The sequence below is a fragment of the Passer montanus genome, unplaced genomic scaffold, assembly GCF_014805655.1.
Source record: "Passer montanus isolate IOZ18808 unplaced genomic scaffold, ASM1480565v1 scaffold15, whole genome shotgun sequence".
NCBI lineage: Eukaryota > Metazoa > Chordata > Aves > Passeriformes > Passeridae > Passer > Passer montanus.
This window is the reverse complement of record NW_024362051.1, coordinates 34753-103073: the sequence shown is the minus strand read 5'-3', so window position 1 is coordinate 103073 and position 68321 is coordinate 34753. Positions and strand designations below refer to the sequence as shown.

At 60.6% G+C, this 68321-nt stretch overlaps 2 protein-coding genes across 2 annotated transcripts; both read left to right on the top strand.

The window, feature by feature from the left end:
- Window positions 1–26582: 26582 nt before the first annotated feature.
- CXXC5 (CXXC finger protein 5) lies at window positions 26583–62023 on the top strand. The gene is made up of 3 exons (XM_039701686.1): window positions 26583–26703; window positions 55235–56313; window positions 60975–62023. Exons 2-3 carry the CDS (start codon window positions 55528–55530, stop codon window positions 61017–61019), a joined length of 831 nt encoding a protein of 276 aa, XP_039557620.1. The 5' UTR covers window positions 26583–26703; window positions 55235–55527; the 3' UTR covers window positions 61020–62023.
- Window positions 26696–39906, top strand: LOC120498610 (collagen alpha-1(I) chain-like). Its single transcript, XM_039701588.1, has 4 exons — window positions 26696–27312; window positions 27935–28058; window positions 38486–39124; window positions 39670–39906. Exons 1-4 carry the CDS (start codon window positions 26696–26698, stop codon window positions 39904–39906), a joined length of 1617 nt encoding a protein of 538 aa, XP_039557522.1.
- Window positions 62024–68321: the final 6298 nt, after the last annotated feature.

Genomic DNA, 68321 nt, shown 5'->3' with positions numbered 1-68321 from the left:
TGCTCTTCAAAGAAAAGTGTTAGTTGCTTCCGAGAAAAAAAAAAAATGGGAAGAAGCAGGTGAGAAGGGACGGGGTGGCAGCTCTGGCTGGGGAGGGGCAGAGGGCACTTTTGGGGTGCCCATGGGGCTGGGGGTGCCGGGCGAGGGGCGCTGGGGCTCTTCCCAGGCGCTGGGGTTTCCTCTCCGCGTGTCCCAGCGGGATGAGCGGTGTGGGAACGCCTCCCCTTGAGCTGCTGGGGTGCTCTGTGCCGGGGGAGGGAGGGACACGCAGAGGCAGGGTGGCATCGGCCAGGGCTGGCTGCTCTGTCCTGCACCCCTGCGGCACCGCGGGCCCCCCGGGCCGGGAGCAGCCCCCGCCCCGCCGCCAGCGCCGATAGCCATCATCCCCTCATCCCCAGCGCCAGGCTCCGGCCCGGCGTCTGCCCGCTGAATTAGCCGTCGGATTGGAACCGTTCGCTAAATAATTCAGGAGATTTCGTCCTTTTTTTTTTTTTCCTTTCTTTTTTTTTTTTTTTTTCCTGGAAAAACCGTTTTTTTTTTTTTTTTTTTTTTTTTTTTTTTTTTTTTTTCCTTTAAGGTCGGAGTGTTTTCCAGGCTGGGTTTCCACCGAGGGGGTGCGGACACGCTCAGGCAGTACCGCCATGTGTTTACAGCTCAGCTCCCGGCGTTATTTAGGGATTGTAAAACCACAGCAGCTCTCTCGCTCGCCCGCTCCCCCCCGCTCGCCGCAGCCAATTTTTTTCCTCCATGCGGCTCTCGTTGCAGCGGCAAAGGTCAACCCCGCTCCTTTGAAAGCAGCACCCCCCTCCCTTATCAGATTTAGGAATCCTTGGGGGAGGTTGAAGCCGAAATGCAGGCGAAGCCAGCTGGCCGCGCTCCGGCCGGGGGGGCTGCAGGGTGGGAAGCAGGGATGGAGGAGGAGGAGGAGGAGGAGGAGGAGGAGGGCGGTGGGATGAGCCCCGGCCGGGCGGGGCAGCGAGCGGAGGAGAATGGGCGCTGGTAACCCCGCTGATGAGCGGCCGTGCCGTGCCGTGCCGTGCCGTGCCGTGCCGTGCCGGGCCGTGCCGTGCCGGGCCGTGCCGTGCCGTGCCGAGCTGCTGTGACGGGAAAAGCGCTGCGGGGTGAAGGCAGCGCGGCTCGGGGGGCTGGGGAGCCCCTCAGAGCTGGGATGGGGCACAGCAGAGGGGGAGCCCTGCAGAGGAGGGAGCGGGGCACGGGAGCAGAGTGAGCTCCGTGGAAGGGGGTGAGGGTTGTGACAGGGTGAGCCCGTGGAACTGGACTGGGGGGTCACAGTGATGGGGTGAGCCCCGGGGCAGAGAGATGGGGGTCACAGTGATGGGGTGAGCCCCGGGGCAGAGAGATGGGGGTCACAGTGAGAGGACAGTGCCAGTGGCAAATGTCTGGGGTCCATGTCAGGGCCCGGGAATGGATGGGATATTATCCCCTGGGATAATCTGCTCTGGGGGGCACTCCCAGCCCCCTGCCCCACCCCCCAAACTGGGCAGCCATGGGGAACCTCAGCGAGGCTGAGCAGGGGAAGAGCTCTGAGGGCTCATGGCCATGGAGGGGGTGACCAAGTGATGGCGAGAGTGGCACTGGGGACCCTGGCGAGAGGGAAGGAGGCAGGAGGGGCAGGGGAAGAGAGACGAGGGCGGAAGGCAGGCGTGGGGCGGAGCTGGACGCGGGGCAGGGGCCCGGTCAGCGCCGGGGCAGCCCCGGTGCCGGGCGCTGCCCTGGAGACGCTCCCTGCTGGTCCCGGCCCGGCCCAGCGCCGCTCACGCCACCAGCCTTTGCCAGCGGATGGGTTTTAATTAAAACCAGAAGATGCTGCTCTGCGCCCCGGCCCTTCAGGGATGACCACTGCTCACATCCTCTGCCTTTGGTCTTCCTGGCTGCACAGCGTGACGCGGGGAGATGAAAGTCCCTCCCTGCCAAAAAAGCTCCAGAAAAAAAGGGGCAGCCATAAAATCACGCCTCCAGGATGTCCCCAGCCCAGGGTCCAGCGGGGTCCTGCCGACCAGGGGACATGGCCAGGGCCGAGCAGCAGCCCGGGGAGTGGGGCTGTTGCCTTCAGCCCTTCTAAAAATAACAGCTCCGAGCGCCGGGCGCCTAACTGGAACCAGCTTTCCAAACTCCCAGCTGGAAGCAGCTTTAGGAGCCTGCACCAGCCTTTCTGGGAAAGAGCAATTAAAAATAGCCAGCAACTGTCCCTGCTGCCCGTCCTGCCCCTGCGTGGGGAGCACACGGGGAGCCAGGTTTGAGGGCAGGTGTTTCCCTCTGCTCAGCTCGGAAAGGGCAGCAGCTCCTGGAGATGGAGCTGGAAGGATGTCATGGGGGGATTCAGCCTTCCTGATCCCAGGAGAAAGGGGACAGTGGGCTCAGAGCCCCCCAGGGAGAGCAGATGGGGCTGTTCCAGCATTGTCACCTGGTGGTTGTGGGTGCTGGAGCTGGCATGGAGCTGGGGCTGGAGCCTGGAAGGGCAAAGGCCAGGCTGTCCCAGGGAGGTGTGGGTAGAACAACATCCTACAGCAGGGGTGGGAGGGGGATTCTGGGGACAGGTGAGGGGCTCTGAGTGTTCCACATGGGCTCCAGCTCATCCACTCACCCAGGATCATGGGATCCAACCCATCCACCCCCACCCCACCCACTCCCATGGATCCCACACATCCACCCTCTCAAGCTCCAGCTCAGTGGGTACATGCTCTCCATCCCACTCCCTTTGGGGCTCAGCCCCATCACTCCTGAGGGTGCCCATGGCTGGGATGGGTGCTGGACCCTGCCCACACTGAGCCTGGAGGTGGCCCCATGCAGGTTTAGCTGGTGGCATGTGCCTGATGCCCCGTGCCAGGCTGGTCAGCTCTGTGCCCAACCCTCCATTCCATGGCATAGAGCCTGCACCCCCACGTGCTGCTGTTCCTGCTGCTCCCACTGCTCCCACTGCTCCTGATCCCACTGCTCCTGATCCCACTGCTCCCACTGCTCCCACTGCTCCCACTGCTCCCACTGCTCCTGATCCCACTGCTCCTGATCCCACTGATCCCACTGCTCCTGATCCCACTGCTCCCACTGCTCCTGATCCCAGTGCTCCCAGTCCTCCCAGTGCTCCCAGTGCTCCCCAGCTGCCCAGCCCCACGCTCACTCCCTTTCCCCACCACCAGCCTGCTGCCGTGGCTTGTGGGGTGCCCTGGTTGTCCCCTGGCTGGGCACCCCGCGGGCTGCTCCAGGCATCCGTGTGCTCACGCTTCCCGAGCCACGGCCGCCTGCCTGCTCTGCCTTCCCCTCCCTAATGAGAGCACTCGGGGCCGGGGCAGAGCCCCCGAAGCTCCCCGGCGGCGGCTCCCCGGGCTCCTTTCCTCTCTGCTGCCCTGCCTCGTTACGTCCTCATTCCCTAACGAAGGGCCCTGGGAGAGGAAGCCTTGCGGAAGCCGGTCCTGGCACCGCCTTCCTGCTGCCAGCCCCAGCCCCGGCACAACGGGAATTCCTCGGGACTGGACAGGACCCAATTCATGTTTTTGGTCTGGCACAAACCATGCTGCTCTCTGCCCCTCTTGCTCAGTCGGGGCCCCCCCGTTCTCCTTCCCATTTTGCATTTATCCAGGTCACGAGCAAGGATGTCCCACACCCTCCTTGAAAGTGCCAGTGAAATGCCAGGAGTGAAATGCCAGGAGTGAAATGCTCCTCTTTTCCCGTGCCAGCAGCGTGCTGTGGGTTCCCAGGTGCCCCCAAGCATCCCGAGTGCTCCAGGTGTGCTTCCAGCTGAGTGGCTGCTGCTGGTACCCGTGTCCAGATGATGGGAAAGCTGATGTTTTGGGACTGTCTTGGGACAGCAGCTCAACAGCTCTTGTGTCCCAGTGGGTTTCTGAGCACAAATGGGAATATCCACCCTTCTCCTTAGCAATGCACTAATGCCTCTCATCGCCTCTTCTTTGTCATTGCTGTGGAGAAACCCTCTCCCTTTTCCTTTTCTTCCATGTTTCAGCGAGTTCCTGTATCCTTTAGCTTCCCTCACCCACTCCTTCCATCCCCTGCAGGCTCCTGTTCCCCCTCACTCGTCTCAAGAGCTGGCAGCCCCACGAGCAGCAGGACAGTGCTCGGTGGCTGAGCTGTGTGAGCCCCTCGGGCAGGGCCACGGCGCTGCAGCAAGGACAAGGGACGGTCACCACTGAGGGTGGCCGGCCCTGCCAGCTCAACCAACGGATGGGACACCGCTTTTCAGGATAAAACCCTTCCTCCTCGCAGAGGTGCACAAGCAGGGGCTGTGCTGGGGGCTTTGTTTCCTTTTGGAGCCCCAGCAGGGACACGGGGACCCTGGCAGAGAGCAGTGCCCACAGGACTGTGCTGTGCTGGCAGGGACGGTGCAGATGGGAGGTTGGACTGCATGTGAATAAGGATTCTAACAGCCTAGAGGGTCCTAAAGGGTCCTTTGGGGACCCTTTGGGGATGTGGAGGAAAAAGCAAAGTGGCACACCGGGTGTCTGCTGCCTCGGTGCAGCCCTGTGATGCTCCCAGCTCTGGGAGCTTGGCAAAGCCCAGGAGAACACGGGAATTTGTCTCTGCACTCTTTCCTGAGGAAGTTTTGCTCCTGCCAAGGGGAGTTCATTCCTGAGGATTCCCCGAGGGGATGCTCACAGAGTGGTTCATGGGGAAGATGGGCAGCTCAGGGCTCCACCAGGTGGGTGAAGAGCAGCTCTGGAGGGATCACAAAGGGGGATGAGGCTTCTCCCTCCTCTTCTGTGCTCGCTGCCTTCCCGTGCAGGGCTCGGCCCCTCCAGGTGAAGGCAGGAAGGCATCAGGCAGCACAGCAGGGCTGGTGGGAGTAGCATGGTGGGGGGCCCAGCTGGTGCGTGGGCCCACGGAGAGGCTGCACAGAGACAGGAGAAAAGGGAAAATGGCTTCTCTAAACCCCCAGGTGCCAGGGGGAGGCAGGCACGGGGTGAGGCAGGCAGGGCAGAGCTCGAGGGGAGCCCCTGCCTGTGGGCAGGAGGGGATGGAGAGCTGGAGTTGTGGCAGGGAGCAGCAGGAGGAAGGCAGAGCCTGTGGGGTGGATGAAGCAGCAGGGTCTGAGCTGCACCGGTGACCACGGGCACTGCCAAGGCACTGCTGCATCAGGAGCAGAATTTTCCCTTCAAACCCCACCAAAGCTTGGTCCCCAGGAGCCACCAACACAGACCAAGCTCCTGCGTCCCCCAGCCCAGGGTGGGGTGCTGGGGGTGAGGTGCAGGAGGAACCTCTTCTCCTGGAGCCACCACCCTGCCCTGCCCAGGGAGCTGCTGGGGCCTGCCCAAGGCGGTGACACCCGGCTGCCCCTCACCGTGGGACATCCAGCACTGAGGAGACAGCCAGCATTCCTGGGACACGGCATGAGTCTCCACAAGACGAGCACTGCATGACACCTTTGTGTCCCCAGAGTTCCCACCGTGGCTTCTCGAGTGTGTCACCACACCTGCCTCCTCCCAGGGCTCCTCCATGGCTTTCTGCCCACGTCATGCCCTGGCCAACCACTTCTGAGGATGGCATCTCCTCTGGGCAGCTGATGGAGGGGGATCAAGACCAGACCATAAGCTGGGCTCAACCAAAAGGGATCATTTCCATGAGGTGCAGGGGAAAATGAATCCTCTGACCATGGGAGAGAGCAGGAAAGGGCTGTGCAGGAATGGCAAGGGAGAAGGTGGCACCCTGAGAGGTGGCAGTGGGAGGTTAGAGGGGTGAGGGTACCACAAGGTGTGTTTAATTCCTGGAATGGCTTCAGCAAAGGACGCCCTGACAGCACAGCTCAGTTCCTCCCAGCTGTGCTTGTCTGCAAAACAGCCATCCCTGCTTCCCCAAAATACTTGGGAGGGCTGGAGTAGGCCAACTCCACCACCCTCATCGATGCTGCAGGGAGCCTATTTTAAGCCTTGCTAACGTAGGAGGATTAAATTTGGCTGGCTGAGACACGTCCTGCTCCCAGCTGTCCCCCAGCCTCCCCTGAGGTTGGCAGCTCTGCTGCAGGCACGGCTCACGAGGCAGGAGGCTGCCCTGGCCCTCCAGGGTCGCTGCCCTGCGCAAGAGGAACCCAAAACTGGGGCATCTCCTTGGATGCAGAGGCATCAGCTCAGGCTGAGGGCAAAAGCTCTTCCAGGGTCAACAGGTTGACCCAGAGGAATGTGGTGGGAAGCACCGTGGGATGAGCTCTTGTGCTGTGGATGGGTTTGGGGTGAGCTGGGCTCTCCAGCCCCATGGTCCCCTCCAGAGTGCCCTTACCCAGAGGAGCTGAGTGATGGGAGAGCCTTGTCCCCACGCTGGCATCCCCGTGCCTGCACAGCAGGGCTGTCTGTGCCCGGGGAGTCCTGCTCAGACCCACAGACCCATTTCCCCTTCCCAGACTGCTCTCCCTTGCCCTCACCCCCCTGCACTCCCACAGATCCCCACCGAGCTCATTGTTGTATTAATTGACAGAGCGCTCATTGCTGGAGGTCTTGCCGAAGAACCTCATGGAAAATTGTGTGTTGCCTGCCTGGAATTCCCTGCCTGGTGCCAGCTCGGTGTGTATTTAAGCGAGTGTCACACCCGGCCACCGCGGCAGCACCGTCTGCGCCCAGGCAGCCCAGGGCAAAGGCTTGGCCGGAGGAGGTGAAGCAAGAGCGGGTTTACACCTACAGGGATGGAGCACCAGTGGCTCCACCGCCACGGGGAGCATCCCTCCGCTGCTCTTCCTCCCTCGCTCCTTTGGAAGGCGCGGGTAATAATCCCCATCACCTATTTGCGAGGCTGTTGTGAATTTTCATGAGCTCCCATCTGAACGGGGCTTTGAGCAGGAAAACTGCTGTATCAGCTCTAGGCAATGATAAACAATACTCAGCATTTACATATTCAAAGCACTTTGATTAACTCTTGGGGTTTGAGGACTTGAGTCGATTCCCACCCGACCGTAATGGCAGCTGGACGGGGCGAGGGGCTGGGGGAGAGCTGAGGGGAGACCCGGGGGTTCACTCCGCCGGGAGGAACCCCCGACAAAGTCACGCAAAGCACCTCCTGCCTGAAACCCCTGCCGGGAACGGAGGAGAAATAAATGCGGCTGGTGCCCGCCTGCGGGAAGGGGCAGATCCCGCCATGCGGAGCGGGTGCCGAGCTGGAGGATCAGCGCTTCTGCCGCAGACGCTGTAACCAGGTGTTAAATAGCTGTGAAATGCTAACTTGATTCACGCAGGAATTGCCAAATAAAGGAATTTTTCTTTTCTTTTAAGAAAAAATAAATTAGGGAAGGATGGGCCCACGCCTGCCCTGATGCACAGCGCCGTGACCTCCTCCCCAGGCGCCTGCAAATTCCACGGGGGCAAAAAGCGGCGGAGAGCAAATCCAGGAGCGCGATTTCGCGTTTTATTCGGCCGGTTATTCATTTATTTATTTATTTCCTACAAAGCCTTCACAATCTCCTGGATTTAAATGCCGCCCCCCCACTCCGCCCCTCCCCAGGGGATGCTCAGCCCCCCGGGGCTCTGCTGCCGCGGGACCCTCCAGCATTATTATTGAAATCACTGTCAAGCAAGAGCAAAACCTGGCGGAACTTTGGTGCCGCCCTCACCCAGCGACTTCAGCGGCCGGGGCAGGGGGTATCCGTGCAGAACTGCCAGCTCCAGGGCGAAACCCCTTCCCGAGCGCTGCGAGCCGCCCGCCCAGCTCCTTCTGCCATTAATTAATGGGAAGAGCAGCTCTCCCTGCCCCGGCGTCGGGGGCAGTCATCCCGCACCGCGGGATTCCGGCGCATCCCCAGCCCGAGGCAGCGATGCTGCTGCCGCCAGCCCCGCGTCCCCGGCCCTGCAAATCCGGCTGTGGCCGGGGAAGATAAAGGGCAGGGACACGGCCACCCCTGCGGGCGGCTGGCAGCGGGAGCTGGGCTGCGCTGCCCGCCACGCATGAGCACTGCGGGGCCTGTGTTAAAAAAGGTTTTCCTGCTGCTGGGAAGGAAACTTTGGGCAGCGTCCCCTGCGCGGCGGCAGCAGCCGGAGCGGAGCCCCGGCAGCTCCGGGAGCGGCAGATGCTCGGGCTGCTGGGACCGTGCGGGTCTGGGCGGGCACAGCCCCTCGGCCCGAGTCCCAGCGCCGCTGGCCGGTCGTGGAGCTCTTTGTACCCCGTGCTGGGGACAACCGGACGGAGCTGGCCGTGGAGCGGGGTCACTGGGAGGGACAGGTCCAGCCCCAGAACTTGCGGGAGAGACCGCAAGTGAGATGTCCCAGCTGCTCCTTCAGCAGGAGGAAGGAGCGGGGAGGGCGAAGGGCTGGCCCCGGGGTTGGGGTGCGGGGCTGACGCCGCCTGTCCCCGTCCCACCGGCGCACAAGGACACGGGGACTGGGCAGCATCACCCGGCAAAACTCCCTGAGCCCCGCGCCCCCCAGGCGGGTCCTCCCGGAGCTGGCACAGCACCCCGGGGACGCGCTCCTGCCTTCACCCCCTGCCCGGCCCCGCTCTCGGGGGGCTGCGCATCCCGGGGGGCTGCGGGGCGGCGCGGAGCGGGGACTGCGGGGCGCCGCTGCCGTGCGGCACCCGCCTGGCGCCGCCCGCGCCGCGCTGCCCCGAAGAGCCGGCCTGGAACGCGCCGGCCGCGGAGCCGCTCGGCCGGGCGGCGATGGGAGCGGCCGGGCACCGGAGGGGGCACCGAGCAGCACTGAACGGGCACTGAGCAGGCACTGAGCCGGCACTGAGCAAGCACTGCCCACGGCAAACAGCCGGGCACTGAGCGGGCACCGAGCGGGCACCGAGCAGCACTGAGCAACACTGAGCAGGGCACTGAGCAGGCACTGCCCACGGCAAACAGCCGGGCACTGAGTGGGCACTGAGCAGGAACTGAGCAGCACTGAGCAGGGCACTGCAGCAGGCACTGAGCAGGGCACAGGAGTGGGCACTGCCCAGGGCAAACAGCCGGGCACTGAGCAGGGCACCGCAGCGGGCACTGAGCAGCACTGAGCAGGGCACAGGAGAGGGCACTGAGCAGGGCACTGAGCGGGAACTGAGCAGCACTAAGCAGGCACTGAGCAGGGCACCGCAGCGGGAACTGAGCAGCACTAAGCAGGCACTGAGCAGGGCACCAGAGAGGGCACTGAACAGGGCACAGGAGAGGGCACTGAGCAGGCACTGAGCAGGCCACAGGAGTGGGTACTGAGCAGCACTGAGCAGGGCACCAGAGTGCGAACTGAGGCAGGCATTGAGCGGGCACTGAGCACAGCACTTGAGAGGGCACTGCCAGGGCAAACAGCCAGGCACCACAGCAGGCACTGAGCAGGGCACCAGAGCAGGCAGACAGCCAGGCACTGAGCAGGGCACCAGACTGAGAACTGGGCTGGGCAAACAGCTGGGCACCAGAGTGGGCACTGGGCTTGGAAGCAGACCAGGCAAACAACCAAGCAATGGGCTGGGAAAGCAGTGAGGCAAACAAGCAGGTACCAGGCAAGGCAAACAATCGTGCACTGAACTGGCACTGAACCAGGTACCAGGCTGGGCAAGCAACCAGACACTGGAGCAGATACAGAACCAGGCACTGAACCAGGGACCAGACTGGGCACTGGCCTGGGCAAACAAGTGGGCATGGAACCAGGCACAGAACTGGGCACTGTGCCAGGCACTGCTGCAGTGAGCACAGAACTGGGTACCAAACCAGGCAAAGAACTGGGCACCAGGCTGGGCCGTGCTGCAGAGGGCACTGACTGGGAACTGCTGCACTGGGTGCTGCCCAGGCACCAAACTAGACATGCACTGGGCAAAGCACCAGGCTCTGCAGCAGGCAGTGCTGGCCTGGGCACCAAACCAGGCAGAGCTATGATGACACTTAAGCAGGCACAAAACCATACTGGGCACCATTCTGGGCAGCACCATGGCTGCACCCAGCTGGGTATTGCCACACCAGGCACTGAACGAGGTGCTGAAGGGGCACAGTGCCACTCAGCACCACACCAGCACCAAACGGGGCAGTGCCAGGCAGGGCACCAGGTGCTGCTCTGTGGGACTGTGCCAGGCTGTCCTGTGCCACAGCACTGCCCTGCACCAACACACAACACCCCCGCCACTGCTGCCACCCCAGCAATCCCAACGCCACCAGCATGACACCAGAACCCCTGCTGCCCTTTGCTCCCTGGGAGGGGGCTCATGTCCCTTCAGGACACTGCAGCCCCTTTGGGACCCTGAGGGACACCCACCCAGCATGCCACCCTGTCCCTGGGTGCAAGTGCCACCCACTGCCGTGGCTAACCAAGTGCAGCAGCAGGAGATCTGCCAGCCCTGGGCTGCCAGAGCCCCAGCACAATCCTGCAATGCCTTTGGATTTTTGGGAAGAGGACCGACCCATGGAGCTGAGGGCTTCTTTTGGCTTTATCCCAGCACGGCCAGGCCGGCGGTGCCCCCAGGTGCCCGTGGGAGGTGCCCTGGTGGCCGTGCAGCTGCGGGAGGAGCGGGGCTCCTGTTATTTCCGCGATAGCGCCGAAATGTGCGCAAACACTGCCTCCATTATCCGCGGCCGGGCTCTCTGCACAGGCGGGAGAGTGACCCCGGCGTGTTTTGAAACGCAGCCCCTGCGCTGGGTACACAAGGCAGCGGCTCCTCTTACCGCGGAAACGCCGGGCCCGGCTGGATAGAGCAGCTTTTGATGGTGTGGGTGTCGCTGCCGAGCCCTCCCACCGCTGCCCCGAGCGCTCCGAGCGGCGATGGAAAACACGGCTGGCCAGGCAAGCACGGCTGGCCAGGCAAGCACGGCTGGCCAGAGCCCGCGGGAGCTGCTCCTGCGGGGGCACTGGTGCAGGAGCCGGCTCTGACAGTTCTGATGATGTGGATTTTGAGGCATTTGGGGAAAACCCAGGGAAAGGGGATTTCTGGGTGTCTAACTGGGGACTTCAGAGGGTGGTTTTAAAGAGAAGTGAGATAACGCTGCCAGGAACAAGGTGGGATTGCTGCAGTGTCCTGCACAGGGCCAGGGGCTGGACTTGATGATCCTTGCGGGTTCCTTCCCACTCTGGATGTTCCACGATTCTATGAGTAGCTGGAAGGACCGGGGGGAAGAAGAAGTGTTGGGAGCAGCAGGAAAGATGGACGGCTGGGGCTCTGGGATAGTGTCTTGGTTCAGGGCAACTCTGAGAGAGAACTATATGATAAAATTTGGGAGAGATCTACATGATAAAATCATCATATAGTCATTCCAGGACGGATGGGCTCAGAGCTATGGAGAGTCTGTCCCCAGCAGCACAGCCCTGGGATGGCATCACTCATCTCATGGATGCCCTGTGCCACCCCCGGGGCCCTGGGACAGGCAGGGGAGGCTGGCATATGCTGACTGTCCATGGGGACCGTGCCAGTGCCCTGGCAGCGTGGGGGTCCTGTGGGTGACATTTTGGGTGACGCTGTGTGTGACCTCTCTGCTCAGTGAGGAGGCAATGGGTGGCAGCCAGAGCAGGCAGTGAGGGGCTGAGGGTCCCAAGGGCGGGTGGGAACACCCCAGAAATGCCATTGTCACACATGCCAGGGGGGGTGAGGCCAGGAGCTCGGGGTGCCTTGGGAGGTGACTCAGTTTCCCCCAACAGGTGTGGGCAGGGAGGCTGGGGGCAGTGGTGGCAGTGGTGACAATGGTGGCAGTGGTGGTAATGGTGGCAGTGGTGGCAGTGGCAGCACCAGTGGCACCGGTGGCAGTGGTGGCAGTGATGGCAGTGATGGCAGTGGTGGCCTTGGGCTGGCAGAGTGGTGGGAGTAGTGGCAGTGGTGGCCTTGGGCTGGCAGTGGCAGCAGTGGTGGCAGTGGTGGCAGTGGCAGCAGTGGCAGCACCAGTGGCACCGGTGGCAGTGGTGGCACTGGTGGCACTGGTGGCAGTGGTGGCAGTGATGGCAGTGGTGGCCTTGGGCTGGCAGTGGTGGCAGTAGCAGCAGTGGTGGCAGTGGTGGCAGTGGCAGCAGTAGTGGCAGTGGTGGCCATGGCAGCAGTGGTGACAGTAGTGGCAGTGGTGGCAGTGGCGGCAGTGGTGGCAGTAGTGGCAGTGGTGGCCTTGGGCTGGCAGTGGCAGCAGTGGTGGCAGTGGTGGCACTGGTGACAATGGTGGCCTTGGGCTGGCAGTGGTGGCCGTGGCAGCAGTGGTGGCAGCAGTGGCTGTTGGGCTGGCAGTGGTGGCAGTGGTGGCCTTGGGCTGGCAGTGGTGGCAGTTGTGGCACCGGTGGCACTGGTGGCAGTGGTGGCCCTGGGCTGGCACTGGTGGCACCGTGGCCTCGGGCCGGCAGCGGGCGGTTGGCAGCTCCCTGCTCCTGCAGGATCCTGGCATTGTGCCGCACAGCGAGGGGGGCAGAGCCTCTTCCTGCACCTGCCCAGAGCATCTGCTAGGGAGAAAATCTCCATGGCAACTCTGCAGCTCCTCCATCCTGTTCCACAGGGGACAGGGCGCTCTGCCTCTGCCTGTCCCCACACAGCTGGGGGGTCCCCATGGTGGGGACAGGCCCCTGGAGCCCTGGAGGTGGCCTCTGGGCAGGACAGCTTTACTGGAGCCTGCTCATCCCTCCCCGTGGGGCTCCAGGCCTCACACCCAGCAGCAGCCATGGGGAGTGGGGTCTGGACTCACCACATTCAGGAGGTGGTTCCCGCTCTGCTCCCAGTCTCAGAGAAGGCAGGTGGTTTTCCATCTTCCCTGCCACTTCCCATCAGGACACGCCAAACCTTCCTGTGCCTCAGCTGCACTCCAGACCTTGGGCCTTTCCAAAGTGGGGAGGGGGAATTTTGGGGGAGGTGGAACGAGGTCCAGTGGGAGCAGGGCTGCTGAGCCCGGAGCCAGCAGTGAGCCTGGCCGTGGAGTGCAAGTGCACACTGCTCCCTGTCCTTCCCTGCAGGGGATTCCTGCTGCCACGCTGAGCCCGGCGCCTCCCCTGTCCTTGGGCAGGTGCTGGGCAAGGACAGAGCTGCTTTCGTGGGCACTGCCCGCTGTGCCTCGGGCAGCTGGGCAGGGGCAGCCCCAGCCCCAGCCCCAGCCCCAGCCCCAGCCCCAGCCCGGGCACCCTGAGCACCCCGCACTGCTCTGCCCCTGCTGCAGGCTCTGCTGGAGACCCTGGCCTGCTCTCATGGGGGCTCTGCAAGGGGCCAAGAAGGAGGTGGGGAAGATTTTCAGTGAGACTGGAGAGGAAAGGGAGGGAAATGCAACTGGGAGCAGCACTTGTGGGGGCTGTGGGGGCTCCTCACATCCCCTGGCCCTGCCATCCACCCTGGCACTGCTGGGGTTTTAAGGGCTGGAGTGACCCAGTGCCTGCAAAGCTCTCCTGGTTCCAGGAGAGGCTGGGGTGCTGGGGGATAACCCCACCTCTCCAGAGGCCACCAGTTCCTCCATGTAGGCACAGTTTGTGTGATTGGGATGGGGCTGGCCCAGCCCCATGCCCAGTGGCTCAGCTGTGAGCAGCACTGACAGCAATGAGCCATGGAGTGCCCAGGGGCACTGACCAGCCACCAAAGGGAGCAGAGGGCACACAGGGGCAGGGCATGGACATGGAGGGGTAAAAGGTTGGGCTGAAGGACAAGAAGGGCAGATATTTGAAGTTTCTGATGTGATGTGATGTGATGTTACTCTGTGTGGGTTGGAGGTTTTGCTGTTGTGTGGTGACACGCTGTGTATCGTGGCTGTCCCAACTGTGACTTATGCTGTGACACCCCCAGGCTCCTGCCACCCCTGCACCCCAGCCTGGCTGGTGGAGCCTCCTCTCCTCCTTCCCTCTGAGCTCCAGAGGGCCCTTGCTCCATTCCTGGCCTCGCTGAGCTCCTTCCAAAATCAGGGCATTCAGGCAAGCCCTCAGCTACTGGAAATCCACAGTCTGCATTTCTGAAGGGGGAAAGCAAACTGCTGTGCCAAGAAAGTGAATGAGGGGAGCCCGGCCCTCAGTCTGTGTGAGGGCAGGAGCATCCCAACTGCAGACAGATCCCTCAGCTGCAGCGGGATACCCAAAAATTTCATTTCTGCAGCCAGGATGCAGCCAGTCCCCACACCAAGAGGCACCTCTGACCCCGAGGCTTTCCAGAGGGAGGATACAGAGTGGGACAACCCAAGGAATGGCCTCTCTGCTATATAAAGGTGGGAAACTGAGGCATGGAATGATTTAGGGACTCAGTCAAGCCATGTGTGACAGGATGCAGATGGCCCAAATCCCAGGCTCTTCTCTGAATTGCTGCTGAATTCTCCCAGAGGCAAAAAATAGAAAATTTTGATTGCCTCTGAAGCACCCGTTGAGGACGCTGAGCCCTCAGGAAGGAGGGAGCTGTTAGTGGGAAGGATCCCAGGGCACCAACTGGAGTGTGGGGAGATGGTCCAGCCTGGGGGAGCAGGGCACAGAGGTGATGAAAGGACAAGGGCGAGCAGTTTTAAACTAAAAGCTGAGAGCTTTAGAATGAATATTGGGCAGAAATCCCTCCCTGTGAGGGTGGGGAGGCCCTGGCACAGGTTGCCCAGAGAAGCTGTGGCTGCCCCATCCTGGAATTAGCCAAGGCCAGGTGGGATGGGAGCAAAACCAACACAAACTCATTCTAGTGGAAGGTTCCTTGCCCGTGGAACTGGATGACTTTTAAAGCCTCTTCCTACCCAAACCATTCTGTAGTTCAATGATCTTCTCAAGGCCACGTTGGAGATGGATATTTGGGATGATCCATGATCTGGAGTGAGTGTCTCCAGAGATCTCTGTGGAGCCTCTGCCAGTCTCTGTGTCCCTGCCCAGACTGGCCCAGGAGTGTGCAGTGGCCAAGCAGCACCAAAGCTGCTCCTGGGATGAGGACCTGGCTGCCCTGGGAGCACAAATCAGACTCAGAGCCAAGGCTTTGCTTGAAGGAGCCTGGCTTCCACCTCTGCTCAGTGATTGTCCCTCCCTGGGACCTTGCTGGTGGGCTCAAGCTGGTTCCTGGGGACAGGTGTGGCTTCTCCTGGGTGCCTGTGGGACACATGCACTCTCAGCCTGCCTTTCTCCCTACCCCAGCTCGTGTGCCAGGTGGTGAAAGAGCTTGGCCCTTGCTGCTTGTTGAGAGCTGCCCATGTGTGAAGATAAAACAGAGGGAATGTCACGTCCCGGCGCTGCCGTCTCCAGGAGCGGCCGAGGGGGCTGGGACGTGCTGGAGGGCAGCACGAGGAGCTCTGATGGGCTGAGCTCACCACTGCACCCCCTCAGATACCAGCTGTGTGCTCTGTGCAGAGCAGGAGGAGCCCAGGGTTGTCTGAACCCCAAACCCCCTTTTGGAGGATTGCGTCACAGAATCACAGAATCATGAGGTTGGAAGAGATCTCTAAGATCACCGAGTCCGGCCCTCACCAGCCTTGTTGCCTCCTCTGGACACGCTCAAGCATCTCAACATCCTGTCCTCCTGCCCCACTGTGCCTGGACAGCACCGGAGGTCCCCAGCAGGTACTGGACTCTTCAGGTGGGTCTGAATTGGGGTAGAAGTGGTTTTGAAAGCAAGAGGCTCCATGAGCTGGCCCATGGTGGTGTGGCACTGGCACCCACGGGGTGCTCCCACTGGAGCTGTGACGGGCTCCAGGCTGGGAGAAGCTGGGATGCCTGGGACCTGGGCAGAGGCTGGACAAAATGTGCTCATCGCCCTGATTTGGACCGGAATCTGCTATTTTGGTCTCTGTGACCTCATGCTCTGTAGGTGCCTTTGAAAATAGCCGGAGGGCGGCTGCAGGGGCCGGGTTTCAGCAGCGATCCCAAACCTGAGCCGCGGCGGAGCAGCACCACAGCCCCACAAACCAGGGCAGCTCAGCAGAGACACCCCAGGAACTGAATCTGCTCAATGTGGAGCGAGGGAAAACATTTGATCTGGAGGATGCCAGAGCTCCAGGTCACTGCACAACATGAGAACAGGAAAAGGTGGCAGAGTCCAAAGGGACGATGCTGAAGTCATCAGTGGTAAAAATGGCACCAAAATCAGCCTCTTCCTGTGAAATAATTTGGCTGGAATGAAATTGTTTTTCCTGATGGCAGCCAGCCCCTTTAGGGGTTAACTGCAGCCCTGCTGAGAGAACTGTAAAAGGTGTTTCCGAAATATTTCCACTGCCCTGTTGGTTTTATGGGCAGGAAAGGCAGGGCAGGCCCGCCTGGGCAGCGGGGCGCTGCCGAAACCCAGCTGCAGGATGGCCCTGCAGATGGAAACCAGGGCTGGAGCAGCAAGCAGGGATTCCAGGTGGACATCAGGAAAGTCACCCAATGGTGCAGATGCATGAGGGAAGGCAGCCCCGTTGATCCACCCCCAAAGCCATGGGGATGGTGAAAGTCTTCCCTGGCCTGGGGGACAGGGTTGATGGGGTCACTTTCACACTGGGTTATGGAGGCTCTGGAGAGCCTGTGGAAGGGATGGGTTTTGGGATTGGGGGGTCACATTCAGTCAGCCTGATCCCCCATTCTTACCCAGCTGATGGCTGGGACCTCTGCAGGTCTCAAACACAGGAGAGGATGGAGTGACACCTCACCCTGCCAGTGGAGGTCCTCAGGGGCACAGGGGGAAGGGACACACAGGTTTGCAGGTCTGAAGGCCACAGGAGATGCCATGATGCTGCCTGGGTGTTCCATGTGCCCTGGGGTATTCAACTTCATCCATGTGCCCTTGGATCAGGCTTGGACACAGGACATGATGGAATCACTAAGGCTGGAAAAGCCCTCTAGGATCATTGAGTCCAACCATTAACCCAGCACTGCCAAGGCCACCACTGACCGTGTCCCCAGGTGCCACATCCACATGGCTTTTGAACACTTCCAGGGACAGTGATTCTACCACTTCCCTAGGCAGCCTGCTCCAACGCCTGAGCACCCCTTCTGTGAAGAATTTTTCCTTAATATCCAAACTAAACTGCACCCAACACAACTTGAGGCCATCTCCTCTTGTCCCAATGCCTGGGAGCAGAGCCTGACCCCCGCCTGGCTGCACCCTCCTGTCAGGGACTTGTGGAGAGGGAGAAGGTCCCCCCTGAGCCCCCTTTTCTCCAGGCTGAGCCTCCCAGTTCCTTCAGCTGCTCCTCCTCTTGTGCTCCAGACCTTTCCCCAGCTCTGTTCCCTTCTCTGGATACACTCCAGCCCCTCAATGTCTTTCTTGGCATGAGTGGCCCTGAATCAGAACTGAGCAAGAGGGACACAGAGAGTGCTGGTCACGGGTGTGCTGGACACCCCAAAACTCATCCCAAAAAGCCCATTGCACGGAATGTGGCCAGCAGCAAGCTTTGCTTTCGCCCATGGTGAGCATCTCAGAGGCTCCTCCTGTCTGATCCCTCCCTTCAGACCCCCCCAGCACTCGTGCTCACAGTGTGTGCTCCTCCTGGCTCCGCTCTTCCCTGTGCTTCCAGGCCAGGTTTCCAAGTGCTTTATGCTTAAACTCAGGCACAAAAATTTGTGTCCAGGATGCAGTAAAGAAGCAGCAGCCAAGTCTGATTTGGGCAAAAAGCAGACTGAATTCCCTGACCTGTGCAGACAGGACAAGAAACAGGAAAGTGGCCAGGAAGTCACCTCTCCAAAGCATCCCTGTGTTTGTGGGGGGATCCTGGGCAGCCCACCAGGGCTGGTGGCTGGGTGGGTTCTGATCACCTCTGTACCTGGGAAGGGGCATCCCGTGGTTAAGGAAAAGTGAAGGAAGGATGGTTTTTGCTGGGGTTTCTGTGGCTATGTGTCAGCTGGGCCCAGCTCACAGATGTGTCAAGGGTGGCTGGCAGGAGCCAGCACTCAGTGGCCAGGCTGGCCTGGCCTAATTGAAGGGAATTTCTATTTTCACTCTGTGCCTTTTCTCGCTCTCAGAAGTAATGAAATGCAGGAGCCAGCATTAATGCACCATTAAAACTGCAAATTTCAGCATGCAGCCATCAGGAAATGCAAATACTCGGGTCTACTGTCAGCACTACCTCTGCCGTGACAGCGGAGGAAGGGGCTGGCCATGGCTGACCTTTGCTACGTGGAAGAAATCTCCAGTGATGCTCAGCTTCTGGCTCTTGTCTCCCTCCCTGAGCCCTCCATCCTCTCCCTTCTGTGGCTGGGCTCACGTCCCTGCCAGCACTGGGGGCACCAGGGGAAGGGTGGCACAGGGGAAGGGGTGGCACCAGGGGGAAGAGGTGGCACCAGGGGGAGTTTGGGCCCGGCTGTGCCTGTCCATAGAGGGTCTCATGCTCCTACCCGAGGTTTGGGGTGCTCCCAGGGGGCTCAGGTTGGGGAGTGTGATGGGGAAGGGACAAACTGTGCTGGGGCTGCTTTGTCTGTGCAGGGATGTGCCTGTCCCCAGGCTGCTGCGGGTGACAGCCTGAGGAAGAGGAAGAAAAAGGCAGCAGGAGCCCTTGCTGCAGCTGGCGAGCACTGCCTGTTCCACCTCACAATTGTGCTGTGCGTCGCTGGCAGGGACCTGCTTTTCCATAAATTTGGGTGGAAGGGAGAGCTTGGCAGAGCCCTGGGCTGCAGGGAAGGATTTACAGCTGCTCTGGCTGCTCTGTGTTCTCCTTGCAGGGCTGGGGCTCCTGCAGAAGTGCCCTGAGGGAGGAGGAGGAGATGGAGGAGGGAACCCGTGCTGGCATCCATCCATCCAGGGAACAGGGTCCCAGCCAGTGCTGGATCAGGGGAGCTGGAGGAGGTGGGATGAACAGGACAACCTCGGTTCACCCACGGATCTGTGGCAATCCCAGGGCTGGGAAAGCTGGGAAAGGGACAGTGGGGTGACCCCCGTGCTGGGCAGGAGGTGGGTGATTCCGGCCAGCATGGGCACAGCTAGACTCTGAGATTTCCAGCAGTGGGGAATTGGTGGGGACACACCTTGTCCACCTCTGGAAAGGTGGTGACATCTCCCAGTTCCAGCCTGGCCAAGTGCTGGGAGCCTCTGAAGCATCTCAGCCTCTGGAGCACCTGGGGGCACTTGGGGAACCTCGTCCTGTGGAGCATCCTGGGCACCTGGAGCACCCCATCCCTTGGGGTCACCTAGAGCCCTCATCTCCTGGAGCACCCCATCCCTTGGGGTCACCTAGAGCCCTCATCTCCTGGAGCACCTCAAGGCTCCTTGTTCCCTGGAGCACCTCACCCCCTGGAGTCCCTCAGGCAAGGCCCCTGGGTCACCTAGAGCCCTCATCTCCTGGAGCACCCCATCCCTTGGGGTCACCTAGAGCCTCTCATCTCCTGGAGCACTTTTAGGCTCCTTGTTCCCTGGAGCACTGCACCCCCTGGAGTCCCTCAAGCAAGGCCCCTACCAGTCCCAGCGTTGAGCACATCCTCCTGGAGCAGGTTTTGGAGCAGGTAACACCTGCCCACCACAGGCCATGGACTCCTGGCTGGCTGGCAGCCTGGCAGGGGCCTCTGGGCAGTCCCTTCAGCTCAGGCAGGGCACATCTGTGCATCCCTCCTGGAAGATGTCGAGCCCAGGAAGCGTTCTGGGCTGGCTCACGAGGATGCAAACATGCTCTGATAGCTCCAGTTTGCTCTGGGTTATCCGAGGTGATGAGCTGTGCTGCCCCAGAGTGCTGGGAAAAGACCGTTTTCCCTCTTTCCACTGAAGTTTGAGTTTTCCAGGCAGCCTTCAGCAGCGCTGGAGCTTTCCCAGAGATGCCTCGTGGCTCTTCATTCTTCCCGTCTCTCCTGCCTGCTCTCCTTAACTCAAAACAAGAGCGGCTCGAGGAGGGAGATGCATCCCAAGCGTCCCTCCTCTCTCCTTTGCAACGAGCACAAAATAGGTATGGGCCCCATTTCCAGATGGGAACGTGAGGCCTGAGGATGGATAAAGAGTTTTCTGAGGCTTCGGAGCAAGGTGTGGACAGCGCTGAGAATAGCATCGCGAAATCTCAACTGCCAAGCCCTTAGCCTAACCAGAAGGTTATTCTTCTTCCCTTATGCTCATACATATCCATTAGGATGAGACCATATGTGTGAGATGTAGATGAATTTCTTTCCTCTTGACAAGTCCAGTTGGTCTTCCTAGGTAAGGAGATGGTGGTCTGTTCCCATCCAACTCCAGGCTGGCTCTTTGCCGTGATTTCTTCGGTTGTGTGTGCCCCGGAAGAAATGGAGCTGCACGTCAGAGCTCCAGGCCTGACTCTCCTCCACACAGCAGTGGTGTGGGTGCCAGACGTCCCTGGGGGGCTGTGGAAGTGTCCCTGCAGCGTGGTGAGTGCAGGGAAGCTTCCAGGCAAGGAGAGCAGGCAGGTGGGATGGGGCAGGGGGAAGGGCTGCTGGCCTGTCCCCAGCCAGCTCCCAGAGGGTCTCCTGGGGGAAAAGTGGCTTCTCTGGTGGCAGGAGCCGTGGGTGAGTGCAGCCCTGTGCTCCTGCCCTTCAGCTGGCTGCACAGGGTGTCTCCCAGAAGACCTTGGTGGGACCCTCACACCTCAGCTCACCCAAGAACTGGGTGCTGCCCTTGCAGCTGAGCTCTGCTGTTGAAGATGAAGTGAGCAGAGAGATCTTGGAGGGTTTAGGTGGTTACAGAAATGATGTGAGACACATTCTGTGGTTGCCCTGCTCCAAAGCTTGCCATCAGGAGGAAGAGTGGCCTGGACAGAGCTGGTCCTTTTGACATGCCACAATCCACTCCAGGCTGCAGGTCAGGGTGACACGGTGCGTGGTGTCCAGGTGACCGAGGGGGGACAGCTTCTTACACCCACAGAGTCAGGTCTGCCAGCCCCTTCCACAGCGCCCATCACGGGTTGCTGCTGCTGTCTGCAGTGGCCAGAGGGGGAGGGCTGGGTTCTGTGGGTTCTGGGCACTGCTCCAGCCTGTGAAAGTCAGGGGCTGATTTCTTCTCAGGGCGGTGGAGCTGGGCAGAGGAGATCAGAACAGAGAGGGCAGCCTGTGAGAGTCACAGAATCCCAGAATCCTGCAGCCTGGAAAAGCCCTCTAAGGACACCAAGTGCTACCATGAGCCCCACAGCCTGTGTTTACCATGTCCCCAGGTGCCACACCCACTGGTCTTCCAACACTTCCAGGGATGGCAGCTCCACCACTCCCTGGGCAGCCTGTTCCAATGCCCAGCTCCTTTCTGCAAGACAAGGTGAGCATGGTTCACCTCCACAATGTCTTGATCACAGCTCAGCTGCAGTGGCATTGATGGGAAGAGGGGATGTGGAATGGAGGGAAATGTCCAGGTGGTGCTTGTTCTCAGAGGCCTCCTGGCCATGGGAGGTCACAGGGCATCACCTCCTCCTCCTGTGCCCACGGCGCTGCTGTGCATTTTATATCTTCCCCTCAAAGTCTTCCTCCTTGATCTTTTCCCTGGATTTTGCAACATCTGTGAGGTTCATTTTGGCATGTTTTGGTCCTTTGCACTGCACCTCATGTAATCCCGGTCCATTTTCTTGTAGTCACTAAATTTCCCAATTTTCTTTTTTTTAATCATTCTTCACTTGCATTTCCTGTGATTGTATCCTCATTCCAGAGTGTTTGTAAGTCCTTCTTTTCTGTTTCCAGGATTTCAGTGGCGATCAATTTACAGCCACAAGCTGGATTTTACACTACACATTGCAGGCTTCTCCATAAAACACAGCCATGCCCAGGTGGCTCTCAGCATCATCCTCAGGATCCCAAATCCCTGCTGAGGCTGAGCGTGCAACACCTGGGGGCAGGAGCATGGGGGGGGGGGAGTGCTGGGCAGGAGGCAGTGACCTGGCTGCCACAGAGGCCAGGAGGAGGCCAGCACTGTTTTCACCATCATTTCTCCAGGGCTCCTGACCCAAGTGTGCCCAAATTAGCTCTTCCCATAAGTAACTTTGATATTTCCAGTGGAAATCATGTAACTGGCACGTCTGTCTTTAAAATCAGGGTTGCTCTGACCTTTCTGTCTCCTTGTTTGTGTGGACAGGCAGGAGAGGTTTGGAAAGCCCCCTCTGGCTCTGCTGTCCTGGTGGTGAGGACAGGGTCCTTGTGAGGGTCCCTCAGAGGAGGGACCATTGGGCAGGGGTCCTCCCCCCCAGGGGCTGGAGGATCCTGTCCCCCAGGGGCTGGGGATGGGTTTGAGATGACAGCACAGGGCTGGCCAGGGGACGAGATGTGGGAGCACATGGGTGGAGCAGGAATAATCCAAATTCCCCCCTGGAGCCTGGCTTGCTCTGCATTTCAGCTCCCATCTGAAGGGCAGCATTCTCCGCTCTGAGAATGGCTCTTTTCATGTCACTGGTGTCTCCCCAGAGCCAAGACTCTGCAGACACTGGGAAAACCCCGGTGTTCATGTGCCCGGGACCGGTGTCCCCAGCCTGGCCACAGCGCTTGCCTGTCCCTCCGTGCTCGGCACGGCTTGTGACCCCAGCAGCCAGGGGAAGGGAAGGGCAGCGATGGGACGGGAGTGCCGGCGTGCCCCAGCCCCGGGCTGCCTGCGCAGGCAGATGGCTTTCGCAGGGCGCTCCGGATGTTGGAGCCAGGCTATTTTGGACCACGTGGGCGTCTGAATTCCAGGCGAATCCCCGGCTCAAAAAAAAAAAAAAAAAAAAATTTCCCAACGCCTGCCAGGGTCCCCGGAGGTGGAAACGCTGCAGCTCGAGTGTCCTCGTGGTTCTCCTGCTGCCTGGCACGTAGGCGGGACTGTGGCTGCAGCCCACCCTGCGGCACAGCCCCGTGCCCGCTCTGCCTGCTCGGGCACAGGCTGGGACCCCCGGTGGCCCGGTGTCCCCTGGCACGGCGTGGGCACTCCTCGGCCCGGGGGGTTTGGGGGGGGTCTGGCTGTGTTCCCTGCTGCAGGCTGGGGGATGCTGCCGGCCGCGGGCTCCGCACACTCGCTCCCCCTTGCTCCGGTGGGAGAGGGCAGAGCGAAGCCGCCTCCCTGCCCCTCTTCCCTGTTTGCTCTGTTTGCTTTGAGGCCCGGCTCTCCTGCCGGGACATTCCCGGGCAGCCGCCGTTCGCACGGGAGCGGGGGGACACCCCGGACCCCCGGCACCCGGGCCGGTGCCTCAGCCTGCCCCACCCGTGTCACCCCCCGGCTCCGGGAAGGGTGGCGGTCCCCGCGTGGCTGTGGCATGTCCCGGTGAGCGGGGCCAGCGCCCAGCCGCCGTGCGGGAGACAGCCGGGGTTAAAAATTAACGCTGCAGCCTCAGCTGAGGGCAGCGGGGCCGCGGAGGGTGCGGGCTGCCCGCGGACCCCCGGGCGTGTGTGAGCAGCGGGGTGGGGACTCCCGCGGCCCTCCAGCCGGGATCCAGGGGCTGCGGTGTCCCCGGGGCTCGGCTGGGGACACAGAGCCCTGGTGGGTCACTCTGACCCCAAGGGCTCACCCAAAACCCACCAGCCGCTCCAGCTCTGCCTGCCAGCCCAGCAGGGCCGAGGGTTTGTGCCAGTCTGGCCCCAGCTTGCTGGAGTGGGGGGGTCTCCCAGCATAGCACCTGGAGGAGCTGGGGTCCCCCATCCAGCCCCCTCCCCAAAATCAGGGATGTCACCAAGGTCTGGGGCTCCTGACACAGCTTCTGGCTGGATTTGGGTCCCCTCCACAAGCAGCCACCCAGCACCCTGCACGGAGGAGGTGACAAGGCAGTGCCAGCTCTGTAACCCACTTGGATGGCAGCGGCTGGGCTGGAGGAATTTGGGGTTGGGAATTTTGGAGGTGTGTTTGTGCTCTGGAGACTGTTGGGATGCATTTCCCTGTCACACAGCCTCGGCAGCCCTCCAGCCACCGTCCCACTGCCACCCTGGGAGGGACACGGACCTGTGTGACCCCCCCTCACTGCTGCAGGGCCAGGCTGCTCTGTAGCCCCTCCATGCCCCACCCCAGTTATTCCTGGCTCCTCTCCTGGAGCTGGGCAGAGCTCCCGGGATTGTTTTCCCACTGGGGAGGGGCAGTGCAGACCCCACTGCCAGAGCCCAAAGCCCAGCATTGGCGGGGGAGATTTTGGCCCTGCCTCTGGCAGGCAGCGAGCAGGGGCAGTGCTGCTGTTTGCTGAAGAGTTTCTGCCCTGTCCCCTTGCCGTCTGTCCCCATCCCCTGTCCCTGCACCCTGTGTCCTCCATGCCTGTCTCTGTGTCCCCTCACCCCTGTCCCACTTGTCCTTATCCCATTGTCCCTGCCCCATTCTGCTCACCCTTCAACCTTGTCCCCCTTGCCTCCCAGCCCTGGCCTCACCATTCTCCATCCTGCCCTGTCACCCTCCCTTCCTGCCCCATTTGCTCTTCATCCTCATCCTCACTGTCCTCCATCTCTGGCCCGCTCACTCTCCACCCCTGTCCCCCTTGTCCTTCATCTCTGTCCCCTCTGCCCTCCATCCTCATCCTCCTGTCCCCCCAGCCCCCAGATGCCATTGGGAAGGGCTCCAGTAGCAGACTGGAGGCTCAGGGGGTGTCTTCCTTGTCCCTGTGCTGTGGGGATCTGCCTGTCTGGGAGCTCTGGGGGACCCTCCTGTGGATTTGGGGGCTCCCCGTGGCTGCAGAGCTGGGCACTGGGCAGTGGGAACCATGGGGAGCCTGGAGCTTGGCTGGGGGACACTGGGCTGAAGCCACAGCTTGGCTGCTGTTGCTGTCACCAAGTCCCAGCTTGGCTTTGTGCCTCAGTTTCCCTTCTCTCGGAGGATCCCAGACCTCAGTAAAGGTGATTGGCTGACATGTAAGTTTTCCAAACACTCTGAGAAGTGAAATGCTGCTGCATTTGGGGACCTTCAGTGGGTGGCAAACTCCAGGTGCCACTGCCACAGGCCCTGCCTTGGCAAAGGGGACATCAACACCCCGTGCTTCATGCTGGGGGTTGTGTCAGGTCCTCAGAAACAGCCAAAAACAGGCAAAGAAAATGCCCTTGGTGACGCCCACGAGGGTGAGATGGTGCTGCACGCTGGGCAGTGCCACCTGGAGCGGTGCTGGTGGGATGCTGTCCCTTCCCCTGTGTCACCGGTGCCACCCCCATCCTGTGTGCCACGCACGAGGCTCCCCTGCTCCTTTTTTGGGGGGGCTGAGAAGCTGCACTGTGGAGGGAGGCAGGCTGGGGACACATTGAGAGGGCCAGAGAGGAGCTGAAAGGGTGTCCGGGAGGAGGGGACCGCGCTCCCCCATCGCCGCCACCCGGGAGGGAGATTTTTTGGGAAGCTGGAGCATCGTCACAGCACCCGCGGTTGCAAATCCCGGTGGCTAAATCTGCGAGAGGCGCATAATTAACGAGACGTGGATCAAATACAAACAGCGCATCCGCGCCGCTCGCCCCCCACCCCCCGCCCCATCGCGGATTTTTTTTGTTTCATTTCGAGGCGGGAGCGGGGTGGGAAGAGATTTCGCATTCCTGTGAAAAAAAAAAAAAATCAACGGCAACACAAACCCAGTTTCATTTTTGCCAGGGTTTCTGCTTTTGAGAGGGTTTGGGTATTTTGCTGGCAACTGAAAAGGCTGCAGGAATTGGGGGTGGTGGGTTTTTTTTTGGGCTGTTTGTCCCTGGAAAGCTGCTCTCGGCTGAGGAGCGGGGATTTAAGGATTTTTTTTTTTTAACTTCCAATATTTCAGTGCCCACAACTCCAAGGGGAGAAAAAAAAAAATTAAAAAACCAAACCCAACAACAACTCTCCCCCTCAGAAGCAAAAAATTCTGGCAAAAAGTTGAGCAGGAAACTTCTGGGCCAAGAGTGTTATCCCCCCCTCCCGCCGCGGGGCCAAACCTCGGGATTTGTCCCCTCCCTCCAGCTGACTTATCGGACCATCGATTATTTGCTGTTTATTCAGGGGGATTTCAGCGATGTCCTGCTGGGACACCGTGAGGTCCCTCCCGGCGGCGGCAGCAAGCCTGCGGCTCCGGGGCTCCGGGGCTGCGGGGCTGGGGCTCCTCCCCGCCCGGAGCGATCCTCCCCGCGGGGAACGGGAGCTCCGCGCCCCTCAGTCCCCTCCGCTGCTCCTCGCTGCCGGGGGGGACTCTTTCTTCTGGGACCTTGTGGCAGTGCAGCCCACGGGGGGACAGGGAGAGGGGAACGCTCTGTGGGCACCCCACGGAAGGAGAACAGAGGGGCTGGCACCCCAGAGGGACCTGCAGGGGGACACCCCGCGCTGGGGACAGGGGGTGGGACACAGGCGGGGGGGAATGGACTGAGGGATGTGCACCCCACAGAGGGACAGACGCATGAGGGACATCCTGAGTGCACACGGGGGTGTCACCCCCCGGGAACAGCGCGGAGGGAGGAGGCACGGTTGGGTGACACCCCAGAGACAGGATGGTGACATCGCACTGGGGTGGCTGGGGATTCGGGGGGGCACACCGAGGTGGAGGGGACATCATGCCGGCACCCATGGGCGCGGCTGGGACACGGGGTGCACAGCGGGGTGAGACCTGTGGGGGACAGGCGGGACATGGAGGGGGTGCGAAGAGGATGGCATCCGTGGGGCTGGATGGGACACGGGGGACACGCTCCAATCCCATCCCAGTGTGACACACACCACGGTGACACCCATGGGGGCATCCGGGACACGAGGGGACACACCACGGTGACACCCATGGGGGCAGCTGGGACACGAGGGGACACACCACGGTGACACCCATGGGGGCAGCTGGGACACGGGGGCGGGCGGGCTACACCCGTGACGGGGTGGTGGATGAGACGCGGGGGTCGCAGCGGGACAAACCCCGTGGGGGCGGGTGGGACACGCGGGTCGGTCGCACGGTGTCCCCACGCCGGGCTCGGCGGGTGGCACGGCGGGGGCGGCGGTGCCCCGGGGCTGGGTGTAGCCCTGGGAGGGGGGGTCGGCGAGGTCCGGTCCGGGTTTTGCCGGCAGCCGCGGGCAGCGGCGGCGGCGGCGGCAGCGCCGTGCAGCGCGGAGCGGGGGCTGCGCACTCCCAGAGCGAGCGGCGATGTGGAGGTGGGTGTGCGGCGGCGGCGAGGCACCGAGCCCGCCTCGGCTAACCCGGCCCCGGCCCCGGCCCCGGGCAGGTGCTGACCTCCCCTCCGTACCCCGCTCCCTTCCCCTCCTGCCCCCTTCCCGGCGCCCGGGCAGCCCCCGCCGCTCCCGGCAGCGCTGCCCGCAGCGCGGCGGCTCCCGGACCGCCGGTCGGTGCCGGCCCCCGGGGCGCTCCGCCGGCGGAGTTGGGGTGGGGGGCGTCGGGGGCCTCTTGGAGAACGGGGAGGTGGCGGAGAAGAAAAAAGTTTGGCGGGGGGATCCGCGGCTCGCCCCGCTGCCCGGCGCCGTGCCCGCCGGGCTCCCGCCGCACTTCGGCTCCGCCGCCGGTGCCCGGGCGCGGGGTGGCCGTGGCAGCGGCGCCGCTCGCCATCGCCCAGCCATGTGCGACAACTCACCCAACTTTATCGTCCCCCCGTTCGCGGCGAGCCCCCCCCGGCCCGCCTCGCCGTCAGACGGGATTCCCAGACCCCCTGGTCCCCCCGGCCGCGGCGGGCAGGGCACCCCCGCGCCCCGGCACCCAGCGACCGCCGCGGTCGCGCCGTGGAACGTCCCTCGGTCGCACCGCCGTGGGTGCCACCGGCCCCAAAACCACCGTGGGGGCTCTGGATTGTACCCGAATTTGGGAATTACGGCCTCAAACTCCGCCGAACCGCGGCCCCATGCGCCCCACGGAGGTGTGGGGTGTTTTGTTGTTGTTGGTGTTTTTTTTCCTTTTATTTTAATTTTATTATTCCTATTTTTTTTCCACCGCATCCCGCAGCCGGCAGCGTCCTTCCTGCGGGGCCGGGGCTGCTTCGGGTCGGGTTATTCTTTGCTGGGATGATTGATGGGGGAGAGCAGGATGGGGGGGTGGCACGGGGGGTTAAGGGATGGGATGGGCATTGGGGAGGGGGCATCCCACGCACAAACAAAGCTGCGCACACATCCTGCGGTAACGGCCCCGCGTGTGCGCTGACCCGGCCGGGCCACCTTCACCCCCCGCCGCTCCGAGCCGGGGGGGCCGGGCAGTGATGAGGGATGCCGAGCTGTGGGAGGGCGGGCGAGGCCGGCTTTGGGGGGGCCCGGGGGGATGCCCATCCCGGCTACCTGGGGCGCGGAGCCGGGGCCGGCGGAAGTTTTGTTTCTCTGGAAACGGGCCCTGCTGTGTCAGCGGCCCCTTTGTGCCGCTTTGTCCGCGCCCCCCGGCCCCCAGCCCGGCGGCGGGGCCGCACCTGGGGCTGCGGGGGGACGGGGACCCCTCCGGCCTCCCGGGCCCCCAGCGCTCCCGGCCCCCGCTGCTGCCCGCGGGCTGCGCTGCATCCCCCGGCGGGGCCGAGGCGAGGGGGGTCGCATGGGAAAGGGGGGGGTGACTGTCCCCGAGGTCCCGCTCAGCGGGAGCGCTGGTAGGCATGGAAACCTCGCTCCGTCCCTCCGTCTGTCCGTCCGTCCTTCGCGTTCCCAGCGGGAATAGCTTTGGGGAAACGGCTCCTCCAGCGGCCCCCGCGGGGCCGCCGCAGCGCATCACCATCGGTGGCGGTGTCACCCCAAGTGTCCCCGCGCGGGTACCCCCGAGATGCCCCCGGAGATGCCCCCTGCGCTGCGCCCCCCTCCCCGGTGCCGGTAGCGGCGTCGCCCCGTCGCGCTGGCAGATGTCGCGCCCTGACCTCGGGGACGCCGCCTGGGGGGGGCTGTGCGAGGGATGTGGGGGGGGACACGGTGACGGGACGATGGGGACGGGGACGCGCCGGCGTGTGACAACAAAAGCAAAGTAACAAAGGAGCCGCCGGTGCCGCTCAGAAGTTGGTGCCGGCGCCGTTCGGGGCTCGGTGGCCCCGGGGCAGGGCCGGGGGGGCTGCGCAGGCAGGGGGTGGGGGCGGTGTGCCGGGCGTCACGAATGTCCCCGTGTCCTCCCCCCCGCCTCGGTGGGAAGAGGCAGGAGCCGGCCGAGGCGTCCTTGACATGGATTTTGTGGTGGGGATGCGGGCAGCCGGCGCCGCCAGGCACTGCCCGCACCTCCCGCGCCCTGCCCGTGACACAGACAGCAGCGCTGCGTGCTGCACCCCAACTTCAGCCTGTGCCTCCTCTTCCTCCTCTGGGCCAGAGGAGACGCTGTGGAGGTGTGGGGGGTGTTTTGGGGATCCCCGACCCTGGGGGTCCCTCACGCCCCGGCGTCCCCTGGTGTCACCAGGACCCTTCCAGGCAGGTGGCAGCAGTGCAGGTGCTGCTTGTCTGCGACCTGGCGATGCTGCAGGGTTTGGGGGTGGCATCCTCTCCCCAGAACTGTCCCCTCTGACCAATCTCCTGTGTGGGGCACTGGGGGATGGCCGGAGCCAGGGTGCTTGGCCCTGGCAGCCAGCACCTGGCACCTCCTGGTGTGTCCATGCAAGGCTTGGCCGGGGTTGGATCCGGCCCCAGCTGCTCCTGCACCCTCCACCTCCCCCAGCAGGGACATTCCCCGGGGTGGCCACGGCGATGTCACCGTTCTCCTGCCGCCCTGTTTTGTTTTCCCAAATCCTGGCTGTAGGAACAACATCTTGATTAAGTGTATTAATAGTTAAACTTTCAGCTCATAGCTTAAACTCACCAGACCACGAAAAGCTCCCTCCTTTACTCATGCTCTGGTGCTCAACTAAAATATTGCACTCAAAAGGCTTGTTTCTTTTTTTTTTCCTCCTTTCCCCTTCCTTTTCCCCTGACTCAGCTTTGACTCCTGGGAGCATGGGGGGTTTTGTGGGACTCCCAATTGTCACTGCTGCCCCTTGCAGCCACCTCTCTGCACAGAGGCCAGGCATGGAGCACGGGTGTCCCAAAGTGATTGGTGCTCCTGAAACTCATCCAGGCTGGGGAGCAGGATGGGAGCCACTGCCCCAGGGAGAGGCTGGCCCTCCACCCAGCTGGGGACAGGAGAATGGATGGGCTGTGGTCGCTTGGGAAAGGATGGAGATGCTGGCAGTGGGTGGTGTGTGGCATTGGGTGTTTTCCTGCCAGGCAGGTGATGGGGAAAGAGGAAAGTGGGAGGTTCAGCCATGCTCAGTGAAAGACCTTGCACCTGTGTGGGGACAGCCCCAGCCCCAGCACAGCTTGGTGAGTGGATGGGCTGGGAGCAGCCCTGTGGAGAATGGCTGGGGGTGACAGATGGGACATGAGCCAGCACCGTGCACTGGCAGCCCAGGAAGCTGAGTGTATCCTGGGCTGCACCACGGGCAGGGTGAGCAGGGGGTGCTCCCCCTCTGCTCTGCTCTGCTCTGGGGACACCCCCATGGGGCACACACCCAGCTGTGGTGTCCCCAGCACAGACAGACGTGGGGCCTGTTGGAGCAGGCCCAGAGGAGGACACGGAGATGGTCCAAGGGCTGGAGCCCCTCTGCTCTGGAGACAGCCTGGGGATGCTCAGCCTGGAGTAAAGAAGGCTACAGGGAGACCTTAAAGCTCCTTCCAGTGCTCAAAGGAGGTTCAGGAGAGCTGGAGAGGGACTTTGGACAAGGGCCTGGAGTGACAGGACAGGGGGTGAGAGTTTTGAACTGTAACAGGTCAGGGTTAACTTGTGCATAGGGAAGAAATGTTCTGCACTGAGGGTGGGCAGGCCCTGGCACAGCTGCCCAGAGAAGCTGTGGCTGCCCCTGGATCCCTGGAAGTGCCCAAGGCCAGGCTGGATGGGCTTGGAGCAGCCTGGGCTAGGGGAAGGTGTCCCTGCCCGGGGCAGGGGGTTGAAAGGAGAGGAGCTTTAAGGTCACCTCTAACCCAAGCCATTCTGTGACTTGGTGCAGGGAGCAGTGGTGTGGGAGGCAGGAGGGGAGAAGCGTGTGGGCAAAGGGGTGGCTGGAGGAGGAACCACCTCCAGAGGTGGCCAGTGGGAAATCCCAGGCTGGAGTGGAGGAGATGTGAGTTTGCTGCTGCTCAGCAGTGGCTCTGCGTGGGGATCAGCTCTGCAGCTGCCTTTGCCTTCAGCAGAGGGACAGGTCCTGGTGGGGAGGCTGGACTTGCCATCCTGGGACCCCACTGGGGAGCATCAGGACATGTGGGTGAGGAGCAGCCTGCATCCCTACCCATGTCCTCTGTCCCTTGGGACACCCGTAGAGCTGGAGACCCAGGAGAGCTCCAGGGACAGCAGGCAGCAGAACAGTGACCCCAGTGAGTGGCTGAGGGTGTCCCGTGGGTCCCTGTGCCTTTGGGAAAGTCCAAAGGGCACGTTTACCCTGGCCTTGGGCCCTCAGGCACCTGACATCCACAGTCAAAAAGCTTTGGGGTCTGTCAACATCTCATTTGTGGTGATGTGCCCACCCCAAGTGTCTCCTTTTGGGGTGCTGGAGTGCTGGTCCCTTACATCTTCAGAGTGATTTCATCCCTGCTTGTCTTTTCCCTTGCAAGCAGGTGGAGTGTGTTGATGGTCCGAGATGACAGCCTGTGCTGCACGTGGGTGACAGCCTGTGATTATGTGGATAAAAGGATTTTTGAGGTCAGAAGGTTTTCCAGTGGCTGCCTTGGTGTCCCTGGTTCCCACCATGCGTGGTTATGGCATGGAAGGGACTGGGGATGTTCAGCTCCCAGGCCGTGGGCTTGCCCTGGCACGTGTGGGTCTGCCTCGATGTCCTTGTCCTGGAGCAGTGTCACCTGCAGCAGAGCACCCTCCATCCCCTGAGCTGGGACATCCTTTGTGCTGGGAGGATGGGGATGCATCACGTGCCACAGGGAGCTGTCAGTGTGCTGGCCTGGCCGTGGAGGATGTGTGTTGGCCGTGACCCTGGGAGCGGTGGCAAAGAATGAAAAAAGAAAAGCTGCTTTCTGATTTTCCAAGCAGGATGTGCTTTCCCATCTCCACCCTCCCGGCTCTGAGAGGTGGGAGCTGCAAAGGGCTCGGGTTGCTGGCCCTGCCCTGTGCCAGCCCTTGATGTTTCAGTGGGGGCACCGTGGGTGCTGGGTGGGACCTGCCCATGGGTGAGATGTTCCCTGTTGTTTCTGGGTCACTTCTGAGATGGGCTTCATCCCCAGGGTCTGGTTGTCACCTGGGTGCTGGCAGTGCTGTCCTGGCCTTGCCAGTGACCCCAGGGGGTTCTGGTGGCTGCTGCCACCCCCGGTACCCTCGGCTGCCCCTGGCATACATTTGCTGAGCACGTGCTGAGCTCCCTGGGTATGGTGCCTGCTGGCATGGGGACTGGGTTTGTGCTCAGGGGTGATGAGATGGGGCATGTTCCCCTCTGGCCTGCTCTGCTGCTCTGTCCCTGGTCACCTCCTGCTGTGTGGGTGCTTGACTGTGCTTGGAAGCAGCCTTCGTTTGGTGATGTTTTGGTTTTGCCTCTGCAAATCTGCCTTGAGCCCACGCGGGTGCTCCAGCTTTCTGTGGGGATACCTGGGCAATATCTGTCTCCCACAGTCTTCCATGTGGAGTTGTCCAAGCAATGCAGCTCCAAACACTCAGCCTCCAGGTTCTCTCTTGGTCCCCAAGGGTCTTGGTGTCATTGGTTCTCACTTCTCTTTGCTAGGACTTGCCCTTGTAATCTTTGTGCCTCTTTCTCTCCCTCAGAGATGGGATTTTGGGGTCCACATCCAAGCCCAGTGTCTCATTTGAACATCCTGAAAAGTGAGACATTCCCAGTTGAACATGCCAACCCCGAAGGGTCCCAGGTGTCCGCAGGTCCAGGTGCTCTTACCCTGGAAGAGCTCTTATTCCTCTGCACCCCCTTGCTGCTCAGAGGCAGCTTCCTGCTCTGCTGCCACTCCTGGACCTGGAGCAGGGCCGGGGGGACCATTCGTGCCCAGGCAGGTTTGATGCCTTGGCAAGGGCAGGGGAGCTGTGCCCACAGGTGATGTGGGAGGCTCTGTGGGATCCTGCTCCTTCCATAGACTCCAAGAACAGTTTGGGCAGGAAGGGGCCTTAAAGGTCATTAGTTACAACCCCTGCCATGGGCAGGGCACCTTCCACTAGCCCAGGGTGCTCCAAGCCCTGTCCAACCTGGTCTTGAGCACTTCCAGGAACGGGGCAGCCACAGCTGCTCCGGGCACCCTGTGCCAGGGCCTGCCCACCCTCACAGGGAAGAATTCTTCCTAATATCCAATCCCAAACTTTCCTCTTTTAGTTTGAAACCCTCACCCATTGTCCTGTCATGACAGACCCTGGTGGAAAGTCTCTCTCTGCCTTCCCTGTGAGCCCCTGTAAAATGCTGAAAGGTTTTTCACAGCCCGGCCCCACCCGGGCCATGGCAGTGCCTGGTGGCCAGACCTGGCAGCACGGTGGGTTGTCCTTCCCCACCTTTGCCTCCCGCATCTGCCGGGATCCCCGCGGGGAGGCGGCTCCCAGCTCCGTCCCTGCCGGTGCCCGCGGGCTGTGCCCGTGCCCCGCTGCCAGCCCGGGACCTTGCCCGGGTCCCGCTGGAGCGGCGGGGCCGGGATCGCTGCCGGGAGCCGGGAGCGCTCCTCTTGCCCTCTGCTTTACCTTCTGCATCTCACTAATCTGATGACCGGAGGTATGCGAAGCATTTCAAATATGGCCTCGTTAGCTGGCTCCGGACAGAGCACGCAGGAGGCGTTTCTTCACACTCCCGTTCCAGCCGCTCCCTCCTCCCACGGGCATCCCGCCGCTGTTTGCCCGGCCCGGCTGGGATCGGCACAGCGGCTGAGCCCATCCTGCCGTGGGGAACCAGGGGTTCTGCTGGCCCTCGGCTGGGGCTGGGGCTCCTGAACATGTGGGAGCATCACTGGGTGTGTGGCACGGGGTGAGCATGTGCTGGGATTGGGGTGTCCCCTCTGCCCCCAGCCCTGGCAGGTGCCCAGTCCTCCCACAGTGGACCCGGGGGATCCCGTGGCACACGTGGCAGTGCTCTTGGGGAGTCTCAGGGAATCTGAAAGGCATCAGGGTGGGCGAGGTGGGATGGTGGGTGCTGGCTGGACACAGAACTGTGAGTGCCAGGCTGGGCTTTCCCTGCTGCACCCATGGGAAGTGCCCAGCGTAGGGAGTGAACTGGGAGGGGTGCAGTGTGAGTATGGGTGAAGGGGGGGTACCCTGGGATCCCCATGGAAGGGGTGCTGCCCTTCTGAGTCTGCCTCTCCAGCCTGGTCCTTGCAGGGGTGCCATGGCACTCACCGCGGGGTCCCATCCCTCTGTCCCTGGGATGGCAAGCAGAGCATCCCATCCATCTGTCCATGCGTGTCTGTGTGTTCCTCCCCATTCCCTCCCTGCCCTGGGCTGGCACAACGTGCTGCCAACGTGTTCCACCGTCACCCCTGCTGCCAGGCTCCTGCCAGCACTGCTGGGGACCCTCCACTCTTGATGTCCCTCACCACAGGGACAGCACGAGCCTGGCACCGTCTCCCCATTCCGCTATTTAAAGCTGGGGCTGGGGGGAAAAAAAATAACCGTGGAGGATGAGGATGATGGTGGTGGCTCCGGGCGCCCTTGGGGACAGCCGGCCCCGCATCGGCGTCCCCGGGGAGGGCATGCCATGGCCTGGCACAGCCGGGCACGGGGCTGGGAGCTGGACGCCAGGCGTTTGCGCTTTAATGCATGAGGACAGCTCGCAAATTCCAGGCTGGCGCGGCGAGGTGCCGGCCCGGCCGAGCGGGCGCTGCCAGCCCCGGTGAGCGCGGCCGGCCCGGCTGCTGCTCGCCCCCGCCGAGCCGCGGGGCTGTGCGCGGCCGGGGCAGCCCGGGGCGAGCGCCAGGTTGGCGTGGAAAGGGCAGAGTTGTAGGGTTTGTGTCTGCCCTGGGTGCGGGCACCGCTGTCCCTCTCCTGTCTGCGAGGCCCTTGTCCCCCCATCTGCAAGGGTCTCTGATCTGTCCTTGTGCAGCGACTGCTCTCCTCTGTCCCTCTCAGTCTGCCAGGGCCGCTGTGCCCTCCTTCTGCAGGGAACCCTCTTGCCCTTGTCCCCTCCTCATCTGCAAAGCCCCCATCCCCCTTTACCAGAGCCCCCTGTCTCTTCATCAACAGAGACCCCTGTCCCCACTTCTTTAGGGACTCCTGTGCCCCCATTTCCAAAGCCCCATGTTCCCTCCTGCCTCCAAGCACCCCTGTCCCCCTGTTCTGCTGAGAACGCTGTCCCTTCACCTTCAGAGCTCTGTGTCCCCTCACCTGCAGGGCCCCCTGTCCCCCCATATGCAGATCCCTGTTGCCCCTCTCTGCAGAGCCCCCCATGCACAAGCCCCCTGCTCTCCCTGCCCCCCTTGTGCAGAGCCCCGTGTCCCCCCATCCACGGGGATCCCAGAGCCCCCACATCCATAGGAACTCCTGTCCCCACATCTGCAGCTCCGGGGTGGTTCCCTGGAGGTTGTTCAGGGCCAGCTGGTGCCACCTGAGTCCCCGGGAGAAGGGCTGACCTTTCATCACGGGTAAACTGAGGCAGGGAATGGCATGAAATCCTCTCTAAGAAGTGTTTTTTCATCCCTTCCCTGAGTATTTCCCCCAAATCTGAGCCTGTCAGTGAAGCCAAGACCCCCAGGCTTTGCCCCTATCTCCTCACTACCGTGTGATCTCCTCACATTCAGACTCCTTAAATAAAAAAAGCCTTTAAAAACATGTATTGCCACCTCGTTGGGAAAAACTGGAGTCACCTGGAGAGCTAATCCCGAGGCACCCCGGGGCTATGGGTGCTCCCTGGGCTGGCTCCCGCGGGGCTGGTGGAGGAGGGGGCCCTCTGCTTTGCGAAGGCGTTGGGGGATTAGTGGGAGGATTGGTAAATCTGACCTCAGGTAAAGATTAAGACCCAAAAAAAAAAAAAAAGAAAAAAAAATCGTTGTGTTTTTTCCCCCGTGCCTGATGCACCGTGAAGATTAAACTGGGATGAGTCTGTGCAGCAGCCAGTTCGATTAGGGGTGGGGGACAGCAGCGAGGGATGTGAGGTGGGGCAGGGATGGGGGCTGTGTCCGGGGCTCTGGAGGTGCCAGAGCTGGGGAAAAGGGGAATCTGGGACATTGGAGGAGCCGGGGGGCCTGTGGCCAGTCCCGGGGGTCCCCAGGCTGCCTGTGGCTGGTGCTTTGGGGGACAGCCACATCCATAACCACTGGCAGCCTGGGAATAGCTGGCACTGGGCTGTGTGGGGGTGGCTTCAGCAGCTCATCCCGATGGACAGGGCTGGAAAGCGCCCTGGCAGTGGGGATACATCATCCATGAGAGGCTGGGTGTGCTCTCATCCCACCCAAGGTCCCTGGGCTGCATCCCACAAACCATCCCACCACGCAGCCCCCTCCCAGGATAAGCAGGGACCTGGTGCCTGATATTCCTGACCTTTGGCCAGGACCCCCACCCTCCGTGGGGCTGGGGAGGCTCCCAGCAGAGCTCTGGGAATCCTGTCTATCCCACCGGGGGTGTTCCTGCGGGAAATGATGGGAAAGGGGTCAGGGGGCTCCCCCCAGGACACAGAGTGAGGGACATGTCCCTTCCCACAGCCAGGGTGCTGGGGACAGGTGGCTTCTCTGCCATGGTGTTCCTGTGTCCTTCTGCTGATGAAGGGGCAAAGGAAATTGGGAAAAGCCCCTGAGGGATGTCTGGCACTGGGAGGGAGCTGCAGTGGCTGTCCCTGGGGAGGACCATGGGGTGGCTGACCCCTCCTTTGGGATGAGGCTTTTTGGGGGCTGAGCACTGGCTTGGGGATCCAGCAGCATTTGGGGCTGTTGAGCACTGGGTCGAGGGGCTGAGCACCATTTTGGGCAGCGGGCAACTGGTTTGGAGGTCAAGCATTGCTCTGGCTTGGGGGTCAAGCACTGGTTTGGGGGTTTGGTGTTTTGGGGGGCTGAGCAGCAGCATGAGAGTCAAACAGCATTTTAGGAGACTGAGCCAGCTTGAGGCTCAAGCACTGTTTTGGGGGCTGAAGTCCAGTTTGGGGTCTGGGCAGCAGCTCAGTGGCTGGTTCGGGGGGCTGAGCCCTGTCCTGGATGTCAGGCACTGTTTTGGAGGGCTGAGCACCATCTTGGGGTGAAACACCTGTCTGGGGTGTTCAGCACCCACTCAGGGGGTCAGTGCTGCCTTGGGGGATGAGCCCTGGCCTGAGAGCTGAGTACTTTTGGGAAGCTGAGAGCCAGTTTGGCCACCAAACACCAGTTTGGGTGGCTGAGCACCATTTCAGGGGGCTGAGCACTGGCTCAGAGGTTGAGCAGTGGTTTGGGGGTGGTTTAAGCACTGTTCTGGGGCTGAGCCCCAGTTTGAGAGGCTGGATCTGACCTGAGGGGGCTGGGGGGGCACCCCACTGCGGGTGTGATCCTGTCTCATGTCCCGCACTGGGGTGTGGCAGTGCCAGGGCAGGGGGGGTGTTCCTGCTCTGCCTTTGCCCCCTGTCCTCAGCACAGAGTGGGGACAGGGATCTTCTGTCCCCAGACAGGGACAGACAGCCCCTCTCTGGATGGGAGCATCAGGAAAAGCTGGCTCTAGGTCCCCTTGCTGTGCCAGGTGTGTGGGCCCATCCCAGCCCTCCCCTGCCTCAGTTTCCCTCCTGCCCAGTGTTCCAGCTGCTCTCCCGTGGGGCTGCCATGGGCATCCCTGCCCAGACAGGTGGGCAGGGAAGGGTCATCTCATCCCCACGCCCAGTGGCTGGTGCTGTACCCTGGGTAATGCTGGGCTACCAGGAGCATCCCTGAGTGTTCCCCTGGGAGCTCAGGTGTGCTGGGTGTCCTGGCAAACCCTCACACAGCCAGCTCTGTGCTGGAGCCTCTCCTGCTCTCCCAAAGGAATTGAATCTCCCTGCCTGGAGCAGGGTGGCCCTCAACTGGCACCAGTTTGTGGGGAAGGCGTGCCTGGGTGCAGGGGCACTGTCCCCTGCCAGCTGAGCTGCTGCCACGGGAGTGGGGAGAGCCAGGGTCCCCTTCCCAGGGGTCTGCAGGGCTGGGGAGGTGAGGTGGAGCCCAGGATGTCTCCATCCAGGGGCAAGGAGGGCATGAGCCCACCCTGAGCTTTGCAGGTCACCTTGAGCCCTGCTGGTGCCCTGGCCTGGGGACCCAGCTGGCACCCTGCCCGTGCCTGGGCCAGCAGCAGCTGCACCATCCCCTCTGCCCCAGGCAGGGACAGAGGATGGGACAGGGCTTTTTCCTGGCCTCCCGGCCATGCTGTGTCCCAGGGCTTGTTCCTTGTGCCTGCACCTCCTCTGGAAGCACCCTTGGGCTCCTTTCTTCCTGGGGGTGCAGCTCTGCCCCTCCTTGGATGCCACTCTCCTCCTGGTAGGTGGGGGACAGATCCAGACCAGGCCATGCCTGTGGCTCCATGCCCAGGGTCTGCATCACCCCACCAGGGTCATGCCAGTGCCATGGCCCCACAGGGTTCCCAGAATGTGCTGATCCTGGGAGCTGGTGGGGTGTGCTGGTGGGAGAAGGTGTCCTCGTAGCAGAGGGACACCACTGGGGACGCTGGAATCTCCAAGTGCCATCCCCTGGAGTCAGAGCCTGTAGTGGGGAGTAGCTCCTGGGTCCCTCGGGAGCAGATGTACCACACCCAGCCCTGCTGCCCCTGAGAACCCCCCATCATTTACTGGGTGGAAATTCAGGGTTGGGGAAAGGCCTGGGGATGCGTCTCCAAGTGCCATCCCCTGGAGTCAGAGCCTGTAGTGGGGAGTAGCTCCTGGGTCCCTCGGGAGCAGATGCACCACACCCAGCCCTGCTGCCCCTGAGCACCCCCCATCATTTACTGGGTGGAAATAAGGAGAAACTTGGAAATTCAGGGTTGGAGAAAGGCCTGGGGATGCCGGGGGTGGGAAGGGACGGAGTGCCCCAGGCCAGGATGACAAATCCTGGGTGATGCCGGGATGCTGGGGGCGTCCCTCTGAGCATTCACCCGGGAATGCGGCCATAGGTGTGCGCCGGGGGCAAGACAAACCCCGTGAGCCCTCAAGGCTGCGACCGCCACAAGCTCATCTCGAGGGTGAAAATCGCTGTGGGGCTCGGCCACATCCCCGCCCCGCTTTGCTGCAGCCACATCCTGCCGGGGGCGGGGGCTGCGGGGGACCCTCGGGTGGGCTCGGGCCCGGGGGGGCCGTGCCGTGTCGGAAATCACGTGCCGCCGGGCCTTGGGGCTTTACGGGAAGCGAGGGTTGAGGCGAGGGGCAGCTCCCATCCCCCCGGGACGGCTTGGCCGGGGTTCAGCCCGGATCGGGCCCCGGAGCAGCTGCCCCGCGGCGGCGGCCGCTTCCCGGCAGCGCGGGGTGCGGGGGCACGGGGAGCCGCCGTGGCTCCCTCCCCCGAGCAGATGGTCCCTCGGCAGCAAAGCTGCCCCTTCCGCATCGATTACCCGCGCCGGCCGTTTAACGATCGCTTTCCGGGGTTAATTAAACTCTTCTCGCCGAGGGCGGCTGTACCTGCCTGCAGCCCTGATGCGCCCCCCAAAACGGGGGGGACGAGCCTGTGGCTGGAGCTGGGGTTTGCTTCCAAGCCCAACGTTAATATCCATCCTGGAGTGCGCCGTGCCTGCTGCTCCCGGGGCTCCCGGGGCAAGGTCAGCCGCCGGGGCTGGTGACATCCCACATTCCAGGCAGCACGGGCTGCTGGAGCAGAGGCTGCCCGGTGTTTTCCCCTGCCCGCTGTGTTTTTGGGATCCAACCCCACGGCCTCGCTCCGTGGGGCTGGGTCTGCGCCCACCCCTGTCTCTGTTCACAATGATTTTGGAGGAAGGCGTCGAGAGCTCGGCGGCAGACGGCGGCTCCGGAGCCGAGCGGGTCGCGGCCCTGGGATTGTCAGGAGTTGCTGCTTTTTGCATATCTAAATGTGCCCTTTCAGCCGGCGCTCTCGGTCGAAACTGCCATCTTTTGCCTCATTGTCAGCCTCGCCGAGGTTACGCATCGTTTGCTGACTCACAGCCTCCTGCTCTAATTACTCGCTCAACTCCCTCCCTGGAGCCACCCGGCCAGTCCCGGCACATCCCTTCCCGCTGCCGCTCGGCCGGCCGCAGGGCTGGAGCCGGGGCATCCCTGCAGAGCCCCTCCCTGCACCCATCCCTGCCCCCGGCTCTCCTAGAGCTTCTCTCCTGGCTGCCTGCTGCAGCTGCCCACGCTCACCCCCATAACGCTGATGGTTTTGGGGTGCACACGGGCGTGGGTGGGCTGTCACACGGCGCAGCTGACCCCCATGCAGCCGCCCTGCCGGGGGCTGGCCGTCCCCCCGGGCACGGCCCGCCGAGGGATGCTCCCACCCACCCACGCAGCCCCCGAGCTCCCCGGGAGCATCCCGGGGGCGCGGCCCCCCCTCGGCGGCAGCGCCGGCTGGGACGAGCCGCGCTAAAGCCGTGAGCTGAGCCTCTCTGATCCCCGGCCGATACCATCAGCCGCCGGGGCTGCGAGCCGGGCCCAGCGTGATTTCCAGCGTGGCGGAGATTCGAACAGACGCCGCAATTACCGATGGCATCGGGCTGATCCCGCTCTTGGCCTGCTGCTCCGCACTGGCTGGGTCCTGTCCGCCAGAAACAGGGAAAGCACCGGCTCTGACCTTTTTAATATTATTATTTTTATTATCATCATCAACATCAAACTATCCCCCCATGAGTGTCACGGCAGTGGGAAGAGCGTGCTCTCCTCTGCGGCATCTCCCTTCTCAGATCCGTACCCCTTCCGAGGAGAGGGGACCCAAACTCCCCCATCCCAGCGAGCCAGATGGAGGCAGGGGCTCATTTTATCTTTAATTAACTTGATTTTTTTTATCTCCCCCTGGTTTTGATCAGTAATATCGAGGCGGGAACAACATCCCTGCAAATCCATCTTGCTAAGGGAGGTGAAACCAAGCCGGGTAATCCGGTGGTAAGGACAGCGCTCCGACGGGTAATGCAGTCGCGCTTGCCTTGGAAGAGGAGATATTTTATATATTTATATACCAAGGGAAAAAAGAGCTGTGGATGTGTTTGCACAGGCTTCTGCCTGTCACAGAATGGTCCAACCACGCATCTTATCTCATAAAGCCATATTTTGGCCCTTTTTTTTCCCCCCCAAGAAAGTGAATTTTAAGCGCCAGGAGACAGTGATGGTTTCTTTGGAGCTGTTAGGATCTGCCATGTACAATAAATCTGTCTTAGTTTGTGGATTATTGGCCCAATAGACCGTAACAGCTCTGTCAGCCCCTCCTGGCGCGCTGTGTCCGGCAAGCTCAGCCTTTGGTGGGTTTTCCTGGTTTTTTATTATTTTTCAGCAGGAATTTGCTAAGGATTTTTCCGTGCCATGTGCATGTATGGCAGCTGATAGGGAATTCACAAGAGCTCAGTAACGTTCTTAGGTTTTGGGGTGGTTTTTTGCTTTTTAAAAGTATTTCCCCTCTGGAAAAAACCCAAATGCACAATGTTCAAATCCCCAAAACAGGACGAAGAGGAGGGCAGAGCCTTTTCTGACAGAGTGCATCCAGCTAGGGGCTGCCTCCCCAAAACTTGTGCTGGTTGAGAATGGGGTTTTGGTGAATGGGGTTTCCAGGAGGATTTTCCCTGGATGGCCGTGCTCCCACCAGCTGTTGTTCCCAGTCCACTGTGCTTGATCCAAGCCTGGAAAAACAGGATTTCCCAGGGATGGTGTGGGAGGATGTGCTGGCCCCTCCAGCCTTACCAGGCTTCGTAGCACATGCTCCTCTCACCCTCAGCCTGAATTTGAGGGGGTCTGAACCCCCCGGAGTGGGGGGGATCTGCAGCTGGTCCTGCCCCAGTGGCAGTGCCCTGGTCCTGCTGCTCAGCCTGGTCTCAGCGTGGCCCTGGGTGATGATGTGGGGTGCAGGTGGAGGGTGAGATGTGGGGTGCACAGTCACGATGGGGTGAGGAGTGGGGTGCAAGTGTGGGGCACAGGTGGCAGGGGCAGGCAGGGAGGTGTGGGTGCCAGGCTGGTGGCACAGCTGGGGGGAGTGGGGAGGCTGTAGGGCTGGGGAGGACACACATCCTTAAGGAGAGCAGGCCTGTGGGATTTGGGATGGGGAGAGAGCAGGCTGAGATCTCAGTGCTGTCTGGGACAGGGCTGGTGGGTGGCCCCTGGCACGGCGGGGGTGCCAGGCAGGGGTGCCAGGCAGGGATGCCTCAGAGCCCCCCCGGGCGCTGTGCTGGGGGAGCTGCTCTGCTCCCAGCGGCCCCTAAGCCCATTAAGAGCTCAGGGAGCCTCACACCTCTGGGGGCTGCAGCAGGGACGTGCACTGCTCCAGCTTAAACCCCTCGAGCTGAAGCGGGGGTGCTGCTGTGGGGACGTGAGGGTGCCTGTGGCCATCCTCTGGAGAGACCCTTCCTGAATCCCAGCGTGGGTGCTGGCTGCTTCCCCTGGGATAGGCAGGGCTGCAGCCCTGGCACCAGGATTTGGCTTTGTTGCATTGTTAAAATGCATCATCAGGGTGAAAAAGTACATTTTTTTTGGTCTGAAAAATCCTCAGAGGAGGATGTTCCCCCTCTGGGTGCTGTTGTTCAGCATCACAGTGTGCAGGAGAAAAGCACAGGGAGGGCAGGTGGGTCCATCTGGGATGGGGATGGGGAAGCCACACTGGTCAAGGGCAGCTTGGTCAGGAATTGCTTGGGATTTGTTCTACCTTAGCCTTGATGTGTCTTATGGCAAAAGTGTCAGGAGCTGTGATAGCAGGAAACCCCCTTCTCCCGCCAGACAGGTCTTTGTGGAGCTCGTGAGATGAAAACAGCTTTGTCAGAACACTGAGGGAGATGTTGTGGACAGTCCCTAAAATTCCAGTGGCTCATTCCAGACACAAGCATAGGTTTCTTTTTGTTGAATCCACCACCACCAAGTCCATATCTGCTGGTGCTCCAGCTTGTTGGGGGATGGATTCTGTGGCCGCTCCCTTGCCCAGCTCATCCCACAGCCCCTGCTCATCCCCCAGCCTTGCTCGAGCTCATCCTCCATGGATCATGCTGCTGAGGGCAAGGTGCAGGACCCCCTGGCATGGGGAAGATGGGGGAGGACGGGATGGAGGAGGCTGGGGAAGCAGCAAGTTGAGGAGCATGTTCATCCTGGAAGCTGAGAGTAGGCAGGGGGAACCCTTTTGGTTGGGAGCTCTGTGCTCTGGAGCTTCCCTCCCATGCCAGGAGCTTGGCAGTGCTGTGGGAAGACCCATCCAGAGATGGGGATATAGGTGTTGGCTTTCAGAAGGGATGAAAACCCTGATGGGCTCAAACCCTTCCCTGGTGAGGGAAGATGGTTCTCTTGCAGGGGGCTCACCAATCCAGCAGGTTGGGAGTCCTGAACCCACCCTGGGCTTGCTGGAGAAGGGCTGGGCCACCACGTGGCAGTCACCAACTACATCCAACCTGCTCCTTGTCATTGCAGCCTGCCTCCTGGCAAGTGAGGGAAGGCAGAAGCACTGACTTCCAGCTCTAGTTGTAGTGTAGCCCCTCAGAGCTGGGGCCAGGAAGGAGCAGTGAGCCCAGACAGGCTGACACCCTGCAGTCAGTCCCCTCAAAGCACGTCTCCAGTGTGACAAGCCCTTTCCAGCTCCCACCAAGCAGTGTTTCCTTCATGCTTCAGCTTCCCCAGGCTCAGTCTTGTGGCCCTTCCCTGTCTTCCTCTGTGTTGTGACATTGTAGACGGGTTTTTCCATGGCTGCTCTCCTCGAGGTCATGGAGTGAGCTCTGTGTTTCTTGCTGTGAGTCCTGCAGCCCTTCCAGCTGAGGGTCCTCCCATCCTGACTCATGCTGCGGCTGGTGATGGTGACCCCTTCCCACTTCCCAGGACTCCAGCTCTTTGCTTTCCAAATGTCCTGGGGTTAGTTCTTTAGGGCCTGACAGCTTCTCCCACATCACCTCTGCTTTTTAAATTTTCCATAGAATCAGAAAATTCTCTGGGGCTCAGAAGAGACTATCTCATTCCACCCCCTGTCCTGAGCAGGGGCACCTTCCACTAGCCCAGGGTGCTCCAAGCCCTGTCCAGCATGGCCTTGGACACTTCCAGGGATGGGGCAGTCACAGCTTCTCTGGGAATTTGTGCCACCTTCACAGGGAATTTCCCCCTAATCCCTGATCTACCCCTGCCCTCTGTCAGTTTAAAACCCTCATGCCTGGTTCTGTTACAACAGGCCATGGTGAGAAGTCTCCATCCCCCGATCTTCCACACCCCCTTCATGCAGGGAAAGGCCACAGTGGGCTCCCATGGCTGTGCAGGACCCCCAGGGAGAATCTGATTGTCCCACAGCAGTCCCAGTGTTTTCTGCAGTCACGCTGGTATCTGATCAAATGCAGAAGCTGGGCCTTGGTACAACAGCTCCCTGCCCTGCCACCCCACCATGGTCCTGACAGTTTGCTGGGAACAATTTTCCAGGAACACTTTTCCTAATAACTCTTGCCAGCAGGTAGCCCAGCAGTGCTGTTTCTCTGTCCTCTATTGCCATGCACGGGGAAGGAAGATGCCCTTCATTTGGGCTGATCCTTGGTTAGGAACCAAGAAAGATATCCAAGAGGAATCTCTGCCTCAGGAGTGTTTGCTGTGAGTTGGAGGCAGGTCCTGGTTGGAGCAGTCCTTGTGTCTGAGGACATTTGGTCAGCACTGATGCCAGGGCTGCAGTGTCCCCACCATCAGCCAGGACACCCTTGGGGCTCCCTGGTGGCACAATCCCTGCCTGTGGCTCTGCTCTCCTGCAGGATGAGATGCTGGTTGCTCCCTGGGATCCAGCAGGTGCAGAAGGGAGGAGCATCATCTTCCTCTTGATCCCAGGATGCTCCACTTTGCCCATTTGTTTGGGTGCTGCATTAACATGGTTTCCTTGACTGCCCAAGCCCTTGAGTGTGCACATGGCCTGGGAGATCTGGGTCTGGTGCTATGACCATCCAACATGGAAAAGCTCAAGGAAGGGAAAAAGACAGTGAGGGGTGCGGGAGACCTGAGGACCAGAGAAACCAGCACCTGAGGTGTTCCCTAGGGTGAGCCAAAATGGTGGAGCACCTGCCAAGCATCCCAGCCCTGGAGGTGCTGGCACTAAGTGTCCCCATCCTCTGGCACCCAGCATCCTGGGCAGCACCCTCCTCTCTGCCAGGCCTCCAGCTCTGTCCTCTTGCTCAGCACCTTCCAGCCTGCCCACCTGTGCTGCCTGCAGCTGTCCTGGGCTCTCTGGTCCCGTCCCCAATGCCTCCAGCAGGATCTGGCTTGCAGCAGGGGATGTCTCGGGGAGCAGGAAGCTCTCGGGGTGCACAGCAGCGAGCTCAGCTTGTGTCTGAGCTAGAGAGCAACAGGGTTTGCTCTGTGTTATTCTGGATCTAAAAGGAAAAAAAAAAAAAAAAAAGGGATTGCTCTTTCCCAGTTCCTGCATTTCCTGAGAGCAGCCTAGCTCCTAGCTTATCTTCAGACAGCCTCAGGGGTATTCCCTTGGAGTTTGGGAGTTTAATCAGGCATTGCTGGGGCATGTGAACTCTGCGGCGAGTCGCCGTTCCCAGGGAGGGGAGCGCCTCTCGCAGATATTTGGGTTGGCGTGCCTGGGCTGGGGGCTGGGCTGGCTGGGAACGCGCTGCTGCTTTTCCTGGGGATGCGACTGGGAATGGCTGGGGTGGTGACCTGCCTGCCAGGGAGCATGGTGGGCAGGATGGGTTCCCCCAGACATCCCCGCGGCGGGGCAGCCTGGGCTTCGCTCTGCTCCTCTGCACCTTTCATCCCCTCCAGCCCTGCCTCTGCCACCTGCCTCTTTTCCTTTCAAACCCATGGATTTCCTTTGTAGCATCCTAGGTGAGAGCTTCTGATTATGACCTGGCGCCCTCCTTCTGGCCCCTCTGGCCATAACCTGGCCCTGCTGCTGGTTTTATTTTGGGTGATTTTGAACTGGGAAGAGAATCACAATTCCAGTGAAAATGCCCAACGCCGGGCTCTGCTTCACCGGTGGAATCGAGGGCTTTGTTGCTGGCTCTTTTGCAGGCAGTATTTCTTTTTTTGGGGGCTGGATATATTTCTGGCAAGTAAAATGACGGATGCTCTGTTTCGTTTCCAGTGGCAGCGTTTCAGATTCCTTGCTCCAGGGCAGGAGCCGAGCGAACTCCGATTCCAGAGCAGCTCTGGTACCTTGGCAGCTTAAAGGCCACGGGGTTTGCTTGAATGACAAGCGGTGCTGAGCGTGGGGAAAGCTCGGGAGAGGCAGTTTTGTGCTCATGCCTTCCATCTCTTGTAGGAGCGAGATCCCACAGAGCGGGGACTCATCTTTATCCTGTATTCCTGCTCTGCAGGCAGGCTGGGAGGTGGTGGAAAGACGTGGAGAAGGATGGCAAGCCCTGCCTTGAGGGGATACTCCCTGCATTGCTGCTGGGGAGATGGGGAGAAGCAAAGTCTTGAGGCATTTCTGTGTCTTCTCCCTAGAAACATCCTCTTGGATGCTCTTACCCCAGCTCTGCCTCTCCTTGTACCTGTCTCAGCAGGATAGAATCACAGAATCATGGAATGGTTTGGGTTGGAAGGGACCTTAAAGCTCATTCCAAACCCCTGCCATGGGCAGGGACACTTTCCACTATCCAGGGTTTCTCCAAACCTGGCCTGGGACACTTCCAGGGATGGGGCAGCCACAGCTGCCCTGGGTGACCTGTGTCTCACTAGTGCCTCTGTAGTGATCCAGGTGCAGATCTCAGCTGCACCCTGCAATGTTGGTGAGCTCCAAGCTACCAAGGAGGATGGGAACTGCCAGCAGGGCTGGGATGCTGTTGGGATGCTGCAGTGCTGAGGGTGAGGTGTGAGGGATGGGACTCCACAGCCCAGGGGGTCAGGGCAGGTTGGAGATCTGTCTTCCTGAAGCTACTCAGATTTTTTTGGCTTGTCTGCATGGACCTGAGACACATGTGGGTCTGCAGGCAGGGTTTGCTCATCCCTCAGAGGACTCCCCTGCGCTTGGTTTTTGGTGACAGAGAGAACCCTGACTGCTGCCTGCCTCCCAAAACCTGTACCCCAAAACCTGCACCTCCCAAAACCTGTACCCCAAAACCTTTCCAGCCTCTCCAGCCCACTGGGCTTACTGGAAGCAACGTGCCATGGCACCGCTGGGGATGGGATGGTGCCAGCCCTGTCACTGTGGTGAGTTTTGGCTGTGCTCAGCAAGGCTGTGGGGCTGGGAAGAGACCACCTTGGACTCCCTGAGGGCTGTGGGGTGCCTCACTGCCCCCTCCCAAAGCTGAGCTGGTCTTCCCCCCGCCAAGCCGTGGCCAAGCAGCCTTCCTCCCCTTTCTCTTCTTCCTCCTATTTCCCTCCTGCCAGCGAGGCCAAGCAAAACGTGGTGCTGACCAAAAATAACAACCGCCGGCAGATCCAGACAATGGATAAACCCCCGGTGAGGGCGAGGGCGACCCGAATCCTCCCAGAGGAAGACGGGATTATTCGCCGTCCTCTCAGACATCTGTCAGTGCTGCCGTCTGCGGACCCGCGTTCCGAGGCCGGCGGCTTTCCCATGGGGCCGTCGCCTTCCTGCTGGGACAAGTGCCTCTTCCAAAGCGGTTGCCCTCAGGAGTGGGGATCATGGGCTTTTGGGATCTCATCACTGAGCACCATAAGGTTTCCACCACCCATTAATGGCCAAACTCAAGTGCACTGAGCTGGCAGTGGTGGCAGTGGTGACAGTGACACAGGTGCCATGGGTGGCAGCTCTCCCGGGATCTGGAGCAGCCTCTCTATTTGTGCTCTGCCACCATGGAGCTGCCTGGTGGGATGGGGAGGGATGAGGTTTTGAGAGGGCTGGGAGCACAAGGGGACCTCTCCAGGTGGGAGCTGTTCTTGAAGATGGCACGGATGGGTTTGGGCGCTGCTGGAGGTGGCACTTGTGGTGGCACTAACAGATGTAGGCAAAATTTGGGGTGACACTTGGAGGTGGCATGAATAGATTTGGGCACCATTGGAGGTGGCACTTGGAGGTGGCATGAATAGATTTGGGCACCATTGGAGGTGACAGTTGGAGGTGGCATGAATAGATTTGGGCACCATGGGAGGTGGCACTTGGAGGTGGCACGTGTAGATTGGAACACCATTGAAGGTGGCACTGTTGGCTTTGGGGCTCTTTGCCATCCAGTATTCCCATGTGACTGTGCCTACAGCTCCTCCCCTGGTTTTTAATTCCCTTCCCTTCACTCTGCCCATGCCAAGGGTGTCTCTGTGACCTGGTTGTGGGTCAGACCCCAAGTAATTAATGCTGTAATCACCCCATCTGTTAACAGAGCAATTCACACATCTTAGCTTGGCCTAGGCAGGCACCTGTGGGTCTCCCCGGGGCAAAGCCACCTTCAGCCCCCCACCTCTTTGGGGGTCCTGCTGGGATGCCCGTTGTTGTTGGCATCTGCCACTGGGCAGTGCCTGCCCCTGCCCACCTGTCCCCGTGCCCTGGGGTCATTCTGCCTGGCCCCCTGAACCTCCCAGCCCTGAATCACCTTGGGGACCTCACTCGGCGGACAGAACGTGGGGAAGTAGCAGGGCCAGAGAGTCCCTGCAGAAGGTCTGGAGGGGATCAGCAGAGGACAGGGGGTGTTGTGCTGGGCTGGGATTGCTGGCGCGTCTCCGGGGCGATGCGAGCCGGGGGGAGTGGGCGAGCGGCAGAGCCGTGCCACGGCGCGTGAATGTCAGATGCTGCTTGGCTGCGAGCTGGGCTCGTGCGAGAGCAGATCTGTTCAATCCCATTTGGAGAGGGGGGAGAGGCGGGGGGGGCTCTTCCCCAGGCTCAATCTGGTAGGTTTTAGTTACAGTCGTTTTAGGATTTGGGCAGCGAATTGGTGCAGCTTTGGCACAGGGGGGGATGGATGAGCACCGAGGCTGCCAAGCCTCCCTCATCCCCCGGAATTGGGGAGGGGGGCACCACGCAGGTGGGTGCAGCCCCCGGGCTGAGCAGCGTGGCCATCACCCGGCTCTCTGGGCAGCAGCTGGGCGAGTGGAGGAGGGGAGGAGGTGCCTGGCGTTGTCCGCAGGGCACCCGCAGCCCTGCAATGCTCGGGTGGACGCTTCAAATCGCGTTATCTCCATAACCGCCCGGCTCTGGCCGCTCCGAGTGGCAGCGGAGATAAGTGGATTTCGAGGGAGCGCCTGGTCGTCTGACATTTAAGACTCCTTAATCCGTAACCACCACCCCGCGGAGGCAGGACACAGCCACGTTTCCCAGCTGGGGCAGCTCCGGGCGCAGGCCGGTCCCCACCGTGGTGGCTCCAGCTGTGCCAGGGCCACAGGGTGAGGTTCAAGGATGTGCACGGAGGCAGTGGTATCCCTGGGCACTGCCTTGTCCTCTCCACCATGATAAGCTCCTCGGCAGTGCAGGGCAGATTGGTGATAGGGTGTCGCCTGAGTCAGGCATCTGGGTGTGGCTGTGCCAGCAGATTGGGAAGCCTGCAGCAGCCATGGGGCTACATGGGAAAAAACAGCACCAGTGGGGAAAAATATGCCCTTGCTGGATCCCTGGGGGAGGGAGCCCACCTAGGGAGGTGGCATCACCTCCTGCCTGCTCAGCAGGATGTGGCATGGCCTCGCCACGCTGTCCCTGAGGATGTGCCTGGCAGGACACATCCTGGCCCACCCTGGGTCACGTCACCCAGCAGGCCGAGTGGCTGCTTACGAGAAGGAGACGGGTGAAAGCCACTCTGTGCACCATGATGATTCGCCATCTGCTTCCAGGGCAAACTCCAGATGCTGGATTTAATCTTCCATAGCCTTTTTAATTCAGGAGTTGGCTTCTTAACATCCCTCAGTGCCACCTCGGCAGCAGAGACAAGCAGAGTGGCTGCCATGACTAGCCCTTCAAAGGATTTCTGGAGCACAGGAGATGAGCTATGTCCATGTGAATTGCCCATCTGGCAATCTGTCATACCTTGACCTGTCATACCTCTGGCTTTTTAACCCAGCCAGGGTGAGCCTGAGCATTCACAGCACTGCTCAAACCTCCCCCAGGCCTGGGTGTCCTCTCTTGATGTCTGGAGAAAAGGTGGTGGGTGATGGTAACTTCCATGGTACGTCCAGGAGTAGATCTTCTGGCTGGACCAGTTTTTGGGAGGATGAATGCAGAGAGCAGAGCTTGGGGGCTGTTGGGTTGACAGAGATGATGGCTTGCAAATAACAGGCTTGTCTTTGCCTCAGGCACCTGGTTATCAGGCACCATGGATGGGTGTCCGGTAGGGGCAATCAGCCTTGGGAGATCATGGATTGAATTCTCTCTTGGTTCGCCTGCTGCTGGACATCTGGCTGCTGAGGCTGTGAAAAGACATCACCGCCTGTTTCAGCTGACCTGTGTCACCTGGTGGAGGGAACAGCAGGTTTGACTGTGCTGCAGAAATGGGCACCTGGTAGCTGAATCAGCTGTTGTGGTGCTGGGGCTGGAGCTGCTGTGAACCTTGTTCTGGTGGTGCTTGTTCTCCGGAGCCTTTGACCTGGGTTGCTGCTGCACCTTCTGCCTTGTGGCAGTGCTACAGGACTGTGGTGCTGTTGTCATCCCAGGATGTGTTTCAGACACCAGGATGCCTCCAGGGTGTCTTGTCTCCCCATGCATGGCTTTCACCACCTTTGGTCCCGTGCTCCTGGCCATCTCAAGGTCCTGTCCACTGTTGGCCAGGCCAGCTGAGGAGCACAGGGATCACCTCCAGCCCCTCTTTGGAGCTGCAAGGGGAAGGTGCCTCCGGTTGCAGCCTCCCTTGACCAACATCTTTCCTGGGATGATTTCAAGAGGGGCACACTCTGGTGGTGGGCACGGCTGAGTCCGTCCATCTGTCTGTCTGTCTGTCCCATCCATCAGCAGGGAGTGATGGTGGTGGGGAGGAGGTGGGGGCCATGCTGGGCGGGCAGCCACGCGGCGAGGGGGAGGAAGTGGGGACAAAACCGCGGCAGAGGGGACAATTGCAGCCTTTCTCCAGGCTGAAAAGACGCCGGGGTCCCTTCCGTCCTCGTCCTCCGTCTGCTGCGGGCGGACAAAGCCACCGCCCCCAGTGCCCACCCAGCGCCCAGGGATTAGAAAAAAGGCGAATTTTGATTTTCTCCTTTTGTTTCCAGAGCCCGGGAGCAGCTCGGCTTCAGCTTTGCTGCTTTCTTCTCCCTTTACGCCGTGTCTGTGCACGGCTGACCAACCGGCGGCTTTTCTGGGAGGAGGGTGATTTATTTAAAATTAAAGGAAAGCAGAAGTTCTTTCTTGAAGACGAGACTTTTTAGATCGGCGGGAGCTGATGGCTTTCCAGCCATGCAGCGACAGCACAGGGGAGCCAGCTGGAATTTGCAGCTTGTCATTTTTTAGGAAAAGCGAAGCTCCTCTCCTGCTCCCCTCTGACAGTGAATGGTGCCTGCAACTGGGGGGACTCTCAGTCGGTGTCCCTGCCTGGCAGGGGTTTTTCCGGACCACCAGAGATGATCCTTTTGCAACCTTTATTTATTTTGGCATTGTCAGGACTATTGCAGAGCAGTCCCCTGTGTGCTAGGGTGCAGGGAGCCCTGGGGCAGAGTGAAGGAGGTGAGGGGTGGTGTGGGGCTGAGAACTGGGGGAAGACCCATGTAGAGGAGTACCCCATTTTTTTCCCACCAGGGTCATGGGAGAGCACAGCTGCCTTGCTCCATCTGAGCATTCCAGGTCTTTGGGATGACCCACGGAAATCACAGAATCACAGGATGGTTTGGGTTTGAAGTGTCCTTAAAGATCATCTCATTCCAGCCGCTGCCTGGGCAGGGACATGTTCCACTAGACCAGGTTACTCCAAACCCTGGACTAACAGGGTAACCATCCAGTGTGGCCTGTAACATTTCCAGGGATGGGGCAGCCACAGCTTCTCAGGACATGTTCCACATGTGCCATCCCTCACCCTGGGAACCCCTGGACGTGGCAGGGGGTTGGTTGCAGGGGAGGAACAGTGTCCTGCAGAGGCTTGGGAACCCCTGGTCGTGGGCTGGGGCCTCCCGACCTTGGTGGTGTCCCCTTGAATGGGCAGGGACATGTTCCACTAGACCAGGTTACTCCAAACCCTGGACTAACAGGGTAACCATCCAGTGTGGCCTGTAACATTTCCAGGGATGGGGCAGCCACAGCTTCTCAGGACATGTTCCACATGTGCCATCCCTGGATGTGGCAGGGGGTTGGTTGCAGGGGAGGAACAGTGTCCTGCAGAGGCTTGGGAACCCCTGGTCGTGGGCTGGGGCCTCCCGACCTTGGTGGTGTCCCCTTGAACCCTGGCGTCCCTCCAGGCTGTTAAGCTGCCCGGTGCAAAGAGCCGGGCGAGGGAGCCCATCACGTGCCCCTTAATGCCAGGCCGGGACTAAGCACCTTCGACAGGGACCCAGATGACGCTGCCCGGCGCCTTCCCCGAGGGATGGGGGCCGGAAAAGGGGCAGAAACGGGACGGGGGGGCCCTCACAGTCTTTACTCGGGTCAATCATAAAGAAGGGATTAAGATCATTAATTCCTCCCCCCGCTGCAATTAACGGCGGGCCCGGGCGGCGGCTGGCGAGGAGCAGCGAGATCTGCGGGGCTGGGTGGTCCCGCGGGGTCAGGGTGGGGGACCCCCCTTTAGGTGAACTAGCCGCGTAGCCCCCGGTGTGGGCGCCTGGCGGGGACAGTGTGGGGACAGAGCCGTCCCAGCTGGCACGGCCGCGGTGTCCGGCGCCTGCTGGCGCGGTGGCCCCGGGGGCTGGAGGGCAGCGCCGGGTGCTTGCAGATGGTGGGAGCTGGCGGAGGCGAAGCGGCGGCGGGACAATGGCGGGATTGTGCGGTGGCGCCGCTGGCACGGCTCGGCACGGCTCGGCGCCGCACCCCGTGCCAGCAGCGGGCACTGCCTTGCGCCGCTGGGGCTGAGTGCCCGGTGTCTCAGTGGGTGCGGGGAGCCGCACCGGGGGCGCTGGGGTGGCCTTGTCCCGCAGCCGCGGGTGCCCGGGGGCCGTGCCAGGCTGTGCAGCCATCGCCCCGGTGGGAGGGGGCGGCGAGCGGGGGCTCAGAGCTGCTGGCACCCGATCCGTGTGCCATGGTGGGACCAGCCAGGGGCGCTGGACGGTGTGTCTGGCTGCAGATGAAGATGGGGACTGGTGGAAATGGTCACCACGCCATGGCTTCAGCTGGTGTCCTCCCCACGCTGGCACCTGGAGCCCCTGTGGGGCCGTGGGGAGACCCAGGCGGGCAGGACCCTGCTCTTTGCCCGAGCATCTCCAGCAGCCGTGGCTGGGGACCGCCCGTAGCTCCGGCAGCCCCGCGGGTGCGGTGCCCGGGGGCAGCGGGCAGGGTGGCAGTGCTGGGCAGGGTGGCAGTCCCGGCAGGGTGGCAGTCCCGGGCAGGGTGGCAGTCCCGGCAGGGTGGCAGTCCCGGGGAGGGTGGCAGTGCCGGACAGGGTGGCACTGCTGGGCAGGGTGGCAGTCCCGGCAGGGTGGCAGTCCCGAGCAGGGTGGCAGTCCCGGGCCGGTCTGGCCGGGCTCTTGGCTCCGTGCGCGGCGCGGGGCGGGCGGAAGAGGCGCAGGGCCGCAGGAAAGGCGGCCGCGGGGGCAGTCCCGGGCAGGGTGGCAGTCCCGGGCAGGGTGGCAGTCCCGGGCCGGTCTGGCCGGGCTCTTGGCTCCGTGCGCGGCGCGGGGCGGGCGGAAGAGGCGCAGGGCCGCAGGAAAGGCGGCCGCGGGCAGGCGTGAGATAACAGCACCGGGCGCTTTATCTCACATCCTCCCGTCCGCGGCTCTTCCTGCCGCGCTCCCCGCGCCGGCCCCAGCGCCCGTTGCTGCCGGCACCGAGGTGTGACCCGGCCTGAGGTCTCCAGGGACAGGTCCCCCCCCTCCCTGGCACAGGGTGATTCAGCCGCATGGCAGCAGCTCGCCCATCTCCCCAGCACCCCGCCATCCCTCTGGGGTGCACCCCACCTCACGGCTGCCCGGCATCCCCCTGCCTGGCACGGAGCGGGATGCTGGGGAAGGGCAGCCCGTCCTGCCGCCGCAGCCCTCCCTCCCCACGTGGCCTGGCGAGCTCCCGGCTGGAGCCCAAGCCCTGCATCGATCCGCGCTGCATCTTAAATCCCGCAGCAGCTGAAGCAAGCGGTTTTCAGCGCCAGGGCGGGGGGGTTTCTCCGTGGGCGAGCCGGCTCTGGCACCGGAGTGAGACACCGGGGCTGCTTCCGCAGCCGGTACCGCGGTGCTTGGCACAAGGACCTTGCCCCCATCAGCGTTTTAAGGGCCACGCCGAGCTCTGTCCGTGGGAAAGGCTCCTCCTGGGCTGTTGTGGGGTTCCTGGGGTCCCACTGGAGGAGGGGATCTGAAGGGTGATGGATGAGCAGGAGTGGGGTGTGGGGGTGCAGGGATGCCCCTCGCTGTGCTGCACCACCCCTAGACAGGAGTGAGGGTCTCAGCAGAGCTCTCCACACGTGGCCACATCCCCGTCTGGGCCCTGGAGAGGAAGGTGCTGGGATAGCCAGGATGGAGGGTGGGGTGGGCAAGGGGCCTCCTCCCAGTGCCACCCTCCCCCAGCTGCCGCCGGGGTGGGGACGTGGGTTCCTGCTCCATTAAGCCCTGCAGCTTTTCTCCTCTAAAGCCTGATTACTTGGCGGTGCCTGTGTGCGTGCGTGCTCGGGAGGGAGGAGGAGGAGGAATTTCACAACAACAAGTGTTTGCAGCCACACTGGACCCAGCTGCCCTGGTCGCCCCAGGGACAGCAGCGTAGCATCCGCTCCAGGAAGGCTCTTGCTGTCACTGCTGAGCCCATGGCGCTGCTGGAGCAGCTGGGCACGTGTGCTGCGCATGCTGGAGCATGGCAGGAGGTCAGCACTGGGGCTTGGAGGTGGATGCTGTGGCTCCCTGTGGGGTTAAAGGTGGGCACTGCAGCTCCTGATGAGGCTTGGAAGTGGATGCTGCAGCTCCCTGTTTGGTTTGGAGATGGACACTGCAGCCCTTGGTGGGGTTAGGAGGTGGATGCCGTGACTGTCCACAGGATTTGGAAGTGGACATTGCAGCTCTTATGGGAATTTGGAGGTGAACACCATGGCTGCCCATGGGCTTTGGAAGTGGATGCTCCAAGTGACTCAGAATTGGATGATGCAGCTCCCTATGGGATTTGGGGTGAACACTCCAGCTGTTGGTGGGGTTTGGAGGAGGATGCTGTGGATCCCTGAGACACCTGAAAGTGGACACTGCCACTTTCCATGTGGCTCCCTTCCCTTGCCCAGTGCTGGCTCAGGGACAATGGTCCAGGTGGAGAAAGAGGAGGAGGAGGAGGAGAAGGGTGCAGCTTAGCCGGAGCCGGGTGAGCAGCATCCCTGGGATTGTGGGAGCTGGGCTGTTGCCTCCATGGCACTTGGCCTGGGGGACAAGGGTGGCTGCTGGGTGGGAACCAGGCACCCCTTGCACGAGCTCCAGCTCCTGGCCCGGGAGCATCCCGCTGGCGCCGGCAGTCCCATCCGGAGTGGGGCCGCACGCCGCTGGAGCGGAGCGGGAGATGAGCCCCGTGACTTCCCTGGGGCTGCTGTCCCTGGGGGAGGAGAGCCGGGCACAGAGAGTCTTTAAGCACCGGAGTGCCATTGCTACCAGGCCAGGACTTCCCCTGTGACCCCCCACTTCTGTCTGGATGGCGACCCTTTTAGAGAGCAGCGGAACGGATCTCCACCGAGGTCCGTTCCCTGGAGTTCCTTTGTTCGCAGCGCTGAGATTTTCATGGCAGGGGGAGGAAGAGCCGCTTTGAAAAGCCTGTTGGCTCTTGCCAGCGCTAACTCTCTTTTCTTTTCTCCTTCCAGAGCCGCGTGGTGTGTCCCAGAGCCGCAGAGTATGTCTGTGCACTGAGAGCACCCTGAGTCCTCCGCAGCCAGCGCGGGAGGAGACGCCCCGTTGATGCGCGGCCCCGTCTGAACGTCCCTGGTGGCTGGCGGGCCAGTGCTACCAGAAGGGCTTTGGGGGTCTTTTGCTTTGGCATTAGGGTGGGTTTTGGGGTTTTTTTTGTTGGGGTTTTTTTTTTTTGGTTTTTCGGCTTTTTTTTTTTTTTTTTAATTTTTAATTTTGGGGTTGGTTTGGTTGCTGTGCTCCGGGCACCATGTCAAATTCGGGCTCCCATCAAGACCCTGGGAACAAGCCAGAGACGGAAAAAAATAACCAAGATGACTCTCAACCCCCTGTCAACTCCGAGAGGAGGAACAAAAGTGGAATAATAAGTGAACCTTTGAACAAAAGTCTTAAGAAGTCCCGTCCACTCTCCCACTATTCCACCTTTGGTAGCAGCAGCTCGGTAAGCGAACATTCAGAGAAAGGCAACCCCTTAGCTAATGGCAACGATGCGACTGTGGATAAAAGTCATTCTACCTCAAAGCACAAAAACATCTCTAGTATGCTGAGCAAATTAGACCGGATGTCGGAGCTCTCCTCAGAAGGACAGACCGCCCTCCAACAGTTTGCTCAGTCGACAGAAATGCTCAAAAGAGTGGTACAGGAGCATCTTCCTCTAACAAGCGAGCACGGGACTGGTATCTCTGACATGGAGGCAGTCTCAGCTGCAGAGACAATGAACGGCCCCTCTGATTTTCCTTACCTGGGGGCTTTTCCCATCAACCCAGGCCTTTTCATTATGACCCCTGCCGGCGTGTTTCTGGCAGAGAGCGCGCTCCATATGGCTGGCTTGGCAGAGTATCCCATGCAGAATGAGTTGGCATCTGCCATCAATTCGGGGAAAAAGAAACGGAAAAGATGCGGCATGTGCCCGCCCTGCCGAAGACGGATAAACTGCGAGCAGTGCAGCAGTTGTAGGAATCGCAAAACTGGCCACCAGATTTGCAAATTCCGAAAATGTGAAGAACTCAAAAAGAAGCCTTCTGCAGCACTGGAGGTAACCGGCCCCTCTCAGGCACCCTAACCCCTCCTCGGGCTGCGCTCCTGGGTTTGGATCTTGCCCTAGATAATAAAACACCTGGTACTTCTTACTTTTTTTTTATTTTTCCCTTTTCCGTTAACAGCTCTCACCCTGAGATGTGTTCTCTGCCCAGTGCCCCAGTCCCCACCCCCTGCTATGTACTGGGGTTGATTGATGTGGGGAGGAGGGCTGGGGTCTCTCCCTGGGCACACTGGACTTTGCTCTCCCCTTTGCAAGCACAGGCAGCAGCAGGGCTCTGCTGGGGTTTTGGTGACACATCCCCTGTCCTCAGGGGGTGGCAGCTCCTTGAGCTGGGGAGCAACATCTAACCCCAGAGGAGGGGGATGAATTTTTGGGGCAGACCTTGGGGTAATGAGTGATGATGAAACCTGTGGCCACAGTGCAGGCAAAGCCCAGCCCCTCAGCTCACTCCGCTCTGAGCAGAACAATGATCCCTGGTTTTGGGAGCAAACTGCTGCAGTGTGCACTGGGCAGCATCCCCAGTGGAGTGGCTGTGCCAGGACGGGCCGGGAGGAGTCCATAAGGCAGCAGCTGGATTTTCTGTGGCAGCAGTGCTGCAGTTCCCACTGGCAGGGCTCCTGTTTCAGCACCCAGCAGAGCCAGGCACATCCCTGCTCGTGCTGGGGATGCCCAGGTTCTCTGGTGTGAGCCAGGTGCCCAGGCTGTCACTGCCCACCATGGCCTGCTTGTGCATGTCCTTGGCTTTGGAGGAGAGCCATTGGCTTGAGGTGCCACCTTGCCAAATCCACTGGGGAGCTGTGACATTCATGTGGGGACTGCAGGGAAAGTCTGGTGACTTGGGTTGTGTGGGCCTGAAACTCATTGGGGGCCGTGGGCAGCTGCTGGTGCCAGCAGGGCAGGGGTGCCCCGTGCACACGCTGCTCTGGCAGAGCCTCCCCCTTCCTGCACACACAGGTGTTGTGCTGAAGCCAGGTTTGGTTTTTCTGTGAGCTGACCCCACTCTCAGCCATGCTGGTGTGCTTCCTCCTTCTGGTGAGCACATCCCCATGGAGAGACAGACAGGCTAAAAAGTCACCTGGACATGAGCTGGATGGTGCCTCCTGGCACAAGAGCTTTGCCCATCCTCTGGTGGTCCCAATGCAAGCAAAGCCCGCCGGTCCCTTAGCCATGTTCTACGTTTTTCAATTAGCATCAGCTCTGAATGAATACTGAAGGGGAAAAAAAATCTATTTGGGCGGTGGGGATGAGGAGAGGGGGGACTGTGTCTTTCAAAAACCGCTGTATTGCTAAATTATATTCTTGTTCTAATTTGCTGAGTCAGTGATCTGGAAAAAGGGAGAAAGGGAAAAAAAAAGTTCATTTCTTCCAAAGAGTCCTAAAGCGGGTCAATAGACTCGGAGCTCGCAGCAGCCAGAGGAGTTGCTCCCTTCTCCCACCGCTGGGTCTGGGGGTGATAAACAGCACCAGGAACCCATGGAACAGTCACCCCTGTGATGGATTTCTCCATCTCATGACTGGCTGGGAAATTGAGGCCACTGAAATAGGGTTCTGCATCTGGTAGGGCTGGGCCCCACCAGAGATGAGCCCCATTCCCCTGGGCATGACCAGCTGTGCTGAGGCTCAAGAGAGATGCCACCGTGCAGGTGGGATGGACGCCTGGGCAGGTGTGGGTCACTCCAGGGCATCACCGTCCCCTTTTCATGACAGACCATCCCCTGCCTCAGAACATCCACTGTGTGTGGACCCTGGTAGGGTTGTACAAGATTGTGGCAGGGACAGGGACACCGTGACCCCGGCCAGTGTCCCAGGTCACCTGGGTCAAAGCTGGGTTGTGGAATCTAACCTGTCAGCCAGCCTTGCTCATACATTGGGCCAACTGCAGGGCACCCACCAGCAGCTGTGCTGTGCTGTGCTGGACACCTGTGTGGAGAGGGCCAGCATGCAGAGTTCCATGGACTGCTGGTGCTGGTGGGGTGCCATCACACCTCTGTACTGGACACTGGGACAGAAGAGGCCATTCAGTGTCCCTTCACATGGGGCTGAATCATTCACAAGGCTTTGTCCCTGTCTGTGGGGGGCAATGCCATTGCCCCCCAGAGGAAGGACAGTGTCTCTGTCCTGCCACCCCTGTGCATCCAGAGGAATGTCCTCGGAGAGCCCAGACAGGGGCTGCAGCTACGATTAAACATTGATCTAAAATCAAGCAGTAAAAAAAAATAGAATTAAACCTTTATGGTGGTGTAAAAAACGGGCTGAATCCCTCAGCGGCCGTTAAGCTTTATCTGCACATCTACAGAGCCCGAAGAACCGGTCACCGCTGGTGTCCCGCGGTGGTGGGGCTGCCTGGGGCTCTGGGACCGGCCAGGCTGGGTGCTGGGAGCAGGCAGCAGCACGTCCCTGCACTGACCGGGCTCCTCTGGGCTCTGCCAGCCCCAGCAACCCTGGCTGTGCTGCGGGGGCTGCTGGCCAGCCCTGCACAGGTCACCCTGGGCTTGTCTGCAGAGCTGCAGGTCACATGAAGGCCATGGGTAGTTGGGGTTTGACTCGCCAGAGCTGTTCTCCATCCAGAGAAGCTGTGCTGAAGAGCTCTGGTGCCCCAGATAGAGCCAGTGAGGGTCACTGTCACCCTCATGCCAGCCTCACAGAGAGACTCTGGCCATGGAGGACAAGGGGTGAGCATTTTAAACTGAATGAGGTTGGACATAAGGTAGAAATGTTTATGATGAAGATGTTGAGGCCCTGGCACAGGTTGCCCAGAGAAGCTGTGGCTGCCCCATCCCTGGAAGTGTCCAAGGCCAGGTTGGATGGGGCCTGGACCAACCTGGTCTGGTAAAAGGTGCCGTGTCCTTGCCTGTGGCAGGGGGTGGAATGAGATGATCTTTAAGGTCTCCTCCAAACCATTCTGTGAGTCTGTGATTGTGGGGATCTCTCCTGGGCATCCACATTAGACCTGGTTGTTCATCTTCCTTTAACATTAAAGGAGCAGAGGTATTTATCAGACATCTCCTTCCAGACCTATGAGGAGCCCCCTCTGTCTCCCCTCTTTCCTCTGGGATGATGGATCTGGGTAGGAGGCCCTTGCTGGGGAGTCCACCCTGCTCTGCCCTGCCTGTTCTGCATTCAGTGCCTAGAGAGTGATCCAGCATGGTCAGGGTGGAGTGCCACAGCCCTGAGCATCGCTGGGCACAGGCACTTGTGCCTCCCCAGATGTCTGATTACGTGTTGTACACCTTGGGGAAGGGGTAATGCCTGCAGTTTGTGATTGCCCCAGCTCAGTTTGCTCCCCAGCATGGGCTGGGAGCAGGAGCAGGTAGGATCTGTCAGCAGCCTGGTGGCACCACCAGCTCCTGCCCGTTCTGGCCCTCCGTGCCCCTGCGCTTGCCCAGGCCCTGTGTTTGGGTTGTGCCTGTGGAAGGGGACATCCCTTCCTCCTGCAGGGATGGGGTGATGCTGCTCAGGTGTTCCATTGAGGCTTGGTTGGTGTCTTGATCCAAGAGAAGGACGCAGTGAGATCTGGCTGACTCCTGCATGGAATTAGGGACCAAAATGTGCCTGGTTTGACTCTTAGGATGCTACATCAGGTGTCCCAGCCCTGCACACAGGCTCAGTGTTGTGCCCCTGCCCCATGGCAGCCAGTCTGCTGGACCACACCTGTCACTGTGGCCTGTTCCCCATCAGTGTCCCTCGCTTGTTTGGAGATATGGGACCTGAAGGGTCCTCTCAGGTGACTGTGTGGTGATCCTGTGGTGATTGTGTGTCTGGCTGGCACAGCTCAGCCTGGTTTGGGGCTGTTGGCACCGAGTGACATTGTGGTCCTTGCACACTCCACCCATGTTCTCATGAACATTGTGCAGAGACCACAGTGCTACTGGGGCTTGGCCCCACACCCTCTTTCCTGGAGGTGGCTTCCAAGAGATCTTGTCTGTTGTTGTGCCCTTTGTTGGCCGTGGGGTTGAGCCTGGTGGGACTCATCCCTCTTCCCTGTGCGGTGCTGAGGTACCTGGTGGTGCCTGGGGCTGCTCTGTTGGGGTCAAGGTTGTTCCCATGTCCTGAGCAGCTCCTGCTCTGGTGTCCCCAGGCCCATTCAGCTCCTACTCCCTACCCCAGTTTCCATCCAGATGTGCTCCCAAACCTCTCTGGTGCGTGGGCTCTGTCCTCTGGGTGTCTGTCTGTCCGTCCATGGCAGGGACTGTGGGGTTTGGCAGTGAGGGGACTGTGCCAGGTTGTGCCAGGCCATGTGGACTGCCCACAGCCCAGCCACTGTGCTCACCGCTGGCCAGAGGGGAAGCTGGGGGCTGTGCCATTGTGCCAGCTGCAGCACAGGGACACGGGGACACGGGGACATGGGGACACAGGGACACGGGGATGTGGGAACAATGGCCGAGCTGCTGTGCTGGTGCCCAGCCAGGGAGGGGTCTGGCAGCAGGGGGATCCCAATCTCCCTCCTGCTGGCATCATGGGTTGGAAATTTTGGGATGTAGAGCAGCATCAAAGGGTGTGAGCCCGGGCTGGATCTGTCCCAGGCTGGGGACCGGGGTGCTGGGGTGGGGGTGAGGGGGGCTGCTCAGCCCTGGCGCTGCACACCTGTGCTGGACCCAACCTAACGCCTTGTCCCTTCTTCTTCTGTCCCCCTCCCTGTCTCTCTTCCTTTCCAGAAGGTGATGCTTCCTACAGGAGCCGCGTTCAGATGGTTCCAGTAGGAACGGGAATCCCAAAGCTCTGTCATCCAAGTGCAATGTCACTGCTTGCTTGTGTTGTCTCAGGCAAGGGATTTTTGGCTGAAATGAATGGATGCACCTGTGTCTCTTTAGAACCAAAAATATTTTCTCGCAAATCTCATTCCTGTTTTTATAATTTTTTTCTTTTTTTCTTTTTTTTTTTTTTTTGCGTTCGTTTTAACATCTTCGAGTCCTAGTCAGACATTTAACTGCTTTTCAAATAAAAAACAAAAAAATAATTAAAAGAAAAAAACAATGGATCTGTAAAGTACCAAGACTTAATAGACAGAGTATGGACAATCAGTTTCTTTCTGTGTTTTGGTGTTGATGTTGTTTATGTGTGAAAGATGCAGTACTTGTGTAGGGAATGTAAATTTACAGTAACCTTTTAAAATCTAGTTACTAATAAGCACTACTGTAATTTAGCACAGTTGTTTAATTGCACCCTCATTTATACTTTTTATTTGATTCTTTCCCATCATACAATAGAGTGGATAGTTTCTAGAATGCCTCAACTTCATGTTTATAAATGAGAATATGTTTAAAGCGATGTAGTATCCCTTCTCCTCGCCATTCACCTCTGGAAGTTTAACCCACAAGAGGGTCGGTATAAAAGGTGGAAGAAAACAATTGCTACACAACTGGTGGAATTCAAAAAAAGGAAAAAAAAGAGTAAAAAAAAGGCAAAAAAAAGGTCGTTGTTAGTTTATTAATATAGAACAAGAAACGCTGCATACAGAAAATCCTCCTAATTGCAATGGTTTACTCCTAGAAGTAATTTTTGTAAACTTACAGAAGTTAAAATCAAAATAAAACAAATATTGCAGGACCTGTGCTGAAGCAGTTACGCAAAGTGATATTTCTCTTCTGTTCACCCCCCAGTCTCTCCAGCTCTCTCTCCATCATTAAATTGAAATGCTGTTTGTAATGTTTTAGCGATCCAGGCTGTTTTTGTGAATAAAATGAATGCATGTTTTGTGTCATGATTTCCAGCTTGGTTATTTCTCTCCCACCCCTTTGTCCAGCCCTCCAGGCCCCCCAGCAGTGGTGGTGGCCCTCGTGCTGTGGCCCTGCTGGCTGTGGGGACCAGCGTGGTGGGACGGTGTGATGAGCTGAGCTGGAGTCGCCCTGGCTGCTAAATCCCCACGGTTAATCTGGCAGTGCTGGGCTAAGCCAGCCTTGGCTCCTCCTGGGGATATTTCCTTGACCTGCCTGGAGTTTTGCCCAGCAGTACCAGGAACATTTGTTTTGGTGAAATAATATTAAAGTGCCATGAAGAACTGCCGTGAGGCTCGTGTTGCTGGGACAAGTCTGAAATGAGCTCCCAAAGGTGAGTGGGCTCTGGGATGGCTTTCTAGTCTGGCCTCATGTTGGTTCTGGATCAGCAGGAGCTGTCTGGGGTGGAGGGGATGTTGGATGGGCCCACCATGGACAAGTGCTGCCGGTGCTTGGGTGCTGTGTTGGGAATCGTGCCAGGCAGGTGGGCTGGGAGCTCCCTACCAGTCCCCTGGAGGTGCTCCAGGGCCCTCCCAGCCTGGCAAGAGGAAGATCCGGCTGGAGCCGGCAGTGCTGGCTCTGCTTGCCGGGAGGAGGTAGCGAGAGCCTTTGTCCCCAGCTCCAGCCAGCCTTTGGGCCAGCATCTGCTGGCCAGATGTGCACCCGGAGGAGGGGGGTGACGGCGGTGCGTGGGCTCTGTCCCTGCCCGGCAGCGACCTGCTGGCATGGAGCAGAAAGTCCGTGGGGAAAGCTGCCCCAGATGCCCTCTCCAGCAGCATTCCCCCACTGCTCCTGCAGCTCTGGGTGGTTTGGAGCCCAGGCACCCTGGTCACAGCAGAGCTGAACCCTGGGCTGTGTGTGGGAATGACTGCAGCACATGGTGACAGTGATGGAGCTGGGCCAGTGTGGTGGGTGACACAGCTCAAGGCCTGCAGGGACAGACAGACAGACCCTGGTCGTGCCCCAGCAGGGCTCTGGTGCATGGCTCTGCTCCGAGCAGGGTGGCACTGGCGAGGGGCTGCCGGGAGCTGGTTCCCAAGCCGTGCTGCTGCACAGCCGAAAGCACTTAGCAGGAATGTGGTGGGGGTGTCTGGGAAAAAGGAGTCTGGCTGGTTTCTTTACGACTGTGGCTAAGGGTTGGGGCTGTGTGAAGGCACAGTCCTGGCACCTGGAGGGATCCAGCCCCTACCCCATGCTGGGAGAGTATCCTGGGGAGCAGCACACAGAGCCCCCTCCCCAGCACTGATCCCCTGTGGGTGCTGCTTCATCCCACCCACAGCTGGGGCTGGGGACTGCTGGGAATGTCACCCTGGTCTGGCTGTGTCACCCACTACAGGGCTGTGCTTGGGGCTGTTGTGGCACGGAGCAATGCCTGGGGAAATGCCATCATGGCACAGCAAGCCCCGCAGTGCCGTGCTGGCAGGGACTGTGGGCATTAGCAGGGGAGGAGAATGATAGCAGGGATATGGAGCTGCCAGGGAAGGCACAGACATTAGCAGGGGACAAAGGGAGCAGGGGACAAAGGGAGCAGGGGACAAAGGGAGCAGGGCTTCCCCACACAGGTAAACAGCTTAGGGAGAAAAGAATCAGATGTGGGATTCAAACCCTGCCTGCGAGTGGGACGGGCTGCTGGGGAGGTGGGATGTGGGGTGCTGGCTGCCCTCCACCCCACCTGCAGCTCACCCCCGTGCTGGGCTCCGTCCCTGCCTCCCAGGTCAGGGTGTGGAGGTGGCCCTGTGCTGGCCTGGAGCCTTGCCTAACGAGCAGGACCTCAGGCATCCCCCGAGGGTGAACCCATCCCCTCCTCCATGCTCCCCCTCCGTCAGGCTCAGCCCTGTGCTGGGCTGTCCCCACGGCTGCTGCTGGGGAAGTGGCACCCAGGGCTGCTGTCCCCAGGGTGCCCGCTGGCAGCCAGGTGACACGGGGCACACGGGATGATGATAACGAGCTCGGCACGGCGCTGAGGGACAACCCTGGGCGCTACCACAAGGGCTGGCCTCGAGTCTCTCTTAATTAACATCCTCATTAAACAGAGTTAGCAGAAGGGCAACCAAACCTGCCTGTGGCCCTAGGGCGTGCTGTCACAGAGGGCACAGCCGTGTCCCCATCTCCGCTCGGCCTTGGTGGCGTGGCAAGGTGCCAGCAAGTGATGCCAGGTGAGGCCAGACCCTGGTGTGGGGCTGACCAGCAGTGATGTTTTTTCCACGTGGAACGGCCTGGCGGGGAGAGGATGGATTCTGGGGTGAGCCGTGGCAGGAGCTGGAACCCTCACAGTGGTGCCAGAGACGTGTCCTGTCCTGCCACAGGGGCACCCAGCACTTTGTGGGGCGCCGGGCTCGGCTGCAGGGTGTCCCCGCTCCGTGTCCCCCGTGCCGGGTCTCAGCCTGTCGCTGGTGGCAGCAGGCTGAGCCCGGGCTGGCCTGCCCCCGGCGTGGGACGGGGCAGGATGCAGGAAGAGCCGGACAGAACGTGCTCCGGCTGAGCCGGATGGCGGGCTCGCCCGGCCGGGGTGACCTCCCCGCTGCCGCTGCGGGGACACCCAGGGGACAGGGAGGAGGCAGGACCGGGTGGTGGGGTGGGAACCTCCGTGAGCACCCAATCCTGGCGGCTGGGAGGGGAGCCGGTTCACACCCAGCACTGCAGCGGGAGGTTGGGGTGGTGGGCTCTGCTCAGCTTTCCTTGGTAGGCACGCATCACAGCTCAGGGGGCTGTGGGCACAAGCCAGCCCTGGTGCCAGGCGTTAGAGCCATCCAGCATGGCAGGGCCATCACTGGGTGCTTCCCAGCCTGTGCTGGGCTGAGCTGATACCAGCTTGGTTGGGGTTTTGGCAGCCCCACAGCAGCTGGATGGGATCAATACAGGTGTCCTGGGGGTCCCTGGCACGGGCAGTCAGGGGGATGCTCACTGCCACACATCTGGCTTGGCTCAGGATGGAGCCTGGGGCTGCTGGGACAGCTCAGCCGGGACCATTAATTGAAATAAGCCTCCCAAGTTCTGCTCCCTGCAGCTGGCCAGGTGACCTTCCTGGTGTCACACTCATCATGGCAGCTTTCCAGGCCCATTTCCAGCCTTGGCTGAAGTTCTTCCAAAAGATTGTGGAGTTTTTGAATTCAGGCTAAGGATTCCTCAGCTTTTTGCACACTCTCCACAGGGAGTGAGCTCTGTGTTGGCTTCTTCCCCACAAACACTGCATGCTGGCGTGTGGGACGGGGGAGGAGGGTCCCACAAGGTTTGTGGGATGCTGTGTTGTCTGCAGCAGAGCAAGACTGAAAAGGGCTTTTCTCAGGGGAGAGGAGCCATGGGAGATCCTTTATTCATGATAAAGGCTTGACATCCACATCACTTCACCTCTGGGAATTTCAGGATTTCTGGCCGACCACCACACACTGAGATCTCCCCACGCCTGAGCTGGGGCAGGAGGATGTTTACCCAGCAGCATCCTTGGAAAGGACTCCGTAGGTAGAAGCTGACACCCATTCCTGCATCCCTCCAGCCCACCCTGGGATGAGCTGTGACCCCAGCAAGGCAAAGCTGTGGCTCCAGCTGGCCAAGGGCCCTGGCTGGCCGTCCTGCTGTGTCTCTGCAGGGGGCTGGGGATGTTGCTGCAGCCATCACAAGGTGGTTTCTGCACAGAAACTGCCTGAGGTCCCCCTGCCCTGGGCACCAGAGCACCACCAGGCCTGGCATCCTGCCTGCAGCTCCATGGTGCTGCCTCCTCGGAGAAGCTGTCTTGGCTGGAGTCTCAGGTTCTCCCTCCCCACCCCACAGAGTGGGTGACTGCTTGGGGTGTGCTGGCTGTGCTTGCCTGAAGGAGGACACCTCTTCCATTGCCAGCTCCTTCAGCCCCAGCAGAGATCCACGACACCCAGCAGCCCAGGGCTGCAGGCAGCAAGGACCTTCTAGCCTGGTTGAACCGTGGTGCCAAAGATAGGTTAGAAACTGTTGTAAAATAGTTGATAATTGTTAAGCATGTACTGTTAGTTTGGTTATAGTAAAATGGGTTACAAGGGTAGTTATAAGAAATTACACCTAAGTAAAGTGCACCACTCATGGGTTTGCCAACAAAGCAAAACGAGCCACAGAACTGCACTGGGCCAGTCAAGCGCCTTGAACCTTCATGCAAATGAAGGATCCTAACAGAAACCAATCCAAAGGGACAAAAACAGGATAAAAGGGGCATCTGAGCCAGGGAAGGTGTGCTGCTGCCCCTGGAACCTCGGGGACATCTCTGCTGAAGCAGACCCAGCTCAGGCGTTGCAGCATCCTCCACTGGAACGCTCCTACTCAGCCCATGGACCCCCATGCTTTAGACCTTTATTTTTATTATAATAAATGCTGAAATCACTTTTAGTACCAGGAATCTGGTCCTGTTTTGAACAATGGTATTCTCTTTTCGACCACGTTCAATGCCTGATTACTCCTGAGGAGCACGTTGGTGCTCCCCGGTCCCTGCTGCTCTCCCAGGCACGGCAACTCCCACTTAAGCAGGGACTGGCTGCGGTGCAAGGCCGGTTTCAACACTGCGTCAAGATGTTTTAAGGCCAGAGCAGTCAGGATTTGTGAGAAATAGGTCGGCCTGTGACAGCAGGAGGAGGCTCCTCGGTGCAAGACGCGGTGTTACGGGCAGGGAGGCAGCGGCTGGCGCGGCGCGAGCCCTCAGCCCTTGGGTGACGATGGGCGGGCGACAGCGGCTGAGCAGGGGCTTAGCAGAGGTGACAGGTGCCACCAGCCCGGGCTGGGGTTTGCAGCCTGCAGCCAGCCTCGCTTTTGGCCAGCCCTTGGTGCTGACAGCCCTGGTGAAGCATGGGTCTGGGCAGTTGTGTCCCCCCCCACCAAAATGCTGGGAGTGGATGTAGTGCTGGTGGAGGTGTGCAGATGGTACCATGGGCAGTGATGGTGTGCAGATGGTACCATGGGCAGTGGAGGTGTGCAGATGGTACCATGGGCAGTGGGGACACAGGACCAGGCTGCCCTGTCCTTGTCCCCTCAGCCAGTCCTGCAGCCCCCCTGTGCCTCTGACCCAGGGCTGGAGGATGAGATGCCTGTGGGGAAGGAAGGAAGGATGCTTTGCCCTCTCCTGCCTTGCCTCTGAGCCCCCTGGGCTGGCTTCTCCTGCAGCTGGCTTCTCCTGCAGGCCCTCTCCCTGAGCCCAAGGGAGCCTGGGGCAGGCCTGTCAGGGATGGAGGAGCTGCTGGTCTGTGTCTGCTTGGCAAACCCATGAGCCAACAAGTGCTTAGGGCAGGTTCTACTAGATCCAGGATGGGTGCAGGAACAGGGCAAGCATGGATGAGACGCCCCAAATCATTAAAATGCTCCATCTGGTCCTACCTGGTTTCTGGCTTTGCCTGTTCTCCTACTTCTGGCTGAAGAGGAGCAGTGACCAGGGTGTTCCACAAGGCCACCTCCTGCCATGAGGATTCCCTGTGGACAGGGAAACATCGGGACAACCTTCCCCTCTCATCCCTGCCCTTGCCAGATCACAGCAACCTCTTCCCCTGGCAGAGCCCTGGGCGACCCTGGGTTTCTCCATGTCCTCACCCGCCCTTGCCACTGAGGTGTCACTCTCTTGTCTTGGGTGGCTTGGCAGTGGGCAGGGGTGATGCCAGCACCCACCTGCTTTCCATCCTGGCAGGCTGGGACTGCAGCACAATCAGCCAAGCCCAGCCCCGGGAGCCAAGAGCCTCCATCAGTGCATCCTGCTTGACCTTTACAGGCATTCATTCCTCACGTGCTGCCCTGTGCTTTCTGAAGCTCCTCCTGCTGTGGGCAGCGATGCCTCCAGCAGCGTCACGGCCGTGACTGCCCACCTCCAGCAGAGTTCATTTTCCAGCTCTGCACCAGGCAGGACACTGATGGCCATGAAGATCTTGCAGGTCCCACCTCACTCTAGCAGAGCTGGACCCTGGCAGTGAGCAGGAGTGCTTGGCACAGCTCAGCACCTCCCAGCTGTGCCCTGTCCCCTCTGGGCGCCCACATGCTGGTGGCATCACTGCCACTGGCATCCTTCCACCTTGCCATCGTGGGCACAGGTCTCCTGCTGCCAGGTGACCTGAGCACCAGCCAGATGGGAGATGCTGCCCCAGCAAGGCTCTGACTCCCTGAGGAGACGCCCTTCTCCTCGCTCCGGGTTTATTTTGGTGCTGAAGCAGGTGAGGCAAAACTGGCCTGGGGCAGATCCCACTTGTGTGCTCCCCACTGACTGCAGCGAGGGACGGGGTGCAGGCCCTGGGGTCACCATGAAGGACGGGGTGCAGGCCCTGGGGTCACCATGAAGGACGGGGTGCAGGC

Excerpts from the sequence above, each read along its gene's own strand:
- LOC120498610 (XM_039701588.1), top strand. The coding sequence starts at position 26,696 with ATGTGGAGGTGGGTGTGCGGCGGCGGCGAGGCACCGAGCCCGCCTCGG. Across the intron at positions 27,313-27,934 it reads CCTCGGTCGCACCGCCGTGG|CCCGGCGGCGGGGCCGCACC; the intron begins GTGCCACCGGCC and ends CCCGGCCCCCAG. Across the intron at positions 28,059-38,485 it reads CATCCCCCGGCGGGGCCGAG|GTGTGCGCCGGGGGCAAGAC; the intron begins GCGAGGGGGGTC and ends ATGCGGCCATAG.
- CXXC5 (XM_039701686.1), top strand. The coding sequence starts at position 55,528 with ATGTCAAATTCGGGCTCCCATCAAGACCCTGGGAACAAGCCAGAGACG. Across the intron at positions 56,314-60,974 it reads AGCCTTCTGCAGCACTGGAG|AAGGTGATGCTTCCTACAGG; the intron begins GTAACCGGCCCC and ends CTTCCTTTCCAG.